Source organism: Spinacia oleracea, chromosome 5 (assembly GCF_020520425.1).
Source record: "Spinacia oleracea cultivar Varoflay chromosome 5, BTI_SOV_V1, whole genome shotgun sequence".
Classification (NCBI taxonomy): Eukaryota; Viridiplantae; Streptophyta; class Magnoliopsida; order Caryophyllales; family Amaranthaceae; genus Spinacia; species Spinacia oleracea.
In genome coordinates, this window is record NC_079491.1 from 94,938,389 (window position 1) to 95,010,477 (window position 72,089).

At 39.1% G+C, this 72,089-nt stretch overlaps 3 protein-coding genes and 1 pseudogene across 23 annotated transcripts; all 4 read right to left on the bottom strand.

The window, feature by feature from the left end:
- Positions 1 to 21,971: 21,971 nt before the first annotated feature.
- Positions 21,972 to 32,262, bottom strand: LOC110799324 (uncharacterized). Of its 21 annotated transcripts, none has more exons than XM_056827912.1 (14): positions 31,895 to 32,260; positions 31,357 to 31,503; positions 30,791 to 31,175; positions 30,315 to 30,462; positions 29,930 to 30,159; positions 29,774 to 29,854; positions 29,533 to 29,672; positions 29,315 to 29,417; positions 29,155 to 29,234; positions 28,919 to 29,045; positions 28,687 to 28,818; positions 28,396 to 28,590; positions 22,714 to 22,872; positions 21,972 to 22,631 (listed from the first exon to the last, which is right to left on the bottom strand). In XM_056827912.1, the coding sequence occupies exons 3-10, from the start codon at positions 30,860 to 30,862 to the stop codon at positions 29,033 to 29,035; spliced, it is 867 nt and encodes a 288-aa protein (XP_056683890.1). In that variant the 5' UTR covers positions 30,863 to 31,175; positions 31,357 to 31,503; positions 31,895 to 32,260; the 3' UTR covers positions 21,972 to 22,631; positions 22,714 to 22,872; positions 28,396 to 28,590; positions 28,687 to 28,818; positions 28,919 to 29,032. The 21 variants fall into 21 exon arrangements, with proteins under 21 accessions (XP_056683890.1, XP_056683891.1, XP_056683887.1 ...); XM_056827909.1 differs by lacking the exons at positions 21,972 to 22,631; positions 22,714 to 22,872 and adding exons at positions 22,907 to 23,276; positions 24,064 to 24,124 and having other exon boundaries at positions 31,922 to 32,260; XM_056827910.1 differs by lacking the exons at positions 21,972 to 22,631; positions 22,714 to 22,872 and adding exons at positions 22,907 to 23,276; positions 24,064 to 24,124 and having other exon boundaries at positions 31,357 to 31,506; positions 31,922 to 32,260.
- LOC110799327 (uncharacterized) lies at positions 24,133 to 29,014 on the bottom strand (annotated as a pseudogene).
- A 5,456-nt stretch (positions 32,263 to 37,718) lies between the features above and the next one.
- Positions 37,719 to 40,409, bottom strand: LOC110799329 (uncharacterized). Its single transcript, XM_056829888.1, has 2 exons — positions 38,376 to 40,409; positions 37,719 to 37,733 (listed from the first exon to the last, which is right to left on the bottom strand). The coding sequence occupies exons 1-2, from the start codon at positions 40,407 to 40,409 to the stop codon at positions 37,719 to 37,721; spliced, it is 2,049 nt and encodes a 682-aa protein (XP_056685866.1).
- Positions 40,410 to 40,457: 48 nt separating this feature from the next.
- On the bottom strand, positions 40,458 to 41,594 carry LOC110799331 (uncharacterized). The gene has a single exon (XM_022004582.2). The coding sequence runs from the start codon at positions 41,592 to 41,594 to the stop codon at positions 40,458 to 40,460; it is 1,137 nt and encodes a 378-aa protein (XP_021860274.2).
- Positions 41,595 to 72,089: the final 30,495 nt, after the last annotated feature.

A 72,089-nucleotide genomic window follows, 5' to 3' on the forward strand; every position in this document is an offset into this window, starting at 1 on the left:
TTTCTAAATATGATTATGGGTAAAGAAAGGCACCTAACTTTTGGTCAAGGCACACTTCCACATGTTACTACCTTGACCATGGCGATGTCGCATAATACGACATTTACAAGAGAAGTAGCAGGTCACTACTCGAACGTACCTCGCACTAAACGAGTCTGGTTCAAACTATTCATGATCCATGTCACCATGAATGCATAAAGATGTATGCAAAGCATTATAGCACCAAGCCAATCCCGTAGCTACAATTGGGGGCTTGAGAAAAACACTCTAAAAATGCTCGAAATGACGATTTTATCGCAAATTCTCGACGCTAATGCTATACATACATCATAGGGGAACAATCCTAAGCTTTAATCGTGTAAAACGAACCTTAGAATGGCTACAACCCCTCCCAAATTCTAAAGCACTACTTAGAATATACAAAGTCACCCCACTAACAAGGGTATTTGAAAATCGCGAGTCACCAAAACTCCGATCAAACTACTGCACCTAACGCTCGCCCTATAAGCGCCCGTTACACAGTCTACGTCGTTCCAAAGCAAAAGCGAAAAAAATCAAGGATAAGAACTGTCAAAATATACCCAGAGATAATTTTCAACGCCCAGAGCTGGGCGCCAATATCTTTAACGCCCCAGCCTGGGCGCTGATTCTTTCTGCTAGCCAAGTTTTGCCCAGATATAAAAATAAGAAAGAAACACCTATGAATCCTCGCATCGAACGAAGTAATAAGCCGTGCAAACCCACGCAGAAGGTGCTACACTTGTTCGAGCACCTGAACGAGGCATGACTAAATACTCCAATGCAAAAAATAATAATGATACCCCGACACCTGGAGAAATGTTCTAAGACACCTGTTAGGCCACACAAGCCTACGTCGCACCATAAGTTAAACCATCCCACGGTACAAGTCTAAAAAAGGAGAGTAAGGCATATTGCACTAATGCGAGCACGACCAAAGAGCATGTGTAAAAGAGGCAAAGATTACTTATCGCCCAAATTCAAAATGCAAGCCACACGACTTCTACATTAAGGATTAAAGGTAGCAAAACATCACCTACCACGGAAGGGATAGCTCGCACCTACACGAGCGGAACCCCAAGGCATATTTCTCAAAAAAACCTACAAAATCGTACGCCAAAAAGAAGCATCCCAACATGCATACTTGGGGGCTCCAAGCTACGAAACGACCATAACAAAATAAAAAAAATCTCGAAGCAAATGTTTGAACAACCGAAAGGGCACGATGTTTGAGCCCACTTCATGAATGGGCCTGAACCCTATCAAGCTTCTAAGCAAACTATTCAAAATCATTCATTGCTCAAAAAAAAAATGATTCAAACAAACTGATTAATGGACCGCACACAACGGCCATTCTATGAACGCTCGTTCGCACATACATTCTAAGTATCGAACATTCACGAACACGTTCAAAAGGAAAAAATATATAAGTTCAAAATAACAACAAGAGCGATCAAAGTCTTACGCCTCAAGATATGTTCCTCGGGCCATATAGACTCGCCCAGCTATTGCAATAACTGTACACCTTAAAGAGCGACAGTTCCTTTAAAAAAATCGCCCCAAAGCGACAAACACCGTAGTCCACCAATCGGCTACGGCTCTTCGAGAAATTATCACGATCATTCAACTCATTATAATCTCTAATTCTACGTTCCAAAAAATAAAGAAAAAAACAAAAAAGAAGAGAATACATAGAACTTCCAAGTGAAATAAACGAATGAACAAGAGGCCAACTGTGTCATCAAAAGACCAGCCCAAACAACACTTTCAATGCCCCACCTGGGCGTGAATTATTTCAACGCCCAGGCCTAGGCGCCGAAAATGAACCCAGGCTCAAAAAGCCCTAACTTCTATTGGGCCCTGCCGCATCCATTCGACTCGGAAATTGCCGATTTCCTTACTGAAAGTCGCACCTCACGACTTTGTCAAGAGTAGCACACCACTACAAAGATCGATCGCACTTACGAGTACAATCCCAAACATGATCAAGGACATCACAAATTGTGTATCCCCAAGGAACCCCTTTGACAAGAAATGACCGTCAAGCACGAATGCTTGGGGGCTCGAAAGAAAATATATATTTCAAAAGAGAGTATGCAAAGTTAAAACAATATTCCCAGACTATGCTGTACGAAGTCCCGTGTTTGGATAATCTCAAAAAATAAAACCGGATTACGACCTCAAAATAAAGGTCGCCGTTGATACTTGTACATGGTCCCCTAATCAAGGACCTAGGTAGTGGCAAAATTGAGCCGTAAAGACTAGCTCAAACCATGAAAGAAGATGACCACAAGACAATGGTCCGTCTAAGCACGTTGTCAACCCACGTTCAGGTTGCAACTAAATCCGAGCATACCTCGGAAGAATTCGCTCCTACAAGAATGAATAAGAAAAGAAATTCTCAAAAGAAATCACGATGAACAAAAGAAATAGGAACTTGCCCATCTTCAGCGGGAAAGATCGCGTCACGAACCACGCGAGTTCCAAATTGAAAAAAATGAATTCAGGGACGGCCACCCTCAGCGGACAGGGCTCGCCCACCTTCAGCGGGCGGGGTCTGCGTCACTAGCCGCGCAGGTCCTCAGTTTTCGAAAATGAAAAGAAAATGAAATCTTCGAAATAAAAACAGGTTCGCCCTCTTCAGCCGGCGGGGTCTGCGTCACTAACCGCGCAGGTCCTCGGTTTTCAAATAATGAGATTTTCAAAACACAAATAGGCTCGCCCACCTTCAGCGGGCGGGGTCTGCGTCACTAACCGCGCAGGTCCTCAGTTTTCGAAAAATAGAATCTTCAAAAAACAAAAATGAAACAGGCTCGCCATCTTTAGCCGGCGGGGTCTACGTCACAAACCACGTAGGTCCTTATTTTCAAAAAGCACAAACAAATTTCAAAATAGATTCGTCCACTTCTATCGGACGGGGTGTGTCCACCCTTAGCGGACAGGTTCGCCATCTTTAGCCGGCGGGGTCTACGTCACAAGCCGCGTAGGTCCTTATTTTCAAAATTCAAAAATAGATTCGTCCACTTCTATCGGACGGAGTGTCCACCGTTAGTGGACAGGCTCGCCATCTTTAGCCGGCGGGGTCTGCGTCACTAACTGCGCAGGTCCTTAGTCGCTGCAGCGATAACTTTTTCTGGTTTTCCGTTTTTTCAAAAAAAAAGAACGATGTGAGTAGCTTTTCCTTTTTCCAAAGATTGATTTTCCGTTTTTTCCAAAAAGAACGATGTGCTGGATTTTCCTTCGTTTTACGTCCCATAAAAACATGGGGGTTTTCTCGTTTAGCTAACCCTGAAAATGAGAATCTTTAAAAACATTTTTTACCTCGTGATTGGGCTTGGCCAGGCCAAATTACACTTTATAGCTTTGATTTTGAAAACATCTGTAGCTATTCCCAATGAGAAAGTGAGGGAGTTTCTGCGTACCTTTAGATCCTTCCAATGACAAAGTGAGGAAGTTTCTATACTATCCGTTGACAAATCCCAATGACACGTGAGGGATATGTCGACACTTCAAGTGATGACCCTTAAGTCAAATGTTATCACTCGGGGGCTCGTGAGACCCTCGCAGAAACAGGTCACTATGGCTTGTGCGACGCACTCCGTCTAATACTTTGACCATCGTCTTACTCCATGACTCAGTCAAAGTGGGGGCTAACTGTAGACACCTACTTTTGTCCCCATTCCCGAAAGGGAAGGTTCGATGATGAAAGCATAAATCTCCACTTGACAACGCATCTCCTATAAAATAACGAATCTCAATTCCCCTTTTCATTTCACCCGAAACCTGCTATTTATAGAAACCTTCTATTTATGGAAACCTGCTAAAAATAGTAACTGCCGTAATGGGTAGTTGTTAAAAGTGGCAAGTCATAAAAGATAGAAACCTGTCAGAATTAGGTGTTGCACTCCAACATAAATCCTAAGTGAGATAGAAATTGCGAGAATCCTATTCCTAATATGATTCGAAAGTAAGAGTTACGTATTAATTAAAATCCTAACGAGCTAGAGTTCGTAACGGGCCCAGACGCATCCCGTCACAAGGTTAATACGCACTAAAAGACTCAAATAAATCTCAAATACTCCGGATTCTAGGAATCCGAATCTGACTAAGAAAAAAACAGCCCAGATCCTATTTTCAACGCCTGGCTCTGGGCGCCGAAATCTTCGGCGCCCAGGCCTGGGCGCTGAAAATACCTGGTACGTGTTTTTTCCTAATTCCTCGTGGATTAGAGCTCTACAATTCTATCTTTCCACGAACTCTTTTCTATAAATAGGGCCTTAAGTTCGACGTAAAAAGGACACACAAAGACACAACACACAATTATTATTCTGAGTATTGACTCTAAACCCCTAAGCCTAAGCCTCACGCTGCAAAACTGATCACGCGTTCTGTCGCAATCGATCCATAAATCGAACAGAACGTATCCTGTCCCATAATTTGAGATTCGTTAAATAAAAAGAGAAATAGCAAAGTCAAAGTGGTTAGTTTTCTGAGAACCGTGACGCACCTCTCAAGGGTGCGTCGTAATGTGTCCCTTTTCCATGGTTTAATTGCTTTCCTCGCCCTTTTATGAACTGTTAAACTAACTAAATCTGATTGTTCGATAACGCTTAATAAATATGATATTTTTGGGAAATTGGATTATCATGCTAGGTCCCTTAAAATAATCTAAATCAGATAATCGCGCTCGATCTAGTACTATATGTTGAATATTGTTAAAATCAACTCAGATTAGTTTAATAGTTAACGCATGTCCCTTCAATTATTTATGCTGAGCTAGTAAGGATATCCTGCCTCTAGAGTTATCGAAGAGCGAGTACTCTTCTCGGTAGTTACAGTCCCCCGAACCCTCAATCTCTACCCTGCGGGTGTACGTTAAGCGATCCCCACCACCAGGGATCACAAGGGAACCTACGGCCGTCGTGGTCAAACATAATTGTCCTTTATGTCACGATAACCGGGTTTTGTCAGTTTTTCTCATTGTCGTTAAAAACTGAATGGTGACTCCTATATTACTAGTCAATTGGGTGTAAACTCACAGGAAATCCAATTACACTTGATTTGACAAAAAAAAGCGTCACACCCACGAGGGACGAGGTCACGCATTAGCCTCGTGCTTTTTCGACCCCCTCACAGTGCCCCTTGGGGATTTAGGACACGTGGCATTTGGCCCGCAATGATGAGCCTTTTACCATTTGGACCTACCTTCTCAGGGAGGATGGGCCTTCCAAAATGGGGTTCTGTTCTTATTTCGTTTGGGTACCAAGGTTTGGGCCTTGTTTCTAGGTTTGGGCCTAGCTGGCCGGTATTGATAGTTGTATCCTCTTTGGGCTTTGTGGTGGAGATATTCAAGCCCACATCATTTGCCCATCATGAGGAGTGAAAACAGACGTTAGTTTTCATTGCTCTTGGAGTGTTCAATGAGGTAATGACGCGTGGCAGGGGTAATCATTTCTTACCCCTCTATAAATAAGTGGCCAATTTGAGTGATTTTCTCCCTCATTTCTAGTGATCATTTGAGAGCAATAGGAGAAGGCGATTTCCAGCGTCTAACATCCACCGAAATCCACTGTAGCGCCGCCACAATCTTCAAATCCCTGTTCTTGCAGTTCTTCATCAAAGTTCTTTCACAAACTCTCTTTGATCTATCAGGGAAATGCTTTCTTTGGAAAAATTTGTTTGTTGATTTTGATCCTTCCCAATTCTCTTTTCTTAATCATGCAAGGGTCTCGTCAAACTGAGGGCGTCAACTTGTCCCTTTGACGCCTTCTCTTTTCAAGTATGACCATGTCTTGAGCCAAGTCTCCAGGCTGTGCAGGATTTAATGGCGCGGATAGAGGACGAAGAGCAATTCGAAGGAGAATCCTCTTCTCCTATAGAGGAGGACGTCCCCGAGTGCACCGATGTCGCGCCGGCGAGCACGTCAGGTGGGGAGGAAGGTCACCTTCATCCCAGTGCAATCTTCCCACTTCAGACGTGGCTGAACTTTCTCACCCTCAAGGGGACGGTCTATGGGAAGTCTCTGAATCTAGGTTCGGAGTACAAGTTTTGTATGCCGGCTGGTATGGACTGTACCAGCTTTGGGCTGGTGGAAGGAGAATTCGCCGTGTACAGCTCTTTTCTGAAGCTGGGTATGAGATTCCCCCCTCGCCCATTTATGGTGGAGTTGCTGGACGGCTTCAACATTGGCCTGAACCAATTGTCCCCCAACTCTTGGGCGGGTGTGTTTGGCTATATCGCTCGTTGCGAGCTCGCAGGTATCACCCCTTCCCTCCCGGCGTTCCTAAGGATCGCCTCCATGTCCCAAGTTTCAAGAGCCGCCGCGGGTTGGCTTATTCTTACGTACAAGGGAGCTTATCGGACGGTGATGGGGAAGGCGTCTAAATGGCATCACTGGAGGAAGAAGTGGGTGGTCATCAAAACCATAAATCTGGAGATATGCGAGCGGATGAGATGTTGGAACGTCAAGCCCAACTTGGTTGGAAAAGGCAGCTCTTTCCCTCCAGTCTCCGCCGATCTCTGGGAACGGATCTCGTCGTTGTTCAAGGCCAAGCCACTCGTCATTAAGGACAAGACGACCTACATACCCGAGGGGTGGTTGCCTCATCTGGATCAACTGGGCGATCCCGTTTTCCTCTCGGCTGTGGGCTTGTGTCCGTATATGCCGAGAGGTAATGTATCTATACTTCCAATCCTTCACTGTTTTATCAAAACTATACTAATGTCTTTATTTGTTTTTTCAGACGAGGCCATGGATAAGCTGGACGATGCCTCCAAAGGCCAAGTGGATATGCCGTCCTGGTTGGCAAAGGTACTCGACGCCAGCACCTATAAGGCTTGGCAGCGTCAGCAGGCGGCCGAGCAAGCCATCCCAGAGAAAATGGCTCCCCCTCCTGCTGAGGAGAAGGTATTGATCAAACCTTCCTATGTAATTCCCTTTATTGTTTGCAACTTATATGTTTTCATTTCTACAGAAGGCGAGGAAGGCGGCCACGGACGCGACTCCTTCTTCTAAGCGCAGGGCTGGCGGCACAGGGAAACCCGTCTTCAAGTCTGCATCCGCTTCTTCGAAGGCTCCTAGGGGGTTTGCCGTCTCCAAGGCTGCATCCGCTTCTCCTAGCTTCCAGAAAGCTGGTGAGACGGCTGATCCTCTTGCGGGGATTCCTGAAGTCGTCCGCCGAAACATCCCTCTGAAGGCGGCGGAAAGAGCTAGGAATTCTGGGGGTAAGTTTTACTCCAACATCGTAACCACCTGCCGTTCCTCGTCTAGCAGTTCTCTAGTTTCCCCCAGGGATTCTAAGGCCGTTGTTTTTCCCATAGAAATTCCCGATCCTCAGAAAGACATTGATGCTGAATTGGATCAGATCCCTTCTTCAGGCGGGTTCAATTCTCATGACCGCAGGAAGATAATGACGTTGATGCGCAATGCCATTCCTCCCCAATATGCTGAGACTCTCCCCGAGGCGGCCGAGAATATGCTTGCCGCCATGCAGTCCTCGGCACTAGACGTGAGTTTCATTATGCCTTTATTTTTACACACTCGTTTCTCTTTGTTTTACTCTTGCTATTTTTGTGCAGATGTTCATTCTGCTGGACTCACTGAAAAAGTGGCGCACTGCTTTGGTGCATGAAGAGGCTCGACACCATCTTCTGGCCAGTCAGTGTGGCGACCAGCATTTTGCTGAGCTGGAGAAGCTTCGCTTCGACAGGCGGGAGCAGATTGACGCTGTGACTACCACCCTGGCCTCCCAAAATGCTGAGAACGTAGCTCGTCTCCTGCAAATTGATCAGAACTTTTCTGAAATGGAGGACCTTTCCAAGAAAATCAAGGAGAAAGAAGCTGAGTTTTCTCGTCTTGAGACTCAGTTTAAGGAGTTGGAGGTCCGGCTAGAGGCGGCTAGCAAGGAGGTTTCTTCGTCAAAGAGTGTTCTCGACCAGTCGACCATGCTAGGTGAGAAATCAACCCGAAGGGGTATGGAGCTTGCATGGAATGCTGAATTTGCAAGTGAACGTCCCTTTAGCTGGTTTGAGAAGTTCCTCACCTATCAGATTGAGGTGGAGAAGGCTCAAAAGGAAGGACGCACTCCTCCTGAGTTTGTACCCATCGAGGATGAGGAATGAGCTCCTACGCGTCTTGTATTTATTTTGAACATGTTTTCATGATGCCTTGCTTAGTGGCATTGTGCATAATTGTTGTAATTATGACTAACTTTTTGGGAATGACATGGCGTCTTTTGAACGTCTTATTGCTTTTTAGCTTTTGTCATCATTTTTTTTTTGCTATGATTATGTCTGACGCCTCCGACTTGAGACGTCAGATGTCTGCCATGGTCTTTTTGCCGAGGTCTTTAGCTACTTTATATAGCTATGTGTTAGAAATGTGTAACCCCTGTGTTCTAGGTGATCAGCCTAGTGAGGGTGCTAATCTGGGCCACTTCTTAGGCCTTTAAACGACTAGTCTTTTTTTGGGGAGAGCGTTAGTTTGCATTTCTCCGAGGAATTTAATAACATATTTTCCATAAGGATTTCCCAACAAGGTCGGCTTGCAGGGAATTTTTCATTTAATGTATAAAACATGCTACATGGTGCGTCTAGGTTCTAGACGTCTTTACAAAGCATATAATCAAGATAAGTGTCAATCTAGAAAAAGTACTTCTTGAGGTTATCCGCATTCCATGTACACAAGATCGGACGTCCCTGCATGTCCTGGATCCGGTATGTTCCGTCTCGAACCTCCTCGTAAATCTCATACGGACCTTCCCAAGTAGGGGTGAGTTTCCCTTGTTCATTGGCGCGTCCGACGGCTTCCATTTTCCTAAGTACAAAATCTCCAACTTTAAGTATTCTTCTATAAACCCTTTTGTTGTACTCCCTCGTCATTCATAGTTTGTATAGCCGCTGTCGTAGAGCCGCGTTCCCTCTGGTTTCTGGTAAGAAATCCAAGGCCGCCTTCATCATTTCCCAATTGGCATCTTCATTAAACAACATGACGCGCAGGATTGGTTCACACATTTCAATGGGTAGGATGGCTTCAGCCTCATAAGCTAACAAGAATGGTGTTTCTCCTGTGGAATTTTTTTGCCGTGGTCCGTATAGACCATAAAACATTGGGTAACTCGTCGGCCCATAAGCCCTTTGCCTCATCAAGCTTCTTCTTCATCCCTTCAGAGATGATTTTGTTGAATGCTTCCACTTTTCCGTTAGCTTCGGGGCGTCCTACTGATGCAAAACATGCTGTGATACCATGGTCAGCCAACCAATCTTCCAATTTGGGCGTCTTGAATTGTGGCCCATTGTCGAAGACGATAGACTGAGGCACGCCAAACCTTGTGATTATGTTTTTCCAGATGAATGCTCTCACATCTTGTGCCTTAGTGTTCTTTAAAGCTTCAACTTCTACCCATTTAGTGAAGTAGTCGACGGCTACTATTACATAACGAAGTCCTCCTGGTGCCGTCGTATAGGGGCCTAATAAGTCCATCCCCCACTTGGCGAATGGTATAGGGCTGGTGATTGGCGTCAGTTTCTGTGCTGGTCGTCGAATTAGGTGAGCAAATCGTTGGCATTTATCACACCGGTTCTTAAAGCTTTTTCGGCCAGGGCCCTCCCTCCTATGTGAGAGCTGCATAATCCCTGATAAAGATCTTCCAGTACCTCCTGCCCCTTCTCGGGGATTACGCAGCGAAGAAGAGGCCGTGAGAAGGCTTTTTTGTATAGAATTCCATTCCATATCTCGAACCAGGTGCATTTCTTTTGTAATATTTCTGCCTGCTTGGGGTCATCAGGGAGTACTCCATTCATTTTGAAGTTGACAATATCATGCATCCAGGTGGCTGTTCGGTCTAAGATGTCTGTTCTCGAGGCGTCAATGCTTTTGGACTGTTTTACCTCCCAGAATACATGACGTGGCGTGTCGCAGGATGCTGAGCTTGCCAGTTTGGATAAAGCGTCTGCCTTGTTATTTTCAGACCGGGGTATGTGTTGTACTTCAAAATTAGACAGCTGTTGAACTTCTTGACGGACCCTTTCCAAATATTTTATCATGGCCTCATCCTTGGCCTCATATTCTCCTTTGACCTGACTGACGATTAACTGCGAGTCAGATAAAACCAGGACGTCTGTTGCCCCTGCGACTTTACTCATCTGAATTCCACATATCAGGGCTTCGTATTCAGCTTCGTTGTTTGACGCTTGAAAGTTAAACCGCATTGCATACTCATAGATATCCCCCTCTGGTGATTCGCAGATAATGCCGGCTTCTGACCCGTTCAGAGTGGCAGAGCCATCCACATGAACTATCCACTGGGTTTTCTCATTCTTCAAATAGGGTGGCTTGGTCAGTTCCGCAATGAAGTCAGCAAATGCCTGTCCCTTTATTGCCTTCCCGGTTCATACGAGATATCAAACGCGTTATGCTCAATTGCCCAGTTGAGCATTCTTCCGGACGCTTCAAGATTGGTGAAAGGCCGCTTTAGCGGTTGATCCGTGTATACTACCAATCGATGAGCCAGGAAATATGGACGAAGCTTCTTACTAGCCAAGAACAGAGCAAAGCCAAACTTTTCGACTGTTGGATATTTGAGTTCAGCATTCTGCAGCATGTGACTGACAAAGTAGACACGTAGTTGCGTCCCATCCCTCTCTGTAAGCAAGACGGCACTTAGTGCGTATTCTGAGATGGCAAGGTACATATACAAAACTTCCCCTAAGAGAGGGCTGACCAGTCGTGGCAAAGTATGCAGGTGTTCTTTTAGGCGAAGGAAGGCAGCCTCAGCTTGCGACGTCCACTCAAACTGGGTGCCCTTTTTGATGGTACTGAAAAAGTAATAACACTTGTCTCCAGCTCTAGATAAAAATTGTCCCAAGGCGGCAAGACACCCAGTTAGGCGTTGCACATCTTTGACCGTCCTTGGCGACGTCATATTGATGACCGCCTGCACTTTGTCCGGATTTGCTTCAATGCCCCTTTCGTCAATCAAGAAGCCAAGGAACTTGCCAGAGGATACCCCAAATATGCACTTCTTGGGATTGAGTCTCATCTGGTATGTCCTGAGGGTCTCAAAGGTTTCTCTCAAATCGTCGAGGTGATCCATCTTCTGTTTGCTTTTTACAATCATGTCGTCGATATAGGCTTCTATATTCCTCCCCAGCTGCTTTGCAAAAACTGTGTTCACCAACCGTTGGAAGGTGGCGGGGGCATTTTTTAAACCGAACGGCATTACTTTGTAGCAGTACAATCCTTGTTCCGTGACGAATGATGTCTTCTCCTGATCTTCGGGCCACAATGGGATCTGGTGAAATCCGGAGTAGGCGTCCATGAAGCTCATCATGGCATGTCCGGCCGTTGAGTCGACGAGTCGGTCTATCTTTGGCAGTGGAAAACTGTCCTTAGGGCAAGCTTTATTGAGATCGGTGTAATCAACACACATCCTCCACGTCCCATTGGGCTTGGGTACCAGGACTACGTTAGCTACCCAGTCTGGGTACTGACACGGACGTATGAAGCCTGCATCCATTAGTTTCTTAACCTCGGCAGCGGTGGCCAAATTTCTTGCTTCTCTATGATTCCTCTTCTTTTGCCGTACTGGCTTTACAGCGCTGTCCACATTCAGCTTATGCACGGCCACCGCCGGGTCTATGCCTGGCATCTCCTCTACCGTGAAGGCAAATATTTCCTTGTATTCTCGGAGCAGTTGCACTAATGCTGCTGACATGGGGTCGTCAGGGTGGACCCCAATGGGGACCGTTCGGGACGGGTCTGCTAAGTCCAGAATTATAGCATAGTGTGCTCCCACTGGCTCAGGTCGTCTTTCTGCATTGTGCTCCGTTGGTGTCTCACGGGTTTTACGATGGCTTGCCAGAGGTTTAGCTTGCTCTTTTCCCTTCGGAGAGGCTCCCCAGGCCGTTGGCTCCAATGTCGATAAGTAACAATCCCTGGCCAACTGTTGATTTCCATAGAGAGACCCAACGCGTCCGTTACTTCCGACAAATTTGACCAACAGTAAATGAGGAACGATCACAGCTTTTAGGTCGGTGAGCGTTGGGCGGCCAAGTAAGATGTTGAATGTGGTGAGGTTTCCTACGATTATAAACCTGATGACAACTTCTTTGGTCACTGAGGGAACTCCAATAGAAGTCGGGAGCAAAATGGAGCCGATTGGACGAACGATGCTCCCTCCGAATCCTACCAAGGGCCCGTACACTTTTTTTATGTCTTCAGGATTGTGTCTTAATTTCCGCAGACATTGCAGACTGATTATGTCGGACGAGCTTTCCGTGTCCACCAGTACTCTCTTCACCTTGAGATTAGCCACCTTAATCTCTATAACCAGAGGGTCATCATCATATGGCGCTGCCGCCCTTCTGTAATCGTCTTTGGAAATTTCTACAGAGGGTAGATTCTTCTGTGCTGGGCGAAGATGAGATGGACCTTTTTGCCGTCCTTCCTTACATGGTTCTCCTGCAGCTATTCCCCCTGATATTACCATAACTCTTTCGTTTGAATACTCAGAGGTGGGGCTCACTTCTTTGTGTGCGTCCTCTAAATGGACGTACTGGCGGAGGTGTCCTTCAGCCGCGCGGTCAGTTAATATCTTCCTCAACATCCGACAACTTTGGGTGTCATGTCCTTCGTCGTTGTGGAAAGCACAGAAAGGGGCTTGTTGGCAGGAGGTGGTCAATCGTCGGGGGGACGGTTCTATTCCCAGACTCGGTCCTTCAGCAAGGAGGATGTTTTCAAGAGCCGTGTTGAACATAAAGGGACCCCTAGAGGACGACCTCCTTCGCCCTCTTTTTCCCTCGGAGCCACGACCATTCTTCCTTCGGGTGACGCTCTCATGTTGTCTTCTAGGAGCCTCTAGAGAGTATTGGCCCTGGGCCTCATTTTTCTTCTGTAAAGTTCGTTTCGTCCATCTTCCTGGACGTTCCTCTTTGACATGCCGACTCTCTTCCTCCAGGGTGCGTCTCTTCATAGGTGAGTCGGGATCTTCTGACAAAAACTCTATCATCCTGCCATTATCATGCTTAGGATTGACTTCATGAGAACCATCCAACAAATGCCGCACAGAAATGGCGGCAGCAGGCCGGCTAGCTGCCGCGTCACAATGAGTGTTGGACCCATCTTTAGACACCCCTTCTCTGGCTGGGAGTTCTATTTTGCCCTTGGTTTTTCCGCAGTCAGTTTGAAGTTCAGCCATGACACTGTACCTCCCCACAGACGGCGCCAAATGTTGTGGGATCTTTTACGGTGCTGACGTGGCACGCGTTCCTCGGAGGTATCAAGTATGACCTGGCACGAACTTCTGGCAACCTGCAAAACAAGAATATTCCCGTAGAAATATTCCCTCCGATGCTTAAGTAAGTATAAGCTAGAGAGATAAATAATTTGTAGAGAGAATGTAGAGCAAAGGTAAGTTTTGGTTGGTGGGAATGAATTGAATGCCCTTTTACCTTGGGATCTGAGCTACTTATAGTGCTAGGGTTTCTTGGGGACTGTGTCCTCAACCCTAGCTGTGGGGTGTGTGCCCCTTGGGGATTTAGGACACGTGGCATTTGGCCCGCAATGATGAGCCTTTTACCATTTGGACCTACCTTCTCAGGGAGGATGGGCCTTCCAAAATGGGGTTCTGTTCTTATTTCGTTTGGGTACCAAGGTTTGGGCCTTCTTTCTAGGTTTGGGCCCAGCTGGCCGGTATTGATCGTTGTATCCTCTTTGGGCTTTGTGGTGGAGATATTCAAGCCCACATCACAAGGGTTGAGGACGATAGTTCTCATTAAAAAGAGGGGTTCTCATGAGAACCGGTATATATATATATATATATATATATATATATATATATATATATATATATATATGTATGTATATATAGAGAGAAAGGCTCCCGTAAGAACACTTCCTTACGGTAAGAACACTTTCTGGTAATGGCATTTTCGTAATATTTAAAAACAAATACCCTTATTTTCTTATAATTCACGGTAATTCATTTCAGATTCTCTCTCTCCAATTCCTCTTTCTCTCTCTTCGAATCTGACCACCAACATCCAGCGATTGCCTCTCGCCGGTCGCCGGTCACTGCTTGCCGCTCGCCTGTCGCCAGTCGTCGCTCGCCTGTCGCCAGTCGTCGCTCGTATCTTGCGGTTGTGGCGGCGGTTGCTATCGCGGTTCTGCTCGCCGTTCGCTGCTCTTGGTGGTGGTTGTGGTTCAAACCTCTCTCCACCGCCGCTGTTCTCCTTTCGCCGCCGCCGGTCACAACAATTAAATCGCCGCCGATCGCAGCGCTGTTGTTTGAAATTGAAATCGCCGGTGGTCGAAATCGCTCGTACCACCACCAACATTGGCTCACCGCCGCTCTTTGGTCGCCGCCCTCCGCCGCTCTTTGATCTCCGCTCGCCGCCTCTCTCCGATCTCCACTCATTGCAATTCTAATCGCAGTCACCAAACAAAAAAACGAAATCGATTTATCAATCGATTTAACTGCTGGTAATTCGATTTCGATTTCGTATTCTGTCTGATTTCTTCGATTCTAAAATCAGTGGATTATATTTTCTGAGATTCTAAAATCAATTGATTTCTTCGATTCTAAAATCAATTGATTTCTTCGATTCTAAAATCAATCGATTCTTCGATTCTTAAATCAATCGATTTCTCAATTCAAAAATTAAAATCGATTTCAATTTTGGTGGCTGCGAATTAGATCTCGTTTGAGCGTATATCGGTATTTGGAACACTTTTTGATGAAGTTAGAACATGTTTGAATAAAATTTGAACACGGTTGAATAAAGTTAATCAGATCTCGTTTGAGCGTATATCGGGATTTGGAACACTGTCTGATGAAGTTAGAACATGTTTGAATAAAAATTGAACACAGTTGAATAAAGTTATAAAGTTAGTACAGGCTTGAATAAATTTAGAACATATCTGATTAAAGTTAGAACATTTTTTAATAAAGTTAGAACATGCTTGAATAAAGTTAGAACATGCTTGAATAAAGTTAGAACATGCTTAAATAAATTTATAACATGTTTAATAATTTTAGAACATGCTTGAATTAATTTATAACATGTTGAATGGATTTAGAAATATTTGAATAAATTTTGAACACTTTTGAATAAAGTTAGAACATGGTTGAACAAATTTATAACATGTTTAATAATTTTAGAACATGCTTGAATTAATTTAGAACATGCTTGATTGGATTTAGAACATGCTTGAATAAATTTAGAACATGGTTGTATAAATTTATAAAATGTTTAATAATTTTAGAACGTGCTTGAATTAATTTAGAACACGAGCTTGAAATTTTAGAACATGTATATGTGTTGACTAGGTTCTCATGTTTTAAATTTAGAACATTGTTGAATAAATTTAGAACATGGTTGAACAAATTTAGAACACCGTTTAATAAATTTAGAACATGCTTGAATAAATTTAGAACATGAGCTTGAAAATTTAGAACATGGTTGAATAATTTTAGAACATGCTTGAATTAATTTAGAACATGAGCTTAAAATTTTAGAACATGGTTGAATAAACTTAAAACATACTTGAATAAATTTAGAACATTGTTGAACAAATTTAGAACATCGTTGAATAAATTTAGAACATAGTTCGATAAATTTTGAACATGAGCTTGAAAATTAGAACATGGTTGAATAAATTTAGAACATGGTTGAACAAATTTAGAACATTGTTGAATAAATTTAGAACATGAGCTTGAAAATTTGGAATATGGTTGAATAAATTTAGAACATGGTTAAACAAATTTAGAACGTGGTTGAATAAATTTAGAACACGGTTGAATAAATTTAGAACATGAGCTTGAAATGTTTAAACATGGTTGAACAAATTTAGAACATGGAGAGTGTAAAAGTGTTCTTACCGTAAAAAGTGTTCTTACACAAGGAGGTGTTCTTATCGGGTCAACCTCTAATAAGAAGATTCTTATAATGAGAAGAATGAGAAAAGATCTTAGTCGTACAAAATAATTGATCTAACGGCCAAAATCAATCCGTATAAACAACTAAAAACAAACAAAATATTGGAGTACTTGCACCCGGTAAAACAAATCCCACCGTACACTCCTTTCTCTCTCCTCCTTCATCTCTCACGGTAGTCTCACCCCTCTTTATTTGTTTCTTTGTCATCTTCATTCCTCTCTTGAATTTCAAATTATAATCTCACCCTCTGGTAATACCAAGAATTATACAAATTTCCAACAATTTCTAATTAAACTGGGATTTGTTTCTAATTAAACTGGGATTTGTTTCTAATTAAACTACACAAATATGCACAATTTCAGTCCAAGATAAAGAAACGGATTGAGGGTGGGAATGTGGGCTGCCATGGATGCATGAGAAGAGAGAAAGTGGATGTTGAACTCTAGAACAATGGAAGACTAGAGGAGGAAGAAGAGGGTGTCGGAGGTACATCGAATTAGCATCGGATTTACATCAAATTAATTATGTGATTGACAAATTATGTAAGCAATTGATTAAATTTGAGATCACAAATTCTTATTTACATGAGGTGTACGATAAATATTGTACACCGAAGTTAAAGTTGACGTAAAATGCTTTAAAAGATATCTACTTTTTAGTAATAAATTTTTTTATTTTAATCAAAAATATTTATTTAAAATCACTAATAATGTATAAAATTAATAATTTGAAACGTTAAAATGTTTATCTAAAACTAACTTTTTTTTAATAGTATAAAATTTAGAGAAAACTGAGTAAAAGTTAGAGAAAACTGAATTAAAGTTATGTTGGTGCACAATAAATTTATTGTACAACTTGTGCACGCAAGACCTTTTGATTTGAGATTGTTAGGTATTGATACGGCAAGTAATCGTCTTCAAGCTCATTTGGGGTATAATCATCTTCAAGCTCGTTGCTAAGTTGGTTTAAGCGAAGTGACAAAGCCCAGTTTGTCCGTGTTGGAATCCTGGCCGTGTAATATCAAGTTTTTTTTTCATTTTTTAAATCTTTCTTCTTAACGATTCATTAGTAGTATGATGTATATATTGCTCTTAATTGAATTATAACCTTTTGTTTTTGTTGTTGATAAGCAGAAAGTTTTTTTCTTCTCATCAGGTGGTTTTCTTTGTCTCTTTAAATCGCTAAAATAATTGATTCTTGATATTGGTTGTATTTTTTTTGCTATTCTGTTCATAAATATTTGGGTTTTACCATCTTTTTAAAACTGAAAAATGTATTTAAGTTGTAAAAAGAAGGAAATATAACATTTGTAAGGGCCCTGTTTTTATATTTCGCCTCGGGCCCATAAAAAAATTAGGAACGGGTCTGAGAGCATCTATTAAAATAGGTATCCAACATGATGAAAATCCCCACTTGATCTTTCAATTCGTTAGACGAGAGTGATTACAATTAGATACTAGTTTACTTACTTACATTAAATGAGCAAATTTGTTTGTTCATTTAGACACAATTAGCAAAAGTTTTGAATATTAACACATTCCAACTTTAAAAATAAAAAGATGAGTAAAAGAATTTGCTCATTTGTGTAATTATAAAAAATAAGCAAAAATATTTGCTCATTTGTGTAAACTATAAAAAAAGAGAAATTTTTTTGGATTTTAAGTAAGCCGAGATTTAAAAATATTTGCTCATTTAGACACAATGAGCAAAAGTTTAATTTTAAATTTTTCTCTTTTTAAAAAAAAATTTTGATTTTAATTTTTTTAGTGCCCGGCATTTTCTCTCTTTTGCCCGACATTATGAAATTTCAGTTTAAAGTTCGGATTTTAAACTTTTGCTCATTGTGTCTAAATGAGCAATATTATAGTTTTGATTTTAAATTTTTGCTAATTGTGTCTAAATAAGTAAATATTAAAGTTTGGATTTTAAAGTTTTGCTCATTGTGTCTAAATGAGAAAATATTAAAATCCGAACTTTTAACTTTTGCTCATTGTGTTTAAATGAGAAAATATTATAGTTTCGATTTTAAATTTTGGCTCATTGTGTCTAAATGAGTAAATATTAAAGTTCTGATTTTTAATTTTTGCTCAATGTGTCTAAATGGGCAAATATTAAAGTTCGATTTTAAACTTTTGCTCATTATTTTTAAATGAGCAAATATTAAAGTTCGATCTTAAACTTTTTCTCATTGTGTCTAAATGAGAAAATATTATAGTTTCTATTTTAAGTTTTTGCTCATTGTGTCTAAAGTAAATATTATAGTTTCAATTTTAAATTTTTGGTCATTATGTCTAAATGAACAAATATTAAAATCCGGATTTAAAACATTTGCTCATTGTGTCTAAATGAGCAAATATTAAACTTCAAATTTTAAACATTTTCTCAATGAGTAAATATTAAAGTTCGATTTTAAACTTTTGCTCATTGTTTATAAATGAGCAAATATTAAAGTTCGGATTTTAAATATTTGCTCATTGTTTTTAAATGAGAAATATTAAAGTTCGATTTTAAACTTTTTCTCATTGAGCCTAAATGAGCAAATATTATAGTTTGAATTTTAAATTTTTGCTCACTGTGTCTAAATGAGTAAATATTAAAGTTCGGATTTTAAAGTTTTGCTCATTGTGTCTAAATGAGCAAATATTAAAATCCGAACTTTAAACTTTTGCTCATTGTGTCTAAATGAGCAAATATTATAGCTTCAATTTTAAATTTTGCTCATTGTGTCTAAATGAGCAAATATTAAAGTTCGGATTTTAAAATTTTGCTCATTGTTTCTAAATGAGCAAATATTAAAGTTTGGATTTTAAACATTAGGTGATTGTTTTTAAATGAGCAAATATTAAAGTTTCATTTTAAACTTTTGGTCATTGTGTCTAAATGAGCAAATATTATAGTTTCGATTTTAAATTTTTGCTCATTGTGTCTAAATGAGTAAATATTAATGTTCGGATTTTAAAGTTTTGCTCATTGTGTCTAAATGAACAAATATTGAAATCCGAACTTTAATTTTTTTTCTTATTGTGTGTAAATGAGCAAATATTATAGTTTTGATTTTAATTTTTTGCAAATTGTGTCTAATTGAGTAAATATTAAAGTTCGGATTTAAATTTTTTGCTCAATGTGTCTAAATGGGAAAATATTAAAGTTCGATTTTAAAGTTTTGCTCATTGTTTCTAAATGAGCAAATATTAAAATCCAAACTTTAAACTTTTGCTCATAGTGTCTAAAGCAAATATTGTAGTTTCAATTTTAAATTTTTTCTCATTGTGTTTAAATGAACAAATATTAAAATCCTGATTTTAACTTTTGCCCATTTTGTCTAAATGAGCAAATATTAAAGTTCGGATTTTAAACATTTGCTCAATGAGCAAATAATAAAGTTCGATTTTAAACTTTTTCTCATTGTGTCTAAATGAGCAATATTAAAGTTCGGATTTTACATATTTGCTCATTGTTTTTAAAGGAGAAATATTAAAGTTCGATTTTAAACTTTTGCTCATTGAGTCTAAATGAGCAAATATTATAGTTTCGATTTTAAATTTTTGCTCATGGCGTCTAAATGAGTAAATATTAAAGTTCGGATTTTAAAGTTTTTCTCATTGTGTCTAAATGAGCAAATATTAAAATCTGAACTTTAAACTTTTGCTCATTGTATCTAAATGAGCAAATATTATAGTTTTAATTATAAATTTTTGCTCATTGTGTCTAAATGAGCAAATATTAAAGTTCAATTTTAAACTTTTGCTCATTGTGTCTAAATGAGTAAATATTAAAGTTCGGATTTTAAACATTTGCTCATTGTTTTTAAATGAGCAAATTTTAAAGTTCGATTTTAAACGTTTGTTCATTGTGTCTAAATGAGCAAATATTATACTCCCTCCGTTTCTTTTTGTTGTATCCGTTTCCTTTTTAGTCGTTTCATAATGTTGTATCCACTTAGAATCTTTTCTATTTTTGGACATATATTTTTTCCTAAAATACCCTTACATTTCAATCTAATTACCATAATACCTAAAGATTCTACCCATATTCCCACCTAATTTTCCCCACCCATAATATTTAATCAATTTATTTTCCCAAAAATAATTATTTAATTCATATTACCTTACCATCACTTTCACTCTCTCTCCTCCCTCATATTTTCACTCTCTCTCTCCCTCATGATTTCACGTCCCTCTCTCCCCCCCTCCCTCTTCTGATTTCATTTTCTCTCTCCTCCCTCAATCTCTGATTCTCTTCCCTCAATTTTTTCACTCTCTCTCCTACCTCAATCTCCTCCCTCATTTTTTTCACTCTCTCTCCTCCTGAAACCTCTCCGCCGCAACCACCACCACCACACCTCCGCCGCCTTTGTGCCTCCACCACCATCTCTGGAAAAAAAAACTCTATATTAAAGCTTTAGATGGTGAAATTCGACCATAAAAATTCTAGATCTAGAGTTTTCATGGTCGAATTTGACCTCTAAATCTTCAAAATCTTGGATTCATGGTAAAATTATTGATTTTTATTTTATTTTGTTGATTTTTTAGGTTCGAATTTGGGTTCGAGTTTTGGGTTTTTTGGGTTTGAATTTCTGGGTTCGCGTTCTTGTTTTTTGGGTTCGAATTCTCGAATTTCTGGGATCGAATTGTTGATTTTTTGTTCGATTTTGATTGGGTTTTTGTTGTTGATTTTCCGGGTTGATTTTTTGAATTTTCTGGGTTGAGTTTTCGAATTTTTCTGGGTTTTTGTTCTTGTTTTTTCGATTTTTTCTGGGTTTTTGTTCTTGAGTTTTTGAATTTTCTGGGTTTTTGATTTTTTGTTGATATTTATGTTCGAATTATTTCTGGGTTTTTGTTCTTGAGTTTTCGAATTTTCTGGGTTTTTGTTCTTGAGTTTTTGATTTTTTGTTGATATTTTTGTTCGAATTTCTGGGTTGAGTTATGTTGATTTTTCTGGGTTGATTTTTCTTGATTTTCTGGGTTGATTTTTCTTGATTTTTGTTCGAATTGATTTTCTGGGTTGATTTTTCTTGATTTTCTGGGTTGATTTTTTGTTCATATTTTTTTGTTGTTGATTTTTGTTCGAAATTTCTTGATTTTTTTTGTTTATTTTTGTTCGAAATTTCTGGGTCGATTTTTTGTTCATATTTTAGTTCGAATTTTCCGGTATATAAATCCTTTGAGTAAATCTGATTTGTTTTAGTAATAATAATAAATATCTCCATTGTTTTCTCTCTCCTTCTTTTATTCCAATCACTTACACACAATCATTTCTCTTACACCCAATCATTACACTTATACCCATACAAACCAAGATTCTATTTTTCTTAAAAACCCCCCAAGATTCCAAATGGATACAACATTTAGAAATGGAGGGAGTAGTTTCGTTTTTAATTTTTTTGCTCATTGTGTCTAAATGAGTAAATATTAACGTTCGTATTTTAAAGTTTTGCTCATTGTGTCTAAATGAGCAAATATTAAAATTCGAACTTTAAACTTTTGCTCATTGTGTCTAAATGAGCAAATAATATATAGTTTCAAATTTAAATTTAAATTTTTGCTCTTTCTGTCTAAATGAGCAAATATTAAAATCTGAACTTTAAACTTTTGCTCATCATGTCCAAATGAGCAAATATTATAGTTTCAATTTTAAAATTTTGGTCATTGTGTCTTAATGAGAAAATATTTAAGTTCGAATTTTAAACTTTGCTCATTTAGACACAATGAGCAAAAGTTTTGATAATAACAAATCCCAACTTTAGAATTAAAAAGATGAGCAAAAAAATTTGCTCACTTGTGTAAACTATAAAAAATGAGGAAAACTATCATTTGTGTAAACTATGAAAAATGAGCAAAAATATTTGCTCATTTGTGTAAACTATAAAAAATGAGCAAATTTTTTGGATTTTAAGTAGGCTAACATTAACCCAAATTAAATAAAACAATAGAAAAAAGTAAAGATTAACCTACGTGGGATTCGAACCCACATCTTTTGTGCATTTGCATAATGCTCTACCTATTGAGCTAGTAGGCTAGTGTTTTTAAATAGAATCAACAAAAGTAAAGCAAAAACCAAAAAAAAATATCAACTAGCTTCAGAAGAGCCTAAAATAGAGGCATCTACCAAACTTGTAGCAAACGTTCTAGCCCAAAACAAAAGCCCAAACCACAAACAGTAAAAGAAATGTTTACATCCTACCACGAGCCTAAACAGATACTTAAGTGCAATCATGACGACACCAAGAATGAAGCAGATATTGACAGAGAAGTTATAGGATCAAAAGGTCAAACTAAAGCAAGAGATCTTCATAGAGAAGGAACACCTGCTGTCCAAACTCCTCAGCCAGGTTATAGAGCCCTTCATTTCATAGAGAAGGAACAGTTGCTTGGCTTCAAGGACTACGACTTCAGACAGAACAATATTTGACCTTTTTTTTCCATTCAATTCAAAGAAAATGAAATGTTTCCTTTGGGTTTTGTTGTACATCCGTAGACTACTCTGATATCTAAAAGTTCACTTTGACTATCTGGGGTTGGGATAAAGTACTTGGAGAATGCTCTACTGGTAATAACAGCACATGATCGTCAACCAGTGGGCCTTTTGCCAATGCACAGTATAAGTTCTCTCCCACAGTTATAATTAGATGAGACTCCACACTGGGGCTTGACAAGCAAAACCAACATTCTTTTGACCTGCCATTATATGATCATGTATAATCCAAACCTGGTGTCACACTTGCAGCAAACGAGAAAGCTAATCAATAAAAAAACTTACTGAATCCATCAGTCTTGGTGTCAACCTTTGCCGTTGAAGTATTTGTTCTTCACTGGGAAGAGACAACTTTCTCATTAAATCACTTAGACGAGAAGCTTGGCAAGTGATATACGCACTCTTGATCCTGGCAGCTGACTGCATAGGTCTATACTACAATAACTAAAGACAACAACGTAAATCAACCTTGCAGAGCTTAGAGCCTCCATCTAGTATCACTACAATAAAAGAGATGTCACTAAATGTTCAATACCATCTGAAATAGTAGACAGTTTGAAAGATGGAAAAAATAAATAAAAATCTAATGACATGGTATACAGTGCAGCAACATAAATTCAGAACAACAAATATGTGAACCATCAAACTATGAAGGGGAAAATCCTTCAAATATCTTCAGCAACATAAATTCAGAACCAACAAATATGTGAACAACAAATATCTTCAGCATCTTCTTTCACCTGTTCCTGCAAACCCTCTTTCTTCTCAGCTGGCTCTTGTAGGCCCTGCTTCCCTGCTACATCCGAAACTTCATCAGAGGTCTTATCTCCTTCACTTTCTTTTGTATCCTGAATTTCAGCATATTAGTTGCCAATTTGGTCTCCATCATTCCTTACATGGATAAACCTCTCATTAACAAACCAGAATTCCTCATAGTTACATATAAAACCAAGAATGAATATGCCTTCAATTTATAAAATTAAAAATTAATATAAAATGACTCAATTTGCATACTGTAATCTATAAGCTTCAGAAACTTTATAAATTTTAAAAATTTGCTTGAATTTTGCATCAGCTTCTGTCTTAAAGGTGGGAGTTTTTATCAGGATTCCATTTCATAGCCAATTTTCAGAACTCCTTCTTTAAACTATCATCTGTTGTAGTTCTATCAACCTGCAATATATTGTAATAATCCACCCCCATTTTCTTATGATGATTTGTAAAAAAAAAACCCAAATATATGTTCTCATTTATAAATTTCTAATGAAATCAAATAAGAACCATTGACAGGAAAGCAATTTACTTATTTGTGAAATAGGAGTACTTGATATCTTGTGCAAATGAGCAAAATAAATTTACTCATTTGTGCAAATGAGCAAAATAAATTTACTCATTTGTGCAAATGAGCAAAATAAATTTATTAATTTGTGCAAATGAGGAAAATAAATTTACTCATTTATGCAAATGAGCAAAAACAATTTACTCATTTTTGCAACTGAGAAAAATAAATGTACTCCTAGCCGGGTAAACCTGAATGGACGAACTACAATCAGCCGTTATTGGTGTAACCTAGATATTATTAAACTTGAATAAGCATGGTAAGAAAAATGTATGTATTAGTAGAAGGTTATATACCTTTTTCCAAACCTGAAACGATGTTGTTAGCACATCAACCTGTGAGAGTCAGAACATCAACCTGTGAGAATCACAAACTGCATCAGCCATCAAACCAGGAGAATAACGAACCAGGAGCAAGAGAATCGCAAATATAACCAAACTCAACACTTGTAAACTACTTGCATATTCATGAAAGGAAAAAAAACAAATCACAGATTCAATGAAATCAACTCAAATCGATTCTTGAATTTATCCAATTCTAGGATATCTAATACAGAACCCTGATTCAAGCAAAATAAAAACGAGAATCAAGTAAAACGCACAAAATTCAATTGAAACCCCAATTAAAGTAAATGACAATTAAAATTAGAATCAAATCACCTACTAGAGCTCCTTTTATTTGGAAGCCAATACCCTGCAATCATCGCACTATGTTTTGTGCAATTGCTATTACTTCCAATCAAATGTATAGCCTCATGAATTTTGCCATTAAGACCCGGAGGGATGATCCGTTCGCTTCTTGTGTACTTGTACTTTATTCAATTGACGCCCGAGGTACATCTGTAGCAGGATAGTGCAACCCGAGATACTGCTCTAAATCAGGCTGCTTACTCTCAGCCACAACCTCCCCATATTCATCCTCATGAAACTTATACACCATAACCCTACCATAGCCAGTAAGCTGCCTCACACTCAGCCACAGTATCACACAAAATCTTAATATCCCCACCAGGCAAAGACTGCAAATGTGAAATTGCCCTCAAGCAAGCTTCTAAGACTAAACCGCCCCAGAAATCGACAACTTCGGGTCCTCAGTCCTAGCAGGTTCCAGATCAATAACAATCCCCACATCAATCCTATGCAAAATTGCCTAAGAGGCTTCCCAGAAACCTTAGAATTAATTCAAATAGGGTTCAAAGGTGTAATTTCCCCAGCCCCAAAAGCCTTCTCTAACAACAACACACTATTCGACATCAAAAGGGTTCTTACATCAATTCCAATCATCAAAAGTTCAGGCCTATCGACCTCCATAGAAGGCACGGTATGTGGGTTTAACCCCAACATTTCTCTGGCATTTTCACTGAATGCAAGTAACCTATAACTCGATTCACAATCATACAGACCTTAAAAAACTTTAAATTACTATCCAATTCGAGTTAATCATAATAATTCAAACTCACTACGAAAATCAATCACAACACCTACTTAATTGCACCAAAATTCGACAAAAAATTAAATACAATTCGACCTAAGTTCACTCATTATCTACAATTTGAAGAATCAATTAGAGAAAGATAGAAAACAACTGAACCAATAAATCATGAAGTGAACATTAAATCTCAACAAAATTGCAATGAAACTCAAAATAAACCTACAGTTTACATAAATCAGCAAAGAATCACTCACCAATTGCAATAGAGGAGATGACGCATAGACGATGGAAGCGTAGAGACGGTGGCGGCGCGGTGGTTGCAGCAGGCGAGGATACGGCGGTGGAGACGAGAGAGAATCACGAAGGGAGAGTGAAAATGGAGGAGAGAGAATAAGGAGCTCCTGAGAGAACTAACGAGGAGAGAGAAAAGGGAGAAGAACTCAGGTCAGGAGAGAGAAAAGGCTTGTAATTTGGTCGATTTTTTTTCAATATTTACAATTATGCCATTACTAATGCGGTAGGTAAACGTTTTTCAGCGGTTAGATCTGATCACAATGAACGCACGATGTTGCTTCTCATTCTTCTCATTTTAAGCTCCCTTCTCATATATATATATATATATATATATATATAGAGAGAGAGAGAGAGAGAGAGAGAAAGGATCCCGTAAGAACACTTCTGACGGTGAGAACACTTCCTTACGGTAAGAACACTTCCTTACGGTAAGAACACCTTCTTAACCGTAGGATGAAATCAGATCTAACCGCCCAAAATTGATAGAATAATAAGGGCATATTCGTAAGTTTATCTGCAGACTACCCTTCTTCCTTGTCGGCATTTTCTCTCTCTCCACTCCTCACAACTTTCTCTCTCTTCTCTCTCTCGGGCCCGACGTTTGGTGCTCGTAGCCACCACCAACATCCGGCGACGTCCTTTCGCCTGTCTCCGCCGCTGAGCGCATCACTCCGCCGCCGCTTCTCACCGCGCCGGTCGCATCAATTCAATCGGAATTTCAATCTGTCAAATCGAACCAGAAATCCAGTAATTTCACCGGTGTTCGAACAAAATCTCCTTCTTGCGGTGGTTCCTTCTCTCTCCTCGCCTCTCGCCACTCGCTCCTGCTCAAACAAATTCGCCGTCGCCGCTCCTAGATCGCCGCCGCTGCTCCTAGATCACCGTCGTCGCTCGTCACTCGCCGTCGCAGCTCGCCGGTCGCCGCTCGCAGCAATCCGACGACGTCACTATTATCTGAGACGACGGTGGAGATGGAGCGAGTCAACTCAGTCGAATGAGGGTGGAGCGGCAGCGAAGATGGAGGTAGATGTTGAGGAGAGAGGCAGAGAAACCGCGGTAAAGTGATTGCAAATTAATTCAATCGAACCAGAAATAATTCAAGAGGACAAATTTAAAAGTTTTTGGTGGATTTTAATTTTGTAATTTCTTTTTAGATTTGTTTCAAACGTATTATTTAAAATTTTGGTTTAGTTATCAATTTGTAATTTCAATAACTTATTTTGTTGATTTATGTGGTTGATTTATTTTTTTCAATTCGCATTATAATTTGATTGAACCTCTACATAATTAGCTTGTACTGCTTTAATTGCGCAATGAAGGTCTATAATAAATTTAGTACATGGTTGAATAAATTTAGAACATGCTTAAATAAATTTATGACATGCTTAATAATTTTAGAACATGCTTGAATAAATTTAGAACATGAGCTTGAAATTTTAGAACATGTATATATGTATATGTGTGGAATAAATTCTAATGTTTTAAATTTAGAACATGGTTAAATAAATTTAGAACATTGCTGAATAATTTTAGAACGTGGTTTAATAAATTTATAACATGTTTAATAATTTTAGAACATGTTTGTATTAATTTAGAACACGAGTTTGAAATTCTAGAACATGTACATAGGTATATGCGTTGACTAGGTTCTCATTTCTAAATTTAAAACATTGTTGAATAAATTTAGAACATGATTGAATAAATTTAGAACATTGTTGAACAAATTTAGAACATCGTTGAATAAATTTAGAACATGTTTGAATAAATTAGAACATGAGCTTGAAAATTTATAACATGTTTAATAATTTTAGAACGTGCTTGAATTAATTTTGAACATGCTTGATTGGATTTATAACATGCTTGAATAAATTTAGAACATGGTTGAATAAATTTATAAAATGTTTAATAAATGTTACAACATGCTTGAATAAATTTAGAACACGAGCTTGAAAATTTAGAACATTTATATATGTATATGTGTTGACTTGTTCTAAATTTAGAACATGGTTGAATAAATTTAGAACATGCATGCATAAATTTAGAACATAGTTGAACAAATTAAGAAAATTGTCGAATAAATTTAGAACATGCATGCATAAATTTAGAACATCGTCGAACAAATTTAGAACATCGTCGAATAAATTTAGAACATGAGCTTGAAAATTTAGAACATGGTTGAATAAATTTAGAACATGATTGAATAATTTTAGAACATGGTTGAACAAATTTAGAACATTTTTGAATAATTTTAGAATATGGTTAACAAAATTTAGAACATGGTTGAATAAATTTAGAACATTGAGAGTGTAAAAGTGTTCTTACCGTAAGAAGTGTTCTTACATAAGGGAGGTGTTCTTACCGGATCCTCCCCTATATATATATATATATATATATATATATATATATTGATTAATTAATTCAAAAATCAGAAACTTTTGGGCGGAAATAAAATTTAAATTATTTTTAAATTAGCCGCTTCTCTTATCTCCTCTTTATGGTTTTCAAAAATCAGCGTTTATAGGGCGGAAATAGCAAAATAAAATCAGAAATTTGGTTATTTTGACCTGTTCTCTTCAATTCTATATTTTTGCGCTAGATGTAATAAAACTATTTCTTCTGTTCCGGAAATATCGCAACATTCGTTATTTGCACTATTTACACTACGACTTTGGCCATTTTTTGTGATTTGCATGTAAGGACATTTTAGTCACGTGGGGTCATTTGGGGTTTCTAAACAAAGGCTAATCCTAAGACACGATGCGAGACAGAAATCCAACCAATCAACAACTGCCGCGTCATTGCGTGTATTGGCTTCCACATAACATACATGTAACATCATACTAGTGACACTAACAATTACTTTCGTATAAACCACAGAGTCTAGGACAAAGATGATTGGTTACCTCTAGCCAAGAGTCCCAATACTTGACTGAATTGGTTGACTGAAGGACAAAGATGAGGCTTAGCATTGGATTGTCATCATTAGTATGTTCCTTGAAACTCGTTCTATAGAACACAGGTTCTATAACATCTGCTTGTGCTTGCCATGGAGGTGTTGACCCTAGAACCGCATTAAGAACCATAAGGCACGAAGGAACCTGTAAATTATAATATTGCTGTTAGAATTTTCCTTTAAGTGGCCAAAATCTTGATTGACAATACCAATAAAAATATTTTATAACCATACGACTTACCACCAGGTTGCCTAGTTTGTCATACAACGGCTGGGGAGGAGATCTTCTAGAGTCATACCTAATCCGCTTGAGGCTTGCAGTATCTATTATTTGTACAAACCACCGGTTCTTAATTTAGAAGGGCAGCACAAACTGCAAAACAAAAAAGAATCATGCACCATTGCTACAGAAATAGATATTTGGTGTTTATCATTAATGGGGTATGAACTCTAAAGGTAAAGGCAAATATTACCTTGACCACATTTGTCAAAACAAGTTTGTGAAGCTCAATCTCAACCTTGATCGCATCAACGAGTCTATCCAAACTGTTCCGTATATTTCTTGTCATAGTTTCTGAATTGGGCGTCTAGGTAAGAACACTGATTTGGCCATAGATTGGCATCAAGCGTCAATTATTGTTCAACACGTAGCCATCTCTAACACAGTATCATACTACTATTAAAATTGAAGAATAGTTTAAACTTTTACCAGAAGAAGGGCGGGAACATATAGAACTGATTAGATGCACGATTATCATAGTTGTAGCAAGCAGCAATGGCACCCATAACCTACGAGTATTGAAACTATTATTCAATCGTCCAACAAAATATATTAACTAAACTCCAGGAAAAAAAATCAAACTACACACCTCATTGATAACCTTTCCCTTCGAGTCGAAGCAGAATCTGAGGGTAGACCTAGTCAAGGAAATACCTATTTCTCTTACACTGAAAAGGATATGCTTCTCGTTCCTATAGGGACGAATACGCAATTAATATAAATGATTCATACGTCAAAGGCAACAGTACTCGCAAATAAGTGCTACTCACAAATAAGTGCTCAAAGAACCTTAGTTTGGTTACAAACCATTTATTATCTATAATCTCCCTAACCAATCTTCCGACGCCGGGGCTAAGTTCTGAGGGAACCGCATATGTGGGATCTGGACATTTTCTCTTCTTGGTTCTTCCAACCACCTTATCAGCATTCCTTTCACGATGTACCTCCTTCAGAAGATTTCCGCCCGACACTCAGCCACAATAACAGTACATACACAAGCAGTACATTATCAACAACACAGCCAATCGCAAAGTCAGGTTCGTTTTACCTCTTCGTTGACTGTGATTTCAGCAGCTCCTTGACTCCATGTTCTCGGTGGGAATGACATTGTACCATGTTCACGCTCATCCTGCAATTATTATAGAAATCAGGACTTACAAAATTGCGTATAATGAAAGCGAAAATGTGAATTTTAGAGTCTTACCTCCAAGTCACCGGACTTGTCGCTGTTTAATTTGCTCTTCCTCGTGCGCTTGCCGCCAGGGAAAATGGGTATGAACGTGTGGCGGGGAGGACTACTAGGACGATCTCGGGGGTTGAAGACGGGATCAGGCTCCGCGGTTTGATCAGTACCCAGTTCGTCCCAACTGGGTAACACATACGGTGTGCCAACTGGGTATTTCAGTCCATACGTACCGTTACATTGTGAACCACCTGGTGCAAGAGCAACGTTACTTGTGTAACATGAATTTAACTACGACTATTTCTATTGCGCAAATATAACTACAAGTACAATAGGAAGCGAGCCTAGCAATGTGAGAAGTCTATCTAATATCATACATTCGAGAACTTTTATCAACAATATGTACCTCCGCATAACCGTATTCCCTGTTTTTTTGTATTCCCTTCAATGGCGCATACCATGTCATCTTGTTGCCAAGTGGAAATTCTAGCCTCGTCCGTATTCCACCTTAGTTCCCTATCATTATGATACCTGATTCTGTCAAGGTAGGTAATCTACCATTCCAGAGAGTCGGTAAACAATCTATTTGAACCCATATTTACAAACTTAACGAATAATAGGACCAAAGTATTAACAATATTAAATTTACGAGAAGGACGATTCCATCACCCTTTGCTCCGTTCCCGGCATCATCACTATGCCCATGCTTTTCATCCAATGAAGCACAAACTCTGACCAATTCCAGAGGCGTGGCTCCTCAAGGAATTTAAGAGACAAATAAGGAACCAATTTGGGACTGATAAAATTATGTTTTAACACGTAGAGCAAGCATCCAAGAACCAATATCGTGTAATGCCTCAAAAACAAGACCGGACTCTCTACCTCTGGAATGCATAGGTTGAATACGTAGTCGAACGATATGCTATCCTTTTCATTCTTGTAAAATTTAACCATAGCCTTTTGCTTCAGGTTCTGTCATTGTAAGATCTCGAGGAAGGTTATCGGTTTTGTTTCCAAAGGGTAACCCAGTGATAAAGCCTATCACGTCTTCTGTAATATCAACCACATAGTGCTTTCTTATGGTAACGGTTCCTGCATCCGCATCCCACCTTTTATGCAACGAACACATGAACTTTTTGTCCAGTTTACCGATTTTCAGTTCCAGCATAGCATGTAAGTGGGATTTCGCAATCCACATCTTCCTTTCATCACTCAGATGTTGTTTCACGTCCATCACTTGCCAGGGCCTGAACCTACAGGTATAAGGCTGCATCAACATGTCCAAACAAACATGGATTAGTAAATATCATTAACTAACACAGTAACACTATTAAATATTAATACCATCCCAAATTCATCTCTGTTTAGAAAATGCAATATTTAGTTTTCAATAAGAAATTCAAATCAATAAACTGGATTAATTATACTCAGTAATTGAAGACCATTACTGGATCCCTCGGGTTTTTCGCAGGCTATTCTGGGTCTCCCCGCACCCCTCTTTTCCCCTGGTGCTGTAGGAGCCTTCAGTTGCGTGGTGGCTCTGGTCCCGCGCTTCCTCTTTTCCCCACGCTCTTTCTGTGCCGGGTCATCGTCGCCTGCTACAACCAAATTGAACCCGCCCATATTAGTGGGAGATAAAGTTACTGTCCCCATTGAGAACAGAGGTAACAAGAAGAAAAAGTTAGTTATTCAAAATGATGTTATACTCCAGCAACATTATGCTATGAGGCTCTAAAAGATTTAAATATTCAAAAACCATAACGAATCGTTAATAAACAAACCTATTTGTATTAAAAAAAATAGTTATTCAACATGAAACTAAACTCCAGCTGCATTATGTTTTAAGTTGCACAAATGACAATTCAAAAAAATGTGCTTCATAAATGGATAAATAAAAATGAACAACCAGAGGCATTGTGTACGCAAAGTCCTGTAGGGGTATATGAAACGGATTAAATAATTCATAAATAATACGAAGTACTAAACCTACTACGGTGGAGGCCCGGTTCGTACTGCTTCGTGAGTGATTTCGACCTAATTCGACACAATCACCAAGTTGATCGATTTCTCGTCTTCGTCGCCGCTTCGCCATTGTTGACTGCTTTTGACCTTCCATCATGAAAATGGTAGACGGATCTGTATGTGTTTTGATTTATTATAATCTCGACTCTTGATCGCCATTGCTGATTCAATCCAGAGTCTTCTGTACGGGAAAGGCCGTGAAGACTTATATGACGCTGCATTCCTGCGTGAAAATGGAGGAGAGAGAAAGAGAAAAAGAAAACAGGAAGGTAGAGGAGGGATAAAGTATGTTTTAGGCCTGGTTAATGGGAGGGTATATCACTCAATAACAGGGCAACCCAATTGTAGGCCACTTAAAATCATTTATAGTAAGGGTAAGGGTTAGGGTTAGGTCATGCGGGTGAAGGGAGCTGTCAAAAAATGACCAAAACTGCCCGAACCCCCTTAACCGACCATGACACAAAATTTTGTCTAAACAAACAGGTAACTCAAAATCGATAACCGATTTTAAAACGATGTTGTGTGACTCGAACCCTACACCCGATCGAACGCTCACCGATAACGAACTGACCCGAATGATAAAAGATCAGAACCCGAAACTAGAACCGACATTGACCTAAACCCAATTTTAACCACGTCACTTCTGAGTGACTCAACCTGATGAGTACAAATTTTACGCTTGAATACATTGAGATGACTAAATCAAATATTGACGCGATCATCACTCGTGCCCGATAGTGAATTCGGCTTGCGTTTTGACAAACCCAAAAATTATCCGATCCGAACTTGACCCAATACCCGAGATTATATCTGCTTACAAACCCGATTCATACCCGACCCCAACATGACTTGACCCGCACCCGAGATGAGCCGTCCGAAAAACAAACCGATTTAACCCGACCTACACCCGAGTGACAAAGTGATCCGACATAACCCGACCCGATCATGAGCTGAGACCCGAGATTACATGACCCGGACTCGACGACCTGTTTTGACACAATGTACTATTGGATCGTTGCTTGTAAAATTTTATACCGAAGTTTATGTAATTGGTAATTGAGAAACAAAAAAAAAAAGACCATAAACATGGGAGATGGAGATGAGTGGAGGTCTAGTTGATTATTCAAACAAAAGTTTATAAGGTCTGTCATTTAATACCGATTTAAAATGCTAACCAAAATTAGAAATTGGACCCATTTGTTTCGTTAAATTATGAAGTGCCATGCCAAAGATTAGGCCTGGCCCACGTCAAAGTGTCCATCACTTGATCATGATAAGTTTGTTGTCAAAGTGGATGCTGCACACCCCCCCTTCCTGCATCGTATGCTATCATATCATTTGTAGGGATGCACATCACAACTACATTGATGGATTGGCTAGTACCACCAATTTAGGGGCACGTTTTGCTGCTGAAAACACATGCAATACTCCTTGCAATCTCATGGGTAAATGTGAGGCAGTGGACAAGGCTCACAGATTTGCTACAATTGAGAGTTTAGAGACTCATTTTCATTTGCCACATTTGCCCATAATTGAGCATCAACTCCATATTTGCAAAATATAAGGATTACACACAGAAAAAAGCACATCATAAATCACCAACATAATTAAAAAGTAACAAGCTTACCTTCTCTAGCAACTCCAGTATCTGTTCCTTGAAAGGCTTCACTAACTGGAATTTGCAACGCTTCAGGTCCTTGCCATGCTGTAGATGCCGCTTGTGAGTGGCAGTCTTGAGATACCCCTTGTGATTCGCAGTCATCTATCACTGGTGGTCCTGTTAGGCGGAGTACAGTCCTTGGTTCTTGATAATTGACGATATTATCAATAGGAAAATATATTGGTTTTCCTAGGATTTCATCCATATCGTTACTCGGTTTTCCAATGATTTCTTCCACATTATTTTCCTAAACGAGCCCGGTGAAACAGTTATCATGGACTCTTATATCACAAAACAATTATATGTTGTTTTAAAAAAATGTAACATTCTCACCTTCCTCAACGAGGTCACTTACGGTGATGACGTGTCATGCGTTCCTCGGAGGTATCAAGTACGAGCTGGCACGAACCTCTGGCAACCTGCAAAACCAGAATATTCCCGTAGGAATATTCCCTCCGATGCTTAAGTAAGTATAAGCTAGAGAGAGAAGTAATTTAGAGAGAAGGCAGAGTAAATATAGGTTTAGGTTGGTGGGAATGAATTGATTGCCCTTACCTTGGGATTTGAGCCTTTTATAGGGCTAGGGTTTCTTGGGAATTGATCCTTCAACCCTAGCTGTGGGACACGTGCCCCTTGGGGATTTAGGACACGTGTCATTTGGCCAACAATGATGGGCCTTTTGCAAATTGGCCAGAGAAGGTGGGCTTGCCTAGATAAGGCTTTGCCCTTGTTTTGTTTAGGTACCAAGGCCTAAACCTACTTCCTAGGCTTGGGCCCATGAATCACATGGGCTGGCTTGATTGGTCATTGTGGCTTCTTTAGGCCTTAGGGTGGAAATATTAGGCCCACATCATTTTCCCCTCAAGAGGGGTGAAAAATGGACGTTAGTTTTCACTGCTCTTGGATTGTCCAGTAAGGTGATGACGCGTGGCAGGGGTAATCATTTCTTACCCCTCTATAAATACGTGACAATTTTGAGTGATTTTCCCCCTCATTTCTAATAATCATTCGAGAGCCACAGGAGAAGGCGATTTCCGGCGTCCAGCATCCACCTAGAGACACTGTAGCACCGCCACAATCTTCAAAGTCCGGTTCTTGAAGTTCTTCATCGAATTTTCGGAAATCTTTTCTTCGATCCATCAGGTAATATTTATTTTGAGAAAACTTGTTTGTTAGTTTTGGTCATTCCTTGTTCCCTTCCCTTGTATATAATGTGAGGACCTCGTCAAAACTGAGGGCGGCGCTATTTTGACGCCTTCATTTCTCAAGTTTGCCCCTCGTCTTGAGCCAATTCTTCAGCCTGTGCAGGATATCATGGTGCAAATAGGAGACGAGCCACATTTTGAAGGGGAATCTTCTTCCCCCATAGAGGAGGACGCCCCCACGAACGAGCGCACCGACGGTGCGCCAACGGGCCCTTCAGGTGGCGAAGAAGGCCACCTTCACCCCTGTGAGATTTTCCCCCTTCAGACGTGGCTGAACTTTCTTACTGCCCAGGGAGCTGATTACGGGGCGTCTCAAAACTTGGGTTCTAAGTACAAGTTTTGCATGCCAGCCGGCATAGACTGTATCAGTTTTGGCTTAGTAGAAGGGGAGTTCGCCGTGTATAGCTCCTTCCTAAAGTTAGGCATGAGGTTTCCCCCTCACCCTTTTGTGGTGGAGGTGTTAGACGGCTTCAACATTGGTTTGAACCAAATGTCCCCCAACTCCTGGGTCGACGTTTTTGGGTATATTGTCCGGTGTGAGCTTGAGGGTATTACCCCTTCCTTCCCAACATTTCTCAGGATTGCCTCAATGTCTCAAGTTCCTCGGTCCGCCAAAGGTTGGTTAGCCCTTACTTATAAGGGGACTTACCGGACGGTGATGGGCAAGGCATCCAAGTGGCATCACTGGAGGAAGAAGTGGGTGGTTATCAGAACCACCAACTTAGAGATGTGTAGCAGGATGAGACGTTGGACGCTTCAACCCAACTTTGTTGGAAAAGGCAGCTCCTTTCCTCCAATTTCCGCCGCCCTCTGGAAACGGATCTCGTCTTTATTCAGGGCCAAGGCGCTCACGGTTGGGACCAAGACGGCTTATATACCTGAGGGGTGGTTGCCTCATTTGGATCAGTTGGACGATCCTGTTTTCCTCTCTGCTGTGGGCTTGTGTCCGTATATGCCGAGAGGTAATGTTTTGTACCCCGGACCTTTCGTTGTTTATTAATGCTTCGTTTTTCACTAACGTCTTCTTTGTTTTTCAGACAAGGCCATGGAGAAGCTGGATGATGCAGCCAAGGGCCGAGTAGATATGACGACCTGGCTGGCAGAGGTGCTTGACGCCAGCACCTTTGAGGCCTTACAACGTCAGAAGGCAGTTGAGCAGGCTGTCTCGGAGCAGGCTGCTCAACATCCTATCCCTCCCACAGAGGAAAAGAAGGTATTGCTCAAGCCTTCCTGAGTATGTGACTTCCTTCAATTTTTGCAACTGACGTGGCTTTGTCTCTTCAGGGTTCGAGGAAAGCTTCCTCCGCCGCGGCACTTCCTTCCAAGCGTAAGGTTGGTGGCACGGGAAAACTTGTTTTCAAGTCAACAGCCTCGAAGGTGTCGAAGGCGTCCCCTGCGCATCAAAGGGTGTTTGCTTCTCCTAGCTCTCAAAAAGCTAAGGCGGCGGAGGATCCACTTGGGGGAATTCCGAAAGTCGTCCGTCGGAACATTCCTCTGGGGACGGCGGAGAGGGCTAGGAATTCTGGTGGTAAGTTTTACTCCAACATCGTAACCACCTGCCGTTCCTCGTCTGGCAGTTCTATAGTCTCTCCTAGGGATTCTAAGGCAGTTGTTTTTCCAATAGAAATACCCGACCCTCAAAACGCCATTGATGCTGAATTGGATCAGATCCCTTCTTCAGGCCGGTTTACTTCTCAGGACCGCAGACAAATAATGAGTCTAATGCGCAATGCTATTCCTCCGAAGTATGCTGAGACCCTTCCTGAGGCGGCCGAGACTCAACTTTCCGCCATGCAGTCCTCTGTGCTGGATGTAAGCTTTATTATCCTTGTCTTTTAGGGAAACGTTTTATTTTTTATAATTACTCTTGCTGTTTTATGCAGATGTTTATTCTGCTGGACTCGCTGAAGAAGTGGCGCACTTCTCTGGTGCATGAAGAGGCTAGACACCGTCTTCTTGCTAGCCAATGCGGCGATCAGCATTTTGCTGAACTGGAGGAGCTTCGTCTCAACTGGAGGGAGGAGATCGACGCGGTGACCAAGTCCCTGACCTCTCAATGTGCTGAAAATAAGCACCGCCTTGAACAGATTGATCAGAACTTCTCCCAGATTAAGGATCTATCTGAGAAGATTAAGGAGAAAGAGGCTGAGTTTTCTCACCTTGACACTAAGTTTAAGGAGTTGGAGACACAGCTGGAGGCGGCTCGTAAAGAGGTGGCTACGTCAAAGGGGGTGCGTAACCAGTCGGCCGTGCTGGGTGAGAAGTCGATTCGAGGGGGCATGGAGCTTGCCTGTAATGCAGAGTTTGGCAGTCAGCGCCCCTTCAGCTGGTTTGAGAAGTTCCTCGACTATCAGGTGGAGGTGGAGAAAGCCCTGAAAGAAGGACGCTCTCCTCCTGAGTTTGTTCCCGGCGATGATGAGGAATGAGGCATTCTAGGTGCCTTGTATTTATTTTGGGTTTGTTTTTGTGACGCCCTGCTTAATGGCACTATGTGCATAATTTGTAATTATGACAAACTCATTGGAATGACTAGGCGTCTTTTGAACGTTTTTGTTCTTAGCTTTATTTGTCGTTTCTGTTAATTTTTTATGATGCTGATTAATTCATCATTTTATAGCTGACGCCCCTAAATAGGGACGGCAAATGTTTGCCTTGGTCTTTATTGCCAAGGTCTTTAGCTACTTCATATAGCTGCTGAAAAATGTGTGTCCCCTGTGTTCTAAGTGATCAGCCTAGTGAGGGTGCTAATCTGGGCCACTTCTTAGGCCTTTAAACGACTAGTCTTTAATTCTTAAGAGAATGTTAGTTTGCACCTCTTCAAGAGATTTGATAACGTATTTGACATAAATAAAGGTTTCCCAACAAGGCTGGCTTGCAGGAAATTTTTCATTTAAAATTCATTAAGCCGTGCTACATGATGCGTCTATAGTTTGGACGTCTTCATTTTTAGAAAACATTCATTAATCAAGATAACATAGATGTTAATTTAGAAAAAGTACTTCTTCAGGTTGTCTGCATTCCAGGTACGCAAAATCGGACGTCCCTGCATGTCTTGGATCCGGTAGGTTCCGTCTCGAACTTCCTTGTAGATCTCATATGGACCTTCCCAGGCAGGGGTGAGTTTCCCTTGTTCATTGGTGCGTCCAAAGAATTCCATCTTTCTTAGCACAAAATCTCCAACTTTTAAGATTCTTCTAGAGACCCTTTTGTGGTACTCCCTAGTCATCCGGAGTTTGTATAGTTGCTGGCGCAGAGCCGCGTTCCCTCTGGCTTCTAGCAAGAAATCCAAGGCCGCTTTCATCATTTCCCAATTGGCGTCTTCATTAAATAACATGACGCGCAGAGTTGGTTCACCCATTTCAATTGGTAGGACGACCTCAGCTCCATAGGCTAATAAGAATGGTGTTTCTCCTGTAGAATTTTTTGCCGTGGTCCATATAGACCATAAGACATTGGGTAACTCGTCGGCTCACAACCCTTTTGCTTCATCAAGTTTCTTTTTCATCCCTTCAGAGATGATTTTGTTGAATGCTTCTACCTGTCCGTTAGCTTGGGGGCGGCCTACTGATGCAAAACATGCCGTGATGCCATGGTCAGCCAACCAGTTCTCCAATTTGGGTGTCTTGAATTGTGGCCCGTTGTCGAAGACAATGGACTGAGGCACGCCGAATCTTGTAATGATGTTTTTCCAGATGAAAGCTCTCACGTCCTGTGTCTTAGTATTTTTCAGGGCTTCCGCTTCTACCCATTTGGTGAAATAGTCGACGACAACTATCACATAACGCAGTCCTCCTGGTGCCGTCGTATAAGGGCCTAATAGGTCCATCCCCCATTTAGCAAATGGTATTGGGCTGGTAATTGGTGTTAGTTTCTGGGCCGACCGTCGAATTAGATGAGCAAACCGTTGACATTTATCACACCGCTTAACCAAGTCTAGAGCGTCTTCTTTGAGGGTGGGCCAATAGTATCCAGTTCTTAGAGCTTTTTCTGCCAAGGCCCTCCCCCCTATGTGCGAGCTGCATAATCCCTGATGGAGATCTTCTAGTACTTTATGCCCGTTCTCTGGGGTTACGCAGCGAAGAAGAGGCCGTGAGAAAGCCTTTTTGTATAGAGTCCCGTTCCATATCTCGAACCAGGCGCATTTCTTTTGTAACCTTTTAGCCTGCTTGGTATCATCAGGGAGCACTCCATTCATTTTGAAATTGACAATATCATCCATCCAGGTGGTCGTTCGGTCTAAGATGTCTGTTCTCAAGACGTCAATGCTCTTGGACTGTTTTACCTCCCAAAATACATGACGTGGTGTGTCGCAGGATGCTGAGCTTGCCAACTTGGATAAGGTGTCTGTCTTGCTGTTTTCAGACCGGGGTATGTGTTGTATTTCAAAGCTAGTCAACTGCTGAGTTTCTTGGTGGACCTTTTCCAAATATTTTATCATGGCGTCATCCTTGGCTTCATATTCTCCCTTTACTTGACTGACAATTAACTGTGAGTCAGATAACACCAGGACCTCTGCTGCCCCTGCTGCTTTGCTCATTTGGATTCCGCATATCAAGGCTTCATATTCAGCTTCATTGTTTGACGTCTGAAAGTTAAAACGTATTGCATATTCATAGACATCCCCTTCTGGTGATTCACAGATAATGCAGGCTCCACACCCATTTTGGGTGGCAGAGCTATCCTCGTGGACCACCCACTGAGTCTTTTCATTTTTCAAGTAGAGTGGCCTAGTCATTTCCGCAATAAAGTCAGCAAAAGCCTGTCCCTTTATGGCCTTCCGCGGCTCATACGAAATATCAAATGCATTAAGCTCGATTGCCCAATTGAGCATTCTCCCGGACGCTTCCAGGTTGGTAAATGGCCGTTTGAGAGGTTGATCTGTGTACACTATCAGCCGATGGGCCAGGAAGTAAGGGCGAAGCTTCTTGCTAGCCAGGAACAGAGCGAAGCTGAATTTTTCAATAGTTGGATACTTAAGATCTGCATTCTGCAACATGTGGCTGACGAAATAGACAGGTAGTTGCATCCCATCCCTCTCTGTAAGTAGGACGGCGCTTAGAGCGTAGTCTGAGATGGCAAGGTAGAGACACAGAACCTCCCCTGAGAGAGGGCTGACTAGCCGCGGCAGAGTGTGCAGATGCTCTTTTAAACGAAGGAAGGCGGCCTCTGTCTGTGGCGTCCATTCAAACTGGGTACCCTTTTTTATGGTACTGAAAAAGTAATGACACTTATCTCCAGCTCTAGACAAAAGTTGTCCCAAGGCGGCAAGACAGCCAGTCAAGCGTTGCACATCTTTAACAGTTTTTGGCGATGTCATAGTGATGACGGCCTGTACTTTGTCAAGATTGGCCTCAATGCCCCTCTCATCAATCAAAAAGCCAAGGAACATGCCAGAAGAGACTCCGAAAATGCATTTCTTTGGATTGAGTCTCATTTGGTAAGCCCTAAGGGTCTCAAAGGTCTCCCGCAAATCGCCGAGGTGATCCACCTTTTGCTTGCTTTTTACAATCATATCATCAATATAGGCTTCTATATTGCTCCCGAGTTGTTTTGCAAAAACAGTGTTCACCAATCGTTGAAAGGTGGCTGGGGCATTTTTTAGGCCGAACGGCATTACTTTGTAGCAGTACAACCCTTGCTCTGTGACAAATGATGTCTTCTCCTAGTCCTGGGGCCACAAAGGGATCTGATGAAATCCGGAGTAGGCGTCCATGAAGCTCATCATGGCGTGCCCTGCCGTTGAGTCGACGAGTCGGTCTATCTTTGGCAATGGAAAACTGTCCTTGGAGCAGGCCTTATTTAAATCGGTATAGTCGACACACATTCTCCACGTCCCATTGGGCTTAGGTACCAGTACTACATTGGCTACCCAGTCTGGATACTGACATGGACGTATGAAGCCTGCGTCCATTAACTTCTGTACTTCAGCAGCGGCGGCTAAATTTCTTGCCTCTCCATGATTCCTTTTCTTCTGTCGTACTGGTTTCATAGCGCTATCTACATTCAGCTTGCGCACGGCCACCGCTGAATCAATGCCTAGCATCTCCTCTACCGTGAAGGCATATATTTCTTTGTATTCTCGAAGCAGTTGTACCAGTGCCGCTGCCATGGGGTCGTCAGGAGGGATTCCAATGGGAACTGTTCGAGACGGGTTCGCTAGGTCTAGAACTATATCATAGTGTGCTCCCACTGGCTCAGGGCGTCGATCCGCATTATGTGCCATAGGTGTCTCTCTGAGTTTACGCTGGCTTGTCAGTGGTTTCAACTGTTCATTTTTCTTTGGAGAGGCTCCCCATGCTGGTGGGTCCAGCGATGATAAGTAACAATCTCTGGCCAGCTGTTGGTTTCCATAGAGGGATCCGATGCGTCCAATGCTTCGTACAAACTTAACTAGTAGTAAATGGGGAACAATCACAGCTTTTAGGACATTGAGTGCTGGACGGCCGAGTATGATGTTGAATGCGGTGAGGCTTGCTACAATCGTAAATCGGATGACACCTTCCTTGGTCATTGGAGGGGTGCGAATGGAGACTGGGAGCAGGATGGAGCCAATTGGGCGAACGATACTTCCTCCAAATCCTACTAAGGGCCTGAATAGTTTCTCTATTATTCTGGCATCGTGCTTCAATTTTTGTAGGCAATGCAGGCTGATTATGTCGGACGAGCTCCCCGTGTCTACCAGTACTATTTTCACTCTGAGGTTAGCCACCTTAATCTCTAGAACCAAAGGATCATCATCATATGGTGCTGCCCCCTTTCGGTAATCGTCTTTGGAAATTTCCACAAGAGGTAAATCCATTTGTGCGGGACAGAGATAAGATGAACCTGATTGTCGTCCTTTTTTACATGGTTCTCCTGCTGCTATCCCTCCTGATATACTGGAACGAATCCTTCGTCTGAATAACTGTTGCTATTGGTGGGGAGACTCGACTCTTCGCTTGCATCTGTCAAACGGACGTACTGACGTAAGTGTCCTTTAGCCGCGTAGTAATTCAGTATCTTTCTCAACATCCGACAGTTTTGAGTGTCGTGCCCCTCTTCTTTGTGAAAAGCACAAAACGGGGCCTGTTGTTTCGAGGTAGCCGGTCGTCGAGGGGACCGTTGTTTTATTCCCAGATTTCGTCCCTCAGTCAAGAGCCGTGTTGAATATAAAGGAGCTTTTTGCCGTCGACTTCTTTCGTTTCCTTTTTACTTCAGTGCCTCAACCACTTTTTTCCGAGGTGATGTTCTCATGCCGCCTTCTAGAAATCCTGGGAGAGTGATAATCATGAGATTCACAAGTCGTCTGCCGTGAAGATAGACTCGTCCGCCTTCCTGGACGCTCTTCTCTTACATGCTGACTTTCCCTCTCCGGGCGTTGTCCCTTCCGGGGTGAATCAAGATCATCTGATAATGGTTCCACCACTCTGCCGCTATCATGCTCAGGGTTGGCTTTGCTGAAGGATCTGGTGATTTCTTTTTGGAGGACGTGCTGAAACCCCTCTTGCCATTCATCCGCAATATTCTGATGGAGATCGTTTAACAAGTACTGCAGGGACCTCGCAGAGGCAGGCCGGCTGGTTGCTGCGTCACAATGATTGTTGGTCTTGTTTTTAACAGAGAGCTGCCTTCCATTGGTAGGAAACCTTGCTCGTTCCCCTGATCCGTCATTGTGCCCTTCGCCTTCAGATTGCAGTTCGGCCATGACACTGTACCTCCCCACAGACGGCGCAAAATGTTGTGGGATCTTTTACGGTGATGACGTGTCACGCGTTCCTCGGAGGTATCAAGTATGAGCTGGCACGAACCTCTGGCAACCTGTAAAATCAGAATATTCCCGTAGGAATATTCCCTCCGATTCTTAAGTAAGTATAAGCTAGAGAGAGAAGTAATTTAGAGAGAAGGCAGAGTAAAGATAGTTTTTAGGTTGGTGGGAATGAATTGATTGCTCTTACCTTGGGATCTGAGCCTTTTATAGGGCTAGGGTTTCTTGGGAATTGATCCTTCAACCCTAGCTGTGGGACACGTGCCCCTTGGGGATTTAAGACACGTGTCATTTGGCCAACAATGATGGGCCTTTTGCAAATTGGGCCAGAGAAGGTGGGCTTGCCTAGATAAGGCTTTCCCTTGTTTTGTTTAGGTACCAAGGCCTGAACCTACTTCCTGGGCTTGGGCCCATGAATCACCTGGGCTGGTTTGATTGGTCATTGTGGCTTCTTTAGGCCTTAGGGTGGAAATATTAGGCCCACATCAACTGCGTTGACCAGCCCTGTGAAGTCAAAGTATGGGCCAAAACCAGACCTCGAAGCCTCTTCTTCCTGAGGAGGAACCTATAACAACAACAAGAGGTCACACATGCAATCATTCCATTTCCTTAACTGTGGGACACGCAATCAATCCATTTGATATGATCTATCATATATCATCCCAGTGCACCTCCCAACTATTCTGAGATCGTACATGGATCACATTTAGAGCACAAGAACTGTGGGACTTGATAAAACCATGAAGGATGGACTCATTACATCCTGGCAGACTAGACATACAGACTAGACTAACAACAGACTGTAAAGAAGCAGTAGAGGAAATATAAGAGAACCAACAAATGCAGAGTAGACTAACAACACTTATTACAAAATGCACGCAACTACTTGGGAAAATGACGGGAATTAAAAGAAGTTTGGAGGGAATGGAATGGAGATAAACAAGCTAGCAGATGCATAGGGGCAAAGGAAGCACAGAAGGACAAGGAGTTCACATACACTGTCCTGTCTTAGCAGTCATCCACATTGAATTGTGTAGGGGAATACAGTTAAACATAATAACATGTGCGGAAATGATCCCCAAAGCCAGGAAGCATGTATAAAGCACAGATTAAGAATACTTACATTTGAAGCGTGTTTTCCTCAGTAAACTGTCAACGAACACGAACTTAGAACTCCACTTGTCGTTCCTCTACTTGGTTCACCGACACGATCAGATCCGTCTTGAAAATCGTAGCTTAGACAACCGATTAAGAGTGTTTGCTTTTGGGAAGAACTCACTTTGGAGGCACAGAGAGAATTAGGGTTCTCTGAGTTTCTAGGGTTTAAGTATGATTGAATTGTGTTAGGAAAACTTGGGTGAGTAGGTTATTAGAATAACCTACTAACCGGCCAAGCCAATAAGGCCACGAGCGGCCAGGAAACCCACGCGACACACACACACGCGAGCACGCAGCCAGCTGGGCCGTGGGCCGCGCGCTGCTGCTGCTGTGTTGTGGTCTTGGCCCGCGCGCGCACACGCAGCCGCTTGGCTTTGGACAAGCGCTGCTGTGCTCGTGTTGCTTGCGTACCAAGCGCCCAAGCGCCCATGGGCCTTGAATGCCTCGTGCATTCGGCTCGTGGGCTGCTCTTCGTATTCGCGACTTAATATCGTTCCGGATATTATTTATCGTTTCGTATACGACGAATCACCGTCATACGATACGATTTATTCGTTTCGCCCAGCTTACGAATATTCGTGATACGATATACGATTCCGATGCAAGGTCGTATCGTATAATATGTTTTCCAAAACTAATTCTCGAAAAGCTATTAAATGAATTTCTGATTCATTTAATCCGGTGATCTGTTACGTGTGATTGGTGTGACCTTGTAGGTTCAGTCAAGAGTAAGTTGTGAGCTTAAATACATTAGAACTCACTGATAGGAAGCATTGCTCCAGCTAGCTGTTCCGATCACTTGATCTCACTGAATTAATTGTTCGCAATTAATCTGAACCTTGGTATTAGACTTAATGCACCTTGAGTGAAGGACATATTTCCTTCAAATTGCTCATCTTCGGTGAGGACAATCAAATCTTTTCCAGTGGTAGTTGCCTTATCAAAAAAGGGCATGGTCATTACACAGTTACACTATTGGTTGCTTCAACAAAATTAGAATCCAAGGTTCTATTAGTACTAACCTCTTCGGGTAAAGATATTGCAAAATCTGTCCTTACTTCAGATGCTGCAAAATCTGTCCGGACTTGTTCTATTTCACTGAGTCCAGTGAATGTCAAGTCATCATCCGTGTCTGCAACAGTATGATGTCCAACATTTCCCGCAACAGCCCAACCATTTTCGGCGGGATCTTCGGCCTTGTATTGCGGCACCCTGGTTCCAAGATATACCGGAAGTAACGTGCACACACCACAATCATTCATCAAAATGCATAATATAAAAGAGGGCATTCACCAAACACATGAAAAGCCATATATTCCTTAAACACGTACATTTGAGGATTAACAATATAGAGTTATAGACAGGAAACTTCATGTGTAGAAATTTTATGTATCATAATTAGGATACATAATTTGTATCTAGTTTCCAAATCCTAATCCTTCTAGGTTAACTATTTTTAACCTTATACAAGTTGTAGTAGCCATGAATATTAACACAGATCGAAGTACAGAATGTCTTTCTTTTTTTTGTGAATTTTGACTCCAACTTAATTAGCTCTGTCTGATCAATTTTATTTGATCAATTTCCTGACTTCTCCGTATTTGCCAAGCAAGTTACCCTATTTTGTAAATAAAAAAACACCACATCATAAAAACTTTCTAAATTGTAAATGCCAAATTTGCATAGAAACAGGTATATAAAACCATGCTTAGTGTACTTCAAATGTTCCGATTTTGGTTAACTTATATTGCGGATCCTTATGTTCAAACCATGCTTAGAGTACTACATAATACAAGCACAATTATAAAATAACACTGGGAAACGCAAGTAATTCATATGAATATAGCAATTGTCAATAACTCAAGGGATTCATGGTTTTACATAATTGTATAAAAAGAAAGTGTTACAGAGTCGCGTGAGAAAAACGAGCACATGCAATAGATATTTGCAAATTTACACAATAGCACAACTAACCTTGTGCTTGAAAATGGCATGATCTTAAAAACGGCTTGAAAACGCGAGGAGGAAGAGAGGGAACCGCCTTCAGAGGAAACACCTTCAGAGGAAACAAGAGGAGGAAGATAGATGAATACACTGGAAGAAGAAGTGGTAAGAATTGGGAAGATAAAGTTGCGAAATAAAGTCATCATAAATGAAAGTGACTTTTCAAAAACGCAGGAACGACGTCCAAGACTGTAGCGATTTGACTTAACATTTAAAGTTTGATTATGAATTGGTTTTAATTTACGCTATTTTTAAAAATAGCCTTTTTATTATGATGTACATCATTTTAACTAGAAGAAGGAGAATAAAAAGTGAACAATGGAAATATGATGTTGTGATTATCATGTGTATTAGGAATTTATTTTTTATTAATCACCTTGTATAATCTATTGTTTATTAACCTTAACTCAAGTTATCAATTAATTACCTCTCGTATATATTCGATGTAGGAAAGAATACTGTAAAATCCGAAAATGTAAATGAAATGTGGGCCGAATATTTGATGTATATAAAGCTGTGACGTGTTATGCAAACACTGTCTTAGAAGCAAAATTCGCCCCGACTTCGGTGCAATCGTAATAGGCGTTGCCCCCCAAGATTTTACACAACAATTCGTTTTAACGTGCACTTGAATAAAACGAACTAGGAACTCATAATATGCTCAGAAGAATAGGAGAAGAGAGTTGGAATTCAGAATTTAAATAACCTTTGTAACTGAAAATCTGATCTTTAATTTTGCAATTAAAACGGAAACGAGAATCAAGGAACCGTTTTCGTAAATCAAGCGGCGGTTACGATTCTGTCATTAAGGTTATGGAGTGAGCTACATAACTGAACGGTCTTATAATAACTGGACCGTCATTACATCTTGGCCCAAAAAGAAGGGCCCACCGCGCACGTGCCACGACCACGAACCGGCCGAACGGGCAGCGGCGGCGCGCGTGGGGATGCCCCCTTCTAGCCCACACCACTTGGGAAGTACTTCAAAGTATAAACATTACTTCCCTATATTTAAACAAAGGGAAAAGTTTGTTTTCTTTCCATGTGGGACAAAACCCTTTTCTTTAAATACTCCACTTGAAAAGCCTACTTTTCATTTCTACCAATGTGGGACATTTTCACAATATAGTAAAACTCTTTCTTTGCATTATTTACAACATTCGATACTCAACTATTTTCCGAATTCGGTATTACCAAGAGGTTTAGGTATTACAATCCAAGATTCCACGAGTAATATTATGAATATTACTTTTATCGTTAGGAAAACCATCATTTCAATTCGTCTTTTCCATATCTCCTAAATAATGTTATGTTCGGTATCCCTTATTATAATTTCAATTACGTTATACCTAGATCTGTCACAAATCGGCTCGATCCGAAACCGACCCGGATATACTGGGTCTTGAACAAGATTTTGTGACCCGTAACCCGATTTTATCCGAACCCGGGCAACCCCAAAAGTAATGGGTCAAAACCCGATCGAACCCGTTTTTTATCCGACCGACCATAATAAAAAATTGTTTTTACTATTGTTGTGGGTAATATGATTTAAATTTGAATTATACGCCATTTTATGGTTAAATTTGACTAAATATAAACTTGTGTAGGAAAATTTGTTAATTTGTGCCCATATTTTGTATATTTATCACCTAAATTAATGAAAATGTAATGCGCGATTTAAAATCTCTCAACCCGTTGGGTTGACCCGAACCCGAAATTTCTCGGTCTTGAACAAGTATTTGTAAACCCGAACCCGAAAGTGACCGACCCGATTCTACCCGAGCCCAAAAGTTATTTTTTACAACCCGACCCGGCCGACCCATTTGACAGGTGTAGTAATACCCCTATCATCGAACGGTGTTAGTTGGATCATTTAATAGGGCGGTAATTGTAGACACCTAAATCGTGTCTCCCCATTGGGATGATGAAGATACCATTATCCTTGTTAGGTGGTTGTAATAACTCCTTGTGGAAGTACCAATTGCTAAGAACACATTCCAAAATCCCAGAGCCAAAGTCCAATACATACCCGAGACCGTTCCCATTCCGGAACTCGGTACAAAATAACAATTCCAAGAATCAATTTCAAAATCCAAGTACAATCTCACCCAATGGACTATCCCATTGGTTTTAAAAGACCTTTTCCAGTCGAAATGACACTAAGCAATCCCAATTCGGGCACCGACCCACAAAACCGAGCAAGTCGGGCCTCGTCCCGTAAAACCGAATTCAAAAACCCGAAACGGCTTATTTTTAGACGCAAACCAAGCCTTAATCATCAAGAAAACACTACGTGCCAACTTCGTACAATTCGTACAAAGGTACACCATTACAAGCCAAAACACAAGGACGGCATATTCGTCCTTGTTTGGCAGCTTCTGCGCCACGTCAGCAGCGCTGGACGCTGGCGTCAGTTGGAGTTTAGCTATAAATCTTCCTATTTATACCCCCTAATTTTCAGCATTTAGGGAGGGCAAATCGAAAACACAACGTCGTAATACAAAAATTGCCACTCAAATCAAAATACAAACTTCTCTCCAAAAATCTCATACAATTTCAAAGTTCTAAGCAATTGGGAGCTCTAAAAGGAATTCTAGCCTAAACCTCACTAGGTATTTCTGAATCCCAACCTAATCTACAATGTTTTCGGACACTTTTATTATTAAAAGTGTCACTTACAACAATCATAAACTTTTGCAACATCCTCACTTTATGTGATTCAAGTTTCAAAACTTCATGATTCAATGATGTTTAAGGTTGTTTGTAATCACTTGCTTAAACTAGAATCTGTTAGGTTATGATACATATAAAGCATATATATTTCATGCGGAAAAACCATAAGGCCAGGAATCCAAATTAATTGCCACATAACAATTAGCATAATTTAGGATGCATACATTTGTAGCGTGCGCTCCCTAGCTGCTCCCGAACCGAACAAGAACAAGTTTAGGACTCCAAGTGTCGTCCCTCCGTAGATAGTCCACAGCACGTTCGGATCCGCCTTAGATTTAATTAACTAGAATTGCACCTAAGGTTTTAAGTTTATTCGAATATAATTGTGGCAAATTATTATCTTAGTTTTAACCTTAAAAACTATATGAATACTTGAATTGGAGTGATTATAAATTGTGAATGCCATCACCTATTTATAGGGTTGGAATAATGGAATTAGAAGTCTACTAGGTTTCAATTAATCTAATCCTATTAGAATTAGACATTAATTAAAACTAATAAGTTATTGTTTAATTAAACAACTAACTCTAGTAACTTTAGGTAAATTAATCTTTATCTAATCCTAATCGCTTAAGGATTCGATGCATGCACGAACTCAACGCACACACGCACGCACAACCCACGAGGGGTGTCGGACGCGCGCGCGCACGGAGCAGCTCGGCACAGCGCCACGCGCAGCCCACTACTTTGGGCGCGCCAGCTGCCTTGCGCGTTGAGCCTGGCCTTGCGTGCTGCTTGGCTGGGCCTGCGTGCCTTGGCTTACTGTGTTGCGCGCATGGGCTTGCTAGGCGCAAGCCTGGCTTCGTGCTGGGCCTTGCGTCTAGCAGGCTCGTCCGATGTTTATTTCGTACGACGCGCTTCCGATTAATTTTCCGATTTCGGAATTCATTTTCGATTCGAACAATATTTAATATTTCCGATTCCGGAATTAATTTCTGTTTCGAACAAATATTTAATATTTCCAATTCCGGAATTATTTTCCGGTTCCAATAATATTTCCGATTCCGACAATATTTCCGTTACCGGCAATATTTCCGATTCCGACAATATTTTCATTTCCGATAATATTTTCCGATACATACCATGTTTCCGTTTCCGGCAACATCTACGACTTGGATAACATTTATATTTCCGATACGATCCATATTTCCATTTCCGGCAATATCATCGTTTCCGGAGTATTCATAATTTTCCTTTGACGATTTCAGCTCACACTGGAACCGAGATTCGTCGATTCCGAATATCCATAAATGGAGTATTTAATTCCTTTAAATAGTTGATGCATTCACGTACTATTTGTGTGACCCTACGGGTTCAGTCAAGAGTAAGTTGTGGATTAATATTATTAATTCCACTTGAACTGAAGCGGCCTCTAGCTAGGCATACAGTTCACTTGATCTCACTGAATTATTAACTTGTATAATTAATTAATACTGAACCTCATTTATTAGACTTAGCATTGAATGCATACTTGTTCCTTCAGTCTCCCACTTGTCCTTAGTGACAAGTGTGCATTTCCTAATTCCTTTGTTGCTTGATGCTTGCTCTTGAACATAAGGTAAGAGTTTTCATCCTTATTATGTCCAGAGGTGTTTCTCGGTTTCACAGTTCAACTGATCAAATAAACAGATAATCATAGCCTATGATTAATCTGAGCACGGCCATGCATTTTACAATTTCTAGCTCTCCGAGTGGCCTTGTACAACTTTCAGCATCTCATGCCCATTTATGGGAGGACAATTCCAATCTTGCGATCTTGAGATTAGACTTTGTTTGATAGGTGATTACCCGAGCGTTGCCTTTATAGCCTCCTTTTACGGTGCGACGGTTGACAACGTCAAAGTAAGAAGTTCTCAAACAAGTAATCTCAAATCACTCAGGTATTGAGGATTAGTGTCTAATAATTTTAATGAAATTTACTTATGACAGATTTTCATCTCTTACAGTAAAGTTTCATAGGTCTGTCCGATACTAGTCTTCCCAAAGTAAGTATCTATGCAAATGATTGCGACATTGCCATGTCCACATAGTTCAAGAAACAAAACTACTAGTCATCTTGCATTCTAGTCGTCTAGTGTTTTCTATGCGTCCATCTTTATAGAAAACTCCGACCAGGGACCATTTTCAACTTTTGACATTCAAGTTCACTTGATAGATATTTCTTAGTCACAGGACTGGTCCTGACAGTCTATCTTGAATATATCGTCAAATTGAAGGGACTCATCATTTAATAAACCATAAATTAAATGGAAAAATGAATTCTATTCATTTGTATGAATGGTTAACCAATAATGTTTTACAAAGTATTAAACTCTAAAACTTTAAAACATTAAATAAGGACATCAAATTCATTCTCCAACATGCTTGATTCCCATAGCTGTAGTGTGCGAGTTGTGCTTCGCCTCCGGCAGAGGTTTAGTTAATGGATCTGAGATGTTGTCGTCAGTTCCAATCTTGCTTATCTCGACTTCTTTTCTTCCAACGAACTCTCGTAGAAGGTGAAATCTACGAAGTACATGCTTGACTCTCTGGTGGTGTCTAGGCTCCTTTGCCTGTGCAATAGCTCCGTTATTATCACAATATAGAGCTATTGGTCCTTTAATGGAGGGGACTACACCAAGTTCACCTATGAACTTCCTTAGCCAAATAGCTTCCTTTGCTGCTTCATGTGCAGCAATGTACTCCGCTTCAGTTGTAGAATCCGCAATGGTGCTTTGCTTAGCACTTTTCCAGCTTACTGCACCTCTGTTGAGGCAGAAGACAAACCCAGATTGTGATCTGAAATCATCTTTGTCGGTTTGGAAACTTGCGTCCGTATAGCCTTTAAAAATTAATTCATCATCTCCACCATAGACTAGGAAATCATCTTTGTGCCTTTGCAGGTACTTCAGAATATTCTTGGCAGCAGTCCAATGTGCCTCTCCTGGGTCTGAGTGGTATCTACTCGTAGCACTGAGTGCGTACGCAACATCCGGGCGTGTACATATCATAGAATACATTATTGAACCAATCAATGATGCATATGGAATCCCACTCATTCGTCTACGCTCATCTAGTGTTTTTGGGCACTGAGTCTTGCTTAGAGTCATTCCATTAGACATGGATAGGTAGCCTCGCTTGGAGTCTGCCATATTGAACCTTTCAAGCACCTTATTGATATAAGTGCTTTGACTAAGTCCAATTATCCTTTTAGATCTATCTCTGTAAATCTTGATGCCCAGTATGTACTGTGCTTCTCCTAGATCCTTCATCGAAAAACATTTCCCAAGCCAAATCTTGACAGAGTTCAACATAGGAATTTCATTTCCGATAAGTAATATGTCGTCAACATATATACTAGAAAAGCAATTTTTCTCCCACTAACCTTCTTGTATACACAAGATTTGTCTGCGTTCTTGATGAAACCAAAGTCACTGAATGCTTCATCAAAACGTATGTTCTAGCTCCTTGATGCTTGCTTCAATCCGTAGATTGATTTCTTAAGCTTGCATACCTTTTTAGCATTCTTTGGATCCTCAAAACCCTCAGGTTGTGTCATAAACACAGTTTCTGTTAAAATGCCGTTTAAGAAAGCGGTTTTGACATCCATCTACCATATTTTGTAATCGTAATATGCAGCGAATGCTAACATTATCCGAATAGACTTTAGCATTGCAACTGGTGAAAAGGTTTCAACGTAATCCACACCGTGGACTTGCCTATAACCTTTTGCAACCAATCTAGCTTTGAAAACTTCTAGTTTCCCATCCTTGTCCTTTTTCAGTTTGAAAACCCATTTGCTTCCCATGGCTTGGTAGCCATCTGGCAAATCGACCAAATCCCAAACTTGGTTTTCAGACATGGAGTCTAATTCAGATTGCATGGCTTCTTGCCATTGCTTAGAGCTAGGGCTCGTCATAGCGTGTTTGTAAGTGCAAGTTCATCACTTTCAAGTAATAGAACTTCATACCTCTCGTTCGTCAAAATACCTAAGTACCTTTCCGGTTGAGATCTATATCTCTGCGATCTACGTGGGGTTACATTTCTAGATGGTCCTTGATTCTCACCAGATACTTCTAAAGATCTCTGAGTTTCATCCTGAATGTCATCTTGAGCATTCTCTAGAGTTTGTTGTTCGACTCGAATTTCTCCGAGGTCTACTTTTCTCCCACTTGTCATTTTGGAAATGTGATCTCTTTCCAAAAAGATACCATCTCGAGCAACAAACACCTTGTTCTCAGATGTATTGTAGAAGTAATACCCCTTTGTTTCCTTTGGATAGCCCACAAGGATACATTTTTCAGATTTTGGTTGAAGTTTGTCTGAAATTAATCGTTTAACGTATACTTCACAAGCCCAAATCTTAAGAAAAGACACATTTGGAGGCTTTCCAAACCATAACTCATATGGAGTCTTTTCAACAGCTTTAGATGGAGCTCTATTTATAGTGAGTGTAGCTGTGTTTAGTGCATGTCCCTAAAATTCTATTGGAAGTTCGGCCTGACCCGTCATTGATCTAACCATGTCTAGCAAGGTTCTATTCCTCCGTTCTGACACACCATTCCATTGAGGTGTTCCAGGAGGAGTCAATTCTGATAGAATTCCACATTCTTTCAAATGGTCATCAAATTCATAGCTCAGATATTCACCGCCTCTATCAGACCGCAGTGCTTTAATCTTCTTGCCTAATTGATTCTCTACTTCACTCTGAAATTCCTTGAATTTGTCAAAGGATTCAGACTTATGCTTCATTAGGTAGACATAACCATATCTACTGAAGTCATCAGTGAAAGTGATAAACACTACTACAAAAACCAGAATACGTAACGCTAGATAGAGAGCGCATATGTATGTTAAGCATTTTACATAATTATATAAAACGGTTGCCTCTTCTGACAGTTACGTATGTTAAACCATATAAAACGCCTACAGCAGATAAACGTTTTACTTCTTTCTACCACAATAAAATATTTTAAAGTTAAAAAATAAAAAATATAATAAGAATAGAAAGCGGTGATAATACCTAGTCACCAACCGCTTTGTATGTTTAACCCAAAATTTCTCCACCATTAACCCATTATACTGTAAAATACTTTAAACCCATATTTACCCTAGTCCCATCTACCCTCATTAGCCGCCACCTCTTCCACTCCTTCACTTGCTTTTGGGTCATTAAACTCCTCTCTCTTACATTTATATGTTCTTTTCTCTTTCCTACTTCCCAAAAATACTGGTTTACAAAATTGTTCATCCTGGGATTGCGATTGCGATTTCAATTTCAATCTCTACTCCTAGCAGTTGATTGTCAGCGGATTTAATCTTTCAAAACTTGTTCGTGCCCTTTAAACATCTCTATATATATGTCTCACGAATTTTTATTTGAGTTAATGTTTATTTGATTCATTTTCTTTTTCCCAATTCTTATAATTTATTTAGGTTTTATAATTTTTGTTTTATTTTCGTTGAACAAGGTACCAACGGAATTGACGCTAGCGGTTTGACTTTGTCACAAGTATGTTTCTTCTACAATTCATTTCTTGATTTATACTCTCTGTCTGTGAAGATTTTAGTTATACAAGGTAATTGAAAACATAATTTGTACTTCAATTTAATTATTGAACTTTTCAATGTTTGTGGAAGCCTTTCTCTGTAATTTGATCTAGAGATTGAATTATGGAGTTTGATTTGACATATTGAACTATTTATTATCACTTGCAATTTAATTAAATTAGATTCTTTTCCCCTCTTCATTTCGTTTTTCTTTACCCCTGTTTTACTTCTCTTGGTAGCCAATTTATATTCCTTTATCAAATCTTGATTTTATATTCATCTAATTTGAGTTTCTTGATTTCAGGTTTAACTGGATGTAGCTTTGCTGATGTGGAGGTGCAATTTAAATGTCAGTGGTTGTTTTTTTTTTTAAAGATCTTGATATTAGTGGTATTTGTAAATTTCTCTTAACCGTCTTTTATTTATTTTGTTTTTGCAGACTTACTTGAGAGAATTAAGAACAGATACTCGCAGATCTTCGCACAAATTTTGACAAGAAGCGAGATTACTTTTACCAATGACTTATAGATTTTGTACTCCGTAATATATATATGGTGTATTTTTTCCATGTATGCATTTTGTAATATGTATTGATTTTGTTATTGAATGAACAATATTCCGTATTATTTTGTTATTGGATGAAAGGTCGTGTGGATATCATTTTTATTTTATCTATTTAGATTTGGTTACATACTAGAATCATAATATCCTATGTTAGAGATGTGTGTGCTGCTATTTTTAAATAATATTAAAAATAAAAAAGGGTAGAATATAGAACAGTTGTGTAAGAAAACAACTTTATATTTTAATATTAAACATGAAGTATATAGTACGCCTATGTACGGAAGATGTTTTGTATCTCAATATTTAACAGGAAGAATAGAGGACGGTTATGTACGGAGGGCGCGTTTTATTGTAGAGTATAGGAGACAGTTATGTACGTTAACCGTCCTATATTCCTTCTCCATTTTCTGATTTTAGGAAGGGAATAGAGGACGCTTATCTCTTATCCCTCTACTTTATGACTAGGTATATAAAACTCTTCTTTTACCCGTTTTATAAACTTTATAGCGCGCTGAGTTGGAGAACGCCTCTAAGGCGTCCTATAAAGTGTATTTCAACAGTACTCTAATCCCTTTTTTGTAGTAGTGAAAGTAGCTGAAACCACCTCTAGCATTTGTACTCATTAGTCCACATCATGGGTTGTTAAACTCCCGATTCGGATCTTACGATCCTACGATTCTACGATCCAAAAACACGCCACCGATCCGGATCTTAGGTAGGATCTTAATGTTTGTAGGATCTTACGATTCTATCTCGATAAAATTTTTGAGTGGTAGGATCTTAATACGATCCTACGATTCTACGATCCGATCCAACATACTCCATACAATATTTCAAGATAACAACTTTTTTTTTATTACTAAATAGTTCAGAATCACATATCATTAGAAATATCATACTTTTCTATCAAAAAATTAGTTACAAAAAAAAGTATCTTATTCACTTAAAAGTACAGAAATTCATATAACTTCAGCAACCTTGCGCATATCTTATTAATTTCTCTTGAATCTATACAAGTATTAATCTTATGTGAGAAAAAAATGATATTTAAGTATTAAGATTACATGAATAGATGATTATACATTTCATTTTAATAATATAACCATTATTTTTACTATTTAGTAGGATCTTACGATCCTACGATCCGATTCTACCGATCCGATCCTACCCCCCTTCATCGATCCATAGTAGGATCCCGATCCTGACATCTGTATGGATTAAACCCAATAGTTCAGCTGCTCTTTCTCCAACTTTAGAGAAAGGTTGCTTTGTCATTTTGCCAATGCAAGTAAACATGATTCGCACTTACCATAATCCTCTAAGTCAAATGGTTCTAGAATTCCTTCCTTTTGAAGTTTTTCTATGCGTTTTATGTTTATATGGCCTAATCAACAATGCAACAGATAGGTGAGATCTGAATCATTCTTTTTGGTATTTATGTTATAAACTTGTTTGTCGTGATCTAAAATAAAGTCCATTGACTAATCTAGCAGATCCATAAAACATCTCTTTAAAATAAAACGAGCAACTATTGTCTTTTATTAAAAAGGAAAATCCCTTAGCATCTAAGCAAGAAACAGAAATGATGTTTTTAGTAAGACTTGGAACATGGAAACAATCTTCCATTTCCAAAACTATCCCAGAGGGCAACGACAAAAAATAAGTTCCTACAGCTAATGCAGCAATCCGTGCTCCATTTCCCACTTGTAGGTCGACTTCACCCTTGCTTAACCTTTTACTTCTTCTTAGTCCCTGTGAATTGGAACATAAGTGTGCGCCACAACCTGTATCTAATACCCAAAAAGTTGAATTAGCAAGTATACAGTCTATAACGAAAATACCTGAAGATGGAATGACTGTTCCGTTCTTCTGATCTTCCTTAAGCTTCAAGCAATCTCTCTTCCAATGCCCCTTCTTCTTGCAGTAGAAGCATTCAGATTCAGAAGTGGGCTGGCTCACTTTCTTCTTTTCAGACTTGGTGCCGCCAGATTGCTTAGTCGGGCTGGCCTTCTTGCCACCTTTCTTAGCATTCCTCTTCTTGCCAGATTTCTTGAACTTGCCCCCACGCACCATAAGCACATCTTGCTTATCACTTTTGAGCGTCTTTTCAGCGGTCTTCAGCATACCGTGAAGCTCAGTGAGATTTTTTCCAGACTATTCATACTGTAGTTCAGCTTGAACTGATCATACCCGCTATGAAGAGAATGGAGGATGGTGTCTATAGCCATTTCCTGAGAAAATTGCTGATCTAGCCGACTCATATTCTCAATGAGTCCAATCATTTTGAGAACATGTGGACTTACGGGCTCGCCTTTCTTAAGCTTTGTCTCAAGAATTTGCCTATGAGTCTCGAATCTTTCTACTCGAGCCAGATCTTGGAACATGTTCTTTAACTCACTGATGATCGTGAAAGCATCTGAGTTGATGAACGTTTTCTGTAGATCTGCACTCATGGTTGCAAGCATTAGACACTTTACATCCTTGTTGGCATCAATCCAACGACTGAGGGCTGCCTGAGTAACCCCGTCGCCTGCGGCTTCGGGCATCGCCTCTTCTAGGACATACTCCCTTTCTTCCTGCATAAAAACTATTTGCAAGTTCCTTTGCCAGTCAAGGAAATTTTTCCCGTTCAACTTCTCCTTTTCGAGAATTGATCGGATGTTGAATCAATTATTGTTTGCCATAGTTAAAACTACAATTGAAAAAGAATAAACAAATAAATAACCATTCATAGTTTCTCTTAATAAACTTAAATTCTAGCATACATGCATAATTTATCATTTATTAAGCATTTTATTCAAGTTATGTGTTCCGGCAGGTGTAAATAAAATGATTCCAAGATCCTTAAATCATTGAAGAATTAAGCACATTATGTATTTAGACTCAATTCTAAAATATTTTAGGTAAGCAAAGCCTTTGCTAATAGTCTAGAAACTACTCTTGGTTGATAGGTACGTCTAAGAGAACTTATTAGGTAAACCTATCTCATTTGCCACGACATAAAAGGACTCCTTACTTATATCGTCGAGTTTCACCAAAACTAACGTGTACTCACAATTATTTGTGTACCTTACCCCTTTAGGATCAATAAGTAACACCTCGCTTAGTCGGAAATCTATTACTAAGATTGATGTAAAGGTTATCCAAGTAAGTGTTATTTTGGCATGGCACCTTTTAACTCAATTTTTTTAAAGTTTGGAACTTAAGGCTCTTAATATGTTGGTTAGATTTTAAGTGAACTAAAATCCTTAATCATGCAACATAATCAAGCCACAATCTCATGCATAATTAAGACATATTTAAAGCAATAAATAACTTAAAGCATGCATAAGATATAATTGTGATCTAGTATTCCCCGACTTCATCTTGAAGCTTCAACTTCAAACTCCGTCTTGAAAATGGATTGGAAACTCCGTCTTGAATTTCACCATGGGAGGCGCCATTTTCTTCAAATAGGATAAGCTATAATTTAAACTAATTACAACTATTTGATGGTACACAGACCATATTTAAATTAAAAACTTTGGTGCATTAGACCAATTTTAAATTCAAATTAATGGTACACAGACCATATTTTCTATCCTATTTGGGCCATACTAGTCACTTTCCATAACCTGCAAAACAGTACAATTACAATATACCATTCACCCATTCATTTATCAATGAATGGCCCACATAGCTGGTTAGTAGAACATATTATGCATCACATAAATATTTGCAGCAATTAATCAAGGGTTCCAATAATCTACCAATTATTCAATCCTTATTAATTCTAATCAAGTTGTTTTAACCTCAAAGGAATGTAGACCTAATCAAGAGTTTATGACTAAAACGCTCCCACTTAAACCAATAAATTTACATGCTTTACTAATTTTACACTTAAAATTGTATTTCCTAGTCTAACCGGAAACATACAAATTTAATTAAAATTTAAAGCTCATATAAATAATTATTTGAATCCTTTAATTTATTTTCAGTTTATTAAATTAATTAATTTAAATTTAATCAAGGTTTTAATTTTATTAAAATAATTAGTATATATAAAAATTTATAATAATTAAATTATTCAAAATTAAATTCCGAGAAAAAATTAAATTAAGAATTTTAAATTTAACTAAAATTGTTTTCCAACTGAAAATCAAAATTAAATTCAAAGCGCATCAATCGGGTCAAGACGAGGCCATGGGCTTGCGCCCATGCCCCGTCGAGTACACGAGGCAGCATCGCCCCTCACGAGTGATCGCACAGCAAGGCATGAGCAGCAGCCACACGCAAACGCAGCAAGCCACACTTGCGCGCAGCAGCTTGCTCGCTGTGTCGTAGTGTAGCAGCTACTTGGCGAGGCAGCGCTCGCTGCTGTGAGGAATCCCGCGCTGCCCGCGCGCGCCCACCTGCTCGCTTGTGCCTTGCCTCTCGCCCATCCGCCCATGCCTCATCGCAGCACTCGACGCAAGGCAGGGCTGTTACCTTGTGCTCACGTGCCACATGCTTGCTCGCTGCATTCGTACCGCATGGGCGACGAGCTCCCTTGCTCGTCGTCGCATGCCCGCACTATACAACACCCCTTAAGGGTAACACTTAGCGTCCATTGCCTTGTGCGTGCAAGATTCATGAGCGGATTACATAAAAATCAAAACTTTTTAATTTAAATTTATAGACGAATTAATAAATCATATTAATTTCATAAATTTAGGGCGAAAAATCGAAAATTTATTATTCAAATTAATTTTCGATCAAGTTTATTTTCATGGATTCAAATCTAGGTCATAAAATTTAAAAATTTACCAAATTTAACAAATTTATGGTGGTTTTTAATCATGGATTCCTAATTAAATTGTCAATTAATTATGAAAAACAAATCAAATTCTAAATTATTCGAATTTCAACAAATTAATTACAATTACAAATTAGGTTGTGTAATTAACAAGCTTAGGCATTAAATTTATTAAACATATACAGTAGGTCAATCATAGATTCAATATTTACATACAAGAATCGTAAATATTTAATTTAACATCTTAAAAATTACAAATTTGGCGTTCGAAAAACTAAAACACCCGAAAAGTCATAGTTAGGCTTCGAATTTGGGAATTCTGGCTTCGGCATAAAATCTCTGATTTTAGTCAAAATTTTAAAATGCCGTTTACATGCGAAATTAACTATAAATTATACGATTCCGACCATTATTGACTAAACTGCCGAAAATTCTGCGAACATATAATTAAATAATCGCACAAATTTGTAATTAATTAAAAAAACGAAATTAATCACCCCTTTAATTCATTGCAAATTTATAAAATTTAACCATGTTAACTATAATTTATTATGGAATTAATTAGAGGATCGTGATACCACTGTTAGGTTATGATACATATAAAGCATATATATTTCATGCGGAAAAACCATAAAGCCAGGAATCCAAATTAATTGCCACATAGCATAATTTAGGATGCATACATTTGTAGCGTTCCCTCCCTAGCTGCTCCAGAACCGAACAAGAACAAGTTTAGGACTCCAAGTGTCGTCCCTCCATAGATAGTCCACAGCACGTTCGGATCCGCCTTAGATTTAATTAACTAGAATTGTACCTAAGGTTTTAAGTTTATTCGAATATAATTGTGGAAAATTATTATCTTAGTTTTAACCTTAAAAACTATATGAATAATTGAATTGGAGTGATTATAAATTGTGAATGCCATCACCTATTTATAGGGTTGGAATAATGGAATTAGAAGTCTACTAGGTTTCAATTAATCTAATCCTATTAGAATTAGACATTAATTAAAACTAATAAGTTATTGTTTAATTAAACAACTAACTCTAGTAACTTTAGGTAGATTAATCTTTATCTAATCCTAATCGCTTAAGGATTCGATGCATGCACGAACTCAACGCACACACGTACGCACAACCCACGAGGGGTGTCGGACGCGCGCGCGCACGCAGCAGCTCGACCCACAGCGCTGTGCGCAGCCCACTACTTTCGGCGCGCCAGCTGCCTTGCGCATTGGGCCTGGCCTTGCGTGCTGCTTGGGTGGGCCTGCGTGCCTTGGCTTGCTGTGTTGCACGCATGGGCTTGCTAGGCGCAGGCCTGGCTTCGTGCTGGGCCTTGCGTCTAGCAGGCTCGTCCGATGTTTAATTCTTACGACGCGCTTCCGATTAATTTTCCGATTTCGGAATTCATTTTCGATTTGCACAATATTTAATATTTCCAATTCCGGGATTAATTTCTGTTTCGAACAAATATTTAATATTTCCGATTCCGGAATTTTTTTTCAGATTCCGATAATATTTCCGATTCCGACAATATTTCCGTTTCCGGCAATATTTCCGATTCCGACAACATTTCCATTTCCGATAATATTTTCCGATACATACCATGTTTCCGTTACCGGCAACATCTACGACTTGGATAATATTTATATTTCCGATACGATCCATATTTCCATTTCCAGAAATATCATCGTTTCCGGAGTATTCATAATTTGCCTTTGATGATTTCAGCTCCCACTGGAACCGAGATCCGTCGATTCCGAATATCCATAAATGGAGTATTTAATTCCTTTAAATACTTGATCCGTTCACGTACTATTTGTGTGACCCTACGGGTTCAGTCAAGAGTAAGCTGTGGATTAATATTATTAATTCCACTTGAACTGAAGCGGCCTCTAGTTAGGAATACAGTTCACTTGATCTCACTGAATTATTAACTTGTATAATTAATTAATACTGAACCGCATTTATTAGACTTAGCATTGAATGCATACTTGGACCAAGGGCATTATTTCCTTCAGAATCATCTTCAAACTATGTAGTAATCAAAGGTAAGGCCTTTCTAATGTTTAAAGGTCCAAGCTTTGAGATTTAAGACTCCATTTTTCAATATACAAGTTCAAGTTCCAAATTTCAAGATTCAATGATGTTTAGGGTTGTTTGTAATCACTTTCCCAAAATAGGATCATTTCAAAATATGGAGTAATTAAAGATGAAGCCTTTTCAATATTAAAAGGTCCAAATTTTGAGATTCAAGACTCCATTTTTTTCAATATACAAGTTCAACATTTCAAGTTCAACTTTTCAATTTCAAAAATTTCAAGTTCAACATTTCAAGTTCTATAATTCTAGTTCAATATTTCTATATTCAAAATCCAAGACACTTTAGGTCGAGCAACTTGACCTAAAGTAGAGATTTTTGCTTTGAATCCGTGTCGGACGCACTTATTCTTAAGGATTCGATTGGCGTTCGGATCTCATGTGCTAAAGTTCAAGTTCAATATCGTACTTCAATATTGCAATTTCGATAATGCCTTTCAATTATGCAATTTCAATTATGCAATTTCAATTCCGCACTTTCAATTATGCAATTTCAATTCCGCACAACTTACTTGCCTAGTCCCTCTAGGCAATGTGGTTTCACCTCCTAGTCCATTTCTAGGTGGTCTTGTACTTTACTAATTTTGCACCTATTTTCCATTGTGATGTTGCTCTACTTGTTTATTGCTTTCATCACCTCACATGCTAAATACAAAATAAAATGTTACATCACGCTTAACGAAGATAATTTCTTGGACAAACCGATCTTAGGTTCCCTTAAATTAACTTTAAAGCAAAGTGACCACAATACAAAGTAGAAATTCTATTTGTTCTAAATTCAAACCCACATAGTCTAAACTAGGGTATTTTCGAAAATGTTGTGTCACGCATTTAATTATTTCTAAAGCTCGCGGAATAAGCATCTCTTTCCCTTGCCCGGATCTCACCCATCCATTTCTAAGATTCAATGCCTTATCCTAATCGAGTCACTTTTTGGTCTTTCCAAACGGGACCCTTAAAAATGTTTGGTGGTGACTCCTACAAAATCCAAAAATGCAAAGGTTTCTAAACAACCGCCCTCGTAGGAGAGATGCAACTACGGGAAAAGAGTACGAAAAAAACCTCCTGCAGTAATATACAGAGGTTACCAGTATACTAACCTATGAACTTTGTAGGTTCACAATCTAGGTAGAATACAAACTGAATAATAAGTATGTTTTACATGAAATAAATACAAGTGTCAAATCAGATTAAAAATAGCTGAAAAGTAGATTTCAATTACCTATGGATTTTCTTTACTATATCAACACAAAGCAATCTATCATCCGCAAATCATAATTTACGTTAATATTACTAGTTTAAGACTTACGTATAATCATATATTCGTATTAAATGTATTTCATAAACATATTTTGGTTTTCATTGGACCCTCTAATACAATGTACCGGTAAAACTGCCGTTCTTTATACATCCGCCGCTTCACACAAATTTCCGTTGGTCGGACATTGTATTGGTAATGGCGAATTCAAAGATGAAGTATGATCTTCCCTATATCCCTACTGAATTGTTTACCGATCATATCATGTTCCGACTTCCGGTAAAGTTTCTAATTCGATTCAAATCTTGACCCCTAAGTAATAGTAAGACACTAATAATAACCATGAGAATAATACACGTAATATTGTTTGTAGGCAAGTAACTAATTAAGTTTGTTGTTCGGATTAGTGGTCCGCTTTAAATATTTTTCTAATGTATATACGGAATGTGTTGATATCGTTTAAGTTCACTTTCTAAAAATATCGTTTGTGATACTGCTAGGGTTTTGCACCCCTATGTAATAGTAATAAATTAATAATAACCATAAGAATAATACAAGTAATGATCCTCTAGTAAGACAAACAGTAATGATCCTCTAGTAAGACAAACAAAATAATACAAGTAATAATACAAAGTAATAATACAAGTAATAATACAAGTAATAACTATAAGAATAATACAAGGAAGACAAAATAACAAGTCTTCTAGTTATCAACTGACACACAAACAAAATACACAAGTAACACAGATTCTAATATTAATTACCAACAAATACGACAGATTCTACTATTAATTACCAACAAATAGACTAATCACTCCTGAAGATGATTGCCTCAACTTTCAGAGGATCTTTACAAGTAACACAGAAAAGAATAACATCCTTCTTCTTAATGCCCTGTTCGTTGAAGAAAGCATCCATGGAGTCGAACGAGCACCAACAAATAACTCCATCATGGGTCCTCTTCGTTCGCAATTTAATCTTGTACATCATGTCCTTACAGCCAAGATTAAACTCCATTTCCGATCCTTTCCCAAAGTCCTATTGGGGACGAGCGTAGTCCATTGGAATGTACTGTAACAAAAGACACGATGGTTTCAAATTTTCAAGCTAATTTAGTTTTAAACAACATAATGTTTATAAACACAAAGAATGTAAACAGAAAAAGTTAGGTCACCACTGATTTATTTGAAATGCACGGCTCTTTGACGAGGTACGGACATCCCTCATTTTGTATCATTTTCAAGTAGGCCAATGCTTATTGCACTTGGGGTGTAGAGGCATTTTCAGCAATCTCGTAAGCCCTTGGTCTTCCGCGCCTTTTACTCGACCCACTAGGACTCTTAATTTCACCTTCATCATCACCATCAATGTCAACACCAAGACCACCTAAAGAACTAGACACGGTATCAACATCAACATCCGCCTCAGGATCCCACTCCACATCCGCAGCCCGGAGTTCACCGTTTGGTAATTTGGCTCGCGTAAGCATAGACCCAAAAAGCCGAATGTATTGAAATTCAATGGTGTCTCCAACAGCCACCTCATTGTCAACCAGGAATTCCTCCCATCCATTACCTTGGATTGAAAACCTGTTTTCGCCTACATCATAACGGTAGGTCACTGGCCAGCCTTCGTGTTCAATCAAACCCCAACGATATAAAGTGTCGCTGTTGAAAGTGTCTGTTTTATGGGGAGTGAAAGTGTCTAGAAGTACCTAATAAAATATCAAAATCAAGAGTTATAAACAAAGGGGAAATGGCTAATTTGTCTATACAAAGGGCCAATAAAGGATGCAATGCAAGTAATTGATAGAAATGTCTATACAAAGGGATAGTAAAAGATGATCTAAAAGTCAAATTGGATAATTAAGTGAAGATTGTTAAGTGATAATTAAGAGAGTAAAAGATGATCTAGTACATCTACAACACACACCACGCGCACTTGATCAGTCGAGCAACATGCTTCAGTGAAAATGTGACAATCACGGCCAATTACATGCTAAATGAACTACCTAAAGATGAGCCAATACAGTGGCCAATTAAACATGGAAAAATCTTAAGGGAAATTTTTAAGTGAATCAAATTATTCACTAGAATTGTATTATTATTCACTAGAATCATTTCATACCAATCAAATGGTAACTAAACTGACTTACTACACTAACTTACTAAATAGATAAATTACAATTATATAAAGTCCTTAAAACTACTTCAATTAAAACCCCTAATAGACACTACTTTAATTAAAATCCCTAATACTCCGTAAATCTGAATTACTTTAAGACACAGAAAGTCAACTAATAAACCTAGGGTCAACATATTACTTCAAAACCTAAATAATCAACAGATAATCAACAGCATGAGAATGAAACCCCTAAAATTAAAACCTGATAATCCCTTCATCTACTTAAATTAAAACCCCTAATAGACCTTGGATAAATTAAAACTCCTAATAACCCCAAATACTCTGTAACTCTAAGTTACTTTAAAACTCATTACAGTGGCCAATTATGCCCAGGATCAAAAAGTTACTACATAACCTTTATAATCAACATATAATCAACAACGTGAGAATAAAACCTACAAAGCCAACATAGTATAATAGATCCTAAATCAACAGAAAACTGGCTATAGTGCATAAAGAATAAACAATTACGCAAATTCCAAAACTCTAATTGCAATGCGTTCCATACAGGCCAGTAAAATTCAGATAAACTATATCGATTTGGTAAGTATCACACAAATTACAAAATCCTTATTTCCATCCCATCGCTGTCGCTATCAATTACAATAAGAAATTCTAAATTTGCAATAATCGATAAGAACTTACAATAGGAGTGTCTACGCCAGTTAAAGGGATGTTGAAAGACCATGTGCTAGGGAAGTAATCCATTTGTGCTCGAAGTTAAGCAAGAAACTTGATAGAGAATATCCGGACAACAGTGGTGTTTGAGTGAGATGCAGAAATGAGAGAGAAGAGCAGAGAAGATGCATTGAAGAAATGAAAAGATAAAGAGAAAGAAGATGCTTTGAAGAATGAAGAGAGAGAAGAGGCATAGTTTTTTCTCGAAAATTAAAGCAGTCTTCAATGTGACACCAATTAGAAAATGGTAAATAATTATATATAAATTAAAAATTGAGACGGTACGGAATATACAAAATTAATACATTTCATATTACTAGTAATCCAAACAAGGTAATTGACTTTACTGATTGACTCCTATATTTTTCTAAAACACACAATAGTACTGTATTCCATACTTCTAATATTACGAAACAAGCGCAGTGGCTTATCAAATTCTGAATGGCTTACGTCATCATGTCGATTCAACTTCCTACGAATTAAATTAAACCCAAACAAGGTAATTTACTTTACTTATTCTGATTGACTCCTAAATTTTTCTAAAACACGCAATAGTATTGTATTCCATACTTCTAATGTTACAAAACAAGAGAAGGGGCTTCTCAAATTCTGAATGGCTTACGTCGATTCAACTTCATATGAATTAAATTAAATCCCAATTATAAATAACATAGCTTGTTCTTTCAACTTCATCTTGAACCCTCTCCTAAAACGGTGTTTCATAAATTCCATCTCATAAATGGCGTACTCTGACGAAGATTATGACTATCATATCGAGCGTGAGACAAGGGAGGTTGATGGTTTCAAATTTCACCCTGTTAATGGGCAATTTAATAACTATCCAGTTCACATTCCGGAGGCAGAACCACATGCAGAGGAGAATGGAGCCCTCACCGATATTTTGGCGTCTCATGTGTTCCCAAAATGGGATGGGGTCTTTATGTTGCTCAAATTAGCAACACTGAGCAAATTCTGGGCAAACATGGCCGGCAAGCGACTGCATGATGAGGAGTCTATTGATTGGAGCTCCCTAGAGAAGTTATGTATTGAACGAGGAGGAAATGCTGAGTGTCAAGCCAGACACACAACAATTCAATAGCTATCAAAATGCATAATGTGTAAGAAAAATGTTGGTTAGGTACATAAGTTGTTCGAAGAAGCTAAAGATTTCTATAAGACATCATACCGCGGGTTGGAGCGTGAGAATTCCATGATGACGTGGTCTCTACGAACTGCACTCAAGGACGAATGGAGGCTGAAAAACGATATTTTCTATTTCTAAAAGTACTTAATTAAAGTTCTATACATGTATGTTTCGTATTTGAATGTTTCCAAGTATTTTGGTATCCTTATATTTTGCTTGATAATGTCCTCCTAATCTGCTTATCTACTGTGTATGTCTAAACATATTTCAGAGTGGTGATAATATTATGCTAGTAATAACAATTTTATATATTATCTGTATGTACGCATTGATCAATTTAAGTGTATTATTATGTGCTGTGAATGGTGTCAAATCGGATCAACGGATCGGGTTTGGGTCACACTTATAGGATTCGGGTTGTGGAACGGATTATTTTGGCTAATGGGTCGGATCGGATCGGATTGAAAACTTAACGGATCGGATCGGGACAAATATTTTATGCACGGGTTCATGTCGGATCGGGTTGTAAACGGGTCGGATTGTGGTTGTATTCGGGTTGGGTCGGATCAGATTGGAACATGACGGATAGTTAACGGGTTTAGCCGGGCTATAACGGGATCGTATTCATATCGGGTCAGCTTAATCGGGTAACGGACTAACGCGGATCGAATTGAAACGGATTCAGCCGGGTTAGTTACATCATATTCGGTTTCATATCGTTTTGGGTTATAATCGGATCGGGTTATTCGCGCGGTAGCGGGTCGGACTTCGAGTCGGGTCCATTTGGTTCCAAATTATATAATTATAATATCGAAGACATAATTGGGGGACGAAAACGAGAACTAAGTTTTAAAAGTAATAAGAATTTAAGATCGGCAATATAAGTTATTGAGTATATAGTATATAACTTAGTTTAATAACTTAGTTCTTTACGCCTTAAATCTACATCAATTACAAGTTTCATTTGAGCAGGGTATATAAAGGGAGAATGAAGTACAAGTACACCGTATAACTAATAGTCACACACTTTATTGTTAGTGCAACATAATTAATGTTCTCTTATGGGTCGTGAACGGTTTGGGTAAAAAGAGTTAGAATCGACATTGGTTCGGATTAAACAGGTGTCACGGGTTGAAACAGTTCGGATTAAACGGGTAACGGATTACAAACAGATCGGATTATACGGAATTTCCTCGAGTGTTGAAACAGATTCTTGTTCAAACGGATCGGACCATAAACGGGTTTCGGATCGCTTCGGTTCGGATTAAACGAATTGTGATTGTCACGGGAGATATATATGTTATCGGATTTGGATATGAATCGGTTCAATATTATCGGGCTGGGTCGGATTCGTGTTGAATACAATCGGACCGGATCAGATTTCGGGACTGAGGGAGCTCGTGGGTTCTAAACGGTTCGGATTCTAAACGGTCTGACAAACCCATTGGGTTCACTGGGTCGGAATGAGAATTGACACCCCGCCTTTGATGGTATTCTATGTGCTAAATCTGAAAACAATGATAACTATTTGTTAACAACGCAATTTGTAATGTGTGAATTTTAGTAAGTGCGCTATGGTGATTTATTTTTAGTTAATCGGACCAGATCAGATTTCGGGACTGAGGGAGCTCGTGGGTTCTAAACGGTTCGGATTCTAAAAGGTCTGACAAACCCATTGGGTTCACTGGGTCAGAATGAGAATTGACACCCCGCCTTTGATGGTATTGTATTGTGTTAAATCTCATACAATGATAAGTATTTGTTAACAACGCAAATTGTAATGTGTGAATTTCAGTAATTGCGCTATGGTGATTTATTTTTAGTTAATCGGACCGGGTCAGATTTCGGAACTGAGGGAGCTTGTGGGTTCTAAACGGTTCGGATTCTAAACGGTCTGACAAACCCATTGGGTTCACTGGGTCGGTATGAGAATTGACACCCCGCCTTCAATGGTAATGTATTGTGCTAAATCTGAAAACAATCTATTACTATATACTAAAAGAGACACCAGGAATGACACGTGTTAATCCCTAGTGCGATTTTTTCCCGCCAAAAATCACTTTTCAAAAAAAATGTATCTGTTTTATTTTATTTTTATTCTCTACCTTTTTTTTAATAAACTATTTATGTATGGTAACAAAATTTAATTTATAAATTATGGCAATAATAGATACGACATAATAATAATTATTCTAAATTGGTAATATTTTAGTCAAATCGATATATTAATAATGGAAAATATATCAGTCAATATTTTGGTGAAAGTACCATATTAGCATTTTAAATATGCATACTAGATGAATAAATTTATACGAGTATGTTAAAAATGTTATAACTATGCAGTAGTTTGGGAGATATTCAGTTAATTTTTTGTAAAAAAATGATCAAAATTCGTGCGTGCACGGGATCTAATCTAGTTATAAGTATTTGTTAACAACGCAAATTGTAATGTATGAATTTCAGTAATTGCGCTATGGTGATTTATTTTTAGTTAGAAAACAAATCTTCTTAGATTTAAATTATTATTAATTATGAACTTTTTTTATTTATCGTTATTGTTCTCTAGTAATCCAGCAAAAAAAATGGGGGATGCTTGCATGAAATTGGAATCGACCCCGCGTTGGAGGGCGTAGTTTAAAGAGTTAGAATATGAATCAGTGACCAAGTTGAGAAGGGTATCAGCACGTCTGTAGTGATAAAATTAAATATACATGTAAAGTTTTTATTCTGACTACATACATATATTTTATACTACGTACATTAAATAATCACAGACGCTAGTGTTGTATGTAGATGGAACGAATATTATCATTATTATCCGCTATTACTTAATAAAAATCTAATATATACACATACATATATATATATATATATATATATATATATATATATATATATATATATATATATATATATAAGATTATCCATTATTAGGAGGCATATTTGCCGAAGTATTAGAGCGCCACGTAGGAATTGTAATGGTTTCGACCGATGAAAATAAATGTTTGAATATATTTTTTAATAAAAGAAATCGTGTTACACGTTCATTGTTTAATCCACGATGAGAAAGTTTATTAATTCACGATGACATAAGATTTTGATAATTATTGCTAATTTAGATATTAAACAACTATACGTTTCATGTTATGAAAATATATAGAAGAGGAGAGAAAGGAAGATAGAAATTGACGGATATGATCTTCATCCAATACACATAATATTTACGCATAAATATATTATACGAAGTATAAGATAAGGATGTCAAGAGTATAATGCGCATTCACAATACAATATATATATATATATATATATATATATATATATATATATATATATATATATATATATAACATTTCACTTATTAATTTTGTGCAGACCATAACCGATCGGTGCATATCATGTTCATTAGAACGGTAATGGCATTACAAATCAAAACCGATATAGTAGTAATATATCATAACTAATCGGTTTAGGTCACGTTCACTCAGAGCAAACCAAGATGTTCGTTATTTAATTATTGACATATTAATTACATGAAACTACTAGATATATCTTAATTGAATTTTAAACCATAACGTTTGCAGCATCTTGACTATATGCAACCCTCTTCTACGGCAGTCTCTTCCTCTAGGGGGGCCTCCTCAACGTCATCAGCCTCTTCCTCTAAAGGAGCCTCTTCCACGTTAGCCTCTTTCACGGCAGCCACCTCCCCTGTAGCAGCCTCTTCCACGTCAACAGCCTCCCCTAGGGGAGCCTCTTCCACGGCAACCTCCTCCACATCAACATCCTTCTCCATGTCAACAGGTCCGGCAGGCTCTTCAAAGTGCCTCTCCACCATGTCGTGAGTGAAAACTCTAACATGAAAGACACCGAGCCCAGCATAATAGAAATACATTACATCTCCTTCTCGAAGGTGTAAATCATCAACTAAATGTTCTCACCCAACGCCGATGTACAAGAACCCCTTAGCACGCCAAATTGCAACGTGCGATTCCCTTGGCGTATTTTCCATGCATATTCTACCAAAATCTAAATTCCTACACCATATGTCCCTAGCCTTCTTAAAATTAGGCGGTATTTCCTGCAAACATCATGTAAGTAGTTCACTTATATTTACATTTACAATATATGAACATAATAACAATAATGTATTACTACCAAGGACTCTGAGAATGTATTTTACCACTTTTAGCGGTTGTCACGTAGTCCATGCTCAGTAAAGGTTACCCTAAAATGGGGGAGGTTATACATGGTGAGATTTATTATACTCTGTAGGTGTTTGGTGATTTGCATGAATGCATGTTCGATTCATGTGCTTTTATAGAACTAAAGAAATCTCCAAAGGGTATGTATGTACAGTAACCATTTTATCCCTATAAACAATACTATATTAGTTATTATTTATTTAGTTTTAGGGGTGGTTACTTTAGGGTGGTTACTTTAATCTAATCCACCATAACAAGTCCCTAATTGAGTACCCTATTTTAAAACCATAATCGATCATTTTTATAGACCCAATCACCAAAAACCCAAAATTTATATAATATTTCCACATTATTATTATTGTTTACATATGACACATAATTCACACTACTTTAGAATGAAATTATATGCGAATAATATGTGGTCCCGATTCAATATATTTTATGTTTTACACGTTTACGTCAATTAACGTTATGAAAACGGTAGGGGTTCCTATTATTAATTGCATATCCAAGGGAAATGGCTTTAAGTCTTCCGCGTTACTGTTGCTAGACTATAAGTAAGTTGCTTGTATGGGAAAATATTCAAATAAACCATAAAACCAAGTAATTTATCTCACACATTCTGATTTAATCAATTTCTTTAAGGTCCTTGGACTTGATTTTGATCATCTCCCTACAATTTTGAAACCATGTCGATACATGATGAAATAATGTTCGAAATAATGGCATATTTATCTGTTAAACCCCTGCTTAGGTTATCATCGGGTTCTAAAGTATTGAAAAGCTTCATTTCAGATAATATGTTTGTTCAGATGCAATGTTTAAACTCTCTTAACAAGCAAAATGAGGCACTCATCATATGCAACGATCATTCGCCGACAATCAATATAGATAATAAATGTATTGATTTTATCTTCCTTTCTGAAACGTGGGCATACTATGGTATTCCACTGGAATCGGAGAACTTTTTGGCGAGAGGTTGTCCTCGTATCCTTGCATCTTGTAATGGTCTTACTGCGGGGCTAATAGGAAGAGGGGAGGTTCCAAAAAAATTTATGAGCAATCCAGCCATGAAAACATGGATTCACATTGACTGGCCCAAAGAGAAGATAACCCCATTTCGCAGATTTTGTACTGGAATATTTATTTTTCAATATTCATGCCATTATGCTTAGCGTTTGTCATTTTGGATTAGAAGCTAAAACTTTTCCGCTTGATTA

What these genes read in the sequence shown, in the direction of transcription:
- LOC110799329 (XM_056829888.1), bottom strand. Translation starts at nt 40,409, where the DNA reads ATGCCGTTCGGCCTAAAAAATGCCCCAGCCACCTTTCAACGATTGGTG.
- LOC110799324 (XM_056827912.1), bottom strand. Translation starts at nt 30,862, where the DNA reads ATGGTTAAATTTTACAAGAATGAAAAGGATAGCATATCGTTCGACTAC. An exon ending in AAATCACAGTCAACGAAGAG is followed by an intron (nt 29,673 to 29,773) that starts GTAAAACGAACC and finishes AATCTTCTGAAG; the next exon opens with GAGGTACATCGTGAAAGGAA. An exon ending in GAGATTATAGATAATAAATG is followed by an intron (nt 29,418 to 29,532) that starts GTTTGTAACCAA and finishes TCGTCCCTATAG; the next exon opens with GAACGAGAAGCATATCCTTT.
- LOC110799331 (XM_022004582.2), bottom strand. Translation starts at nt 41,594, where the DNA reads ATGGATTTACCTCTTGTGGAAATTTCCAAAGACGATTACCGAAAGGGG.